This window comes from Carya illinoinensis, chromosome 16, assembly GCF_018687715.1.
Source record: "Carya illinoinensis cultivar Pawnee chromosome 16, C.illinoinensisPawnee_v1, whole genome shotgun sequence".
Lineage (NCBI taxonomy): Eukaryota > Viridiplantae > Streptophyta > Magnoliopsida > Fagales > Juglandaceae > Carya > Carya illinoinensis.
The window spans coordinates 22,953,402-23,025,490 of record NC_056767.1 but is presented as its reverse complement, the minus strand read 5'-3'; the positions used below and the strand labels follow the sequence as shown (position 1 = coordinate 23,025,490).

At 35.0% G+C, this 72,089-nt stretch overlaps 6 protein-coding genes across 6 annotated transcripts; 5 read left to right on the top strand and 1 right to left on the bottom strand.

The window, feature by feature from the left end:
* Positions 1-12,303: 12,303 nt before the first annotated feature.
* LOC122298924 (cytochrome P450 84A1-like) lies at positions 12,304-12,933 on the top strand. The gene has a single exon (XM_043108769.1). It carries the CDS (start codon positions 12,304-12,306, stop codon positions 12,931-12,933), a length of 630 nt encoding a protein of 209 aa, XP_042964703.1.
* Positions 12,934-17,393: 4,460 nt separating this feature from the next.
* Positions 17,394-20,508, top strand: LOC122298382 (probable disease resistance RPP8-like protein 2). The gene is made up of 2 exons (XM_043108102.1): positions 17,394-18,117; positions 18,205-20,508. The coding sequence occupies exons 1-2, from the start codon at positions 17,532-17,534 to the stop codon at positions 20,181-20,183; spliced, it is 2,565 nt and encodes an 854-aa protein (XP_042964036.1). The 5' UTR covers positions 17,394-17,531; the 3' UTR covers positions 20,184-20,508.
* Positions 20,509-28,418: 7,910 nt separating this feature from the next.
* On the top strand, positions 28,419-34,428 carry LOC122299941 (probable disease resistance RPP8-like protein 2). Its single transcript, XM_043110427.1, has 2 exons — positions 28,419-29,191; positions 29,279-34,428. The coding sequence occupies exons 1-2, from the start codon at positions 28,606-28,608 to the stop codon at positions 31,255-31,257; spliced, it is 2,565 nt and encodes an 854-aa protein (XP_042966361.1). The 5' UTR covers positions 28,419-28,605; the 3' UTR covers positions 31,258-34,428.
* An 11,048-nt stretch (positions 34,429-45,476) lies between these two features.
* Positions 45,477-48,608, top strand: LOC122299689 (putative disease resistance protein At1g50180). Its single transcript, XM_043110103.1, has 2 exons — positions 45,477-46,223; positions 46,311-48,608. The coding sequence occupies exons 1-2, from the start codon at positions 45,638-45,640 to the stop codon at positions 47,339-47,341; spliced, it is 1,617 nt and encodes a 538-aa protein (XP_042966037.1). The 5' UTR covers positions 45,477-45,637; the 3' UTR covers positions 47,342-48,608.
* Positions 48,609-55,784: 7,176 nt separating this feature from the next.
* Positions 55,785-59,363, bottom strand: LOC122299532 (plant cysteine oxidase 3). The gene is made up of 5 exons (XM_043109892.1): positions 59,110-59,363; positions 58,354-58,505; positions 57,849-58,011; positions 56,376-56,576; positions 55,785-56,210 (listed from the first exon to the last, which is right to left on the bottom strand). Exons 1-5 carry the CDS (start codon positions 59,315-59,317, stop codon positions 56,083-56,085), a joined length of 852 nt encoding a protein of 283 aa, XP_042965826.1. The 5' UTR covers positions 59,318-59,363; the 3' UTR covers positions 55,785-56,082.
* A 174-nt stretch (positions 59,364-59,537) lies between these two features.
* LOC122299534 (protein MIS12 homolog) lies at positions 59,538-64,648 on the top strand. The gene is made up of 7 exons (XM_043109893.1): positions 59,538-59,773; positions 59,872-59,929; positions 60,320-60,439; positions 62,681-62,776; positions 62,917-63,055; positions 64,156-64,290; positions 64,403-64,648. Exons 1-7 carry the CDS (start codon positions 59,652-59,654, stop codon positions 64,462-64,464), a joined length of 732 nt encoding a protein of 243 aa, XP_042965827.1. The 5' UTR covers positions 59,538-59,651; the 3' UTR covers positions 64,465-64,648.
* The last annotated feature ends 7,441 nt before the right edge of the window (positions 64,649-72,089 follow it).

Genomic DNA, 72,089 nt, shown 5'->3' with positions numbered 1-72,089 from the left:
CGATCTTGAAGGAAAGAAATCTAATTTAACTGCTCATTCATTCATTAAAGTTTTAAACCAGCCACATATATATAGTAACAGTTAAATTCTGAGGGCCACATCAAGTTAAATATTCATGCTATGCCTAAAGTAGGAGAAGTATATTAAAGAGAAAACCTTCATCAAGAGTTGAGTCAAGGTATGTACACACTCCTCTTTGAGATTTGCAACATAGACACCAGATTTAACATCTTTTCTAATCTGGGAGAAGAAGGCAACAAAAGAACAAAGAAGACAAGGTTTATAGTAGAGAAAAAACTTAAAACAATTATACATGAAGATAAAAGGATATAAAATTCCTTTGACCGAAAGAACCAAGATTAGAAAAGAAACAACAAAAACTGAAAAATACCACCTCCATACGCAAATATAGAATTATTGAATCCAGCCAAACAATTTTCAACAAAGGGTGCTCCTACAAGCTCGAACATATCTTGCTGAAAATAAAATAGAATTATTTAGCACCAATAGCAGATTAAAAGGTGATTAAAGTTGTGGGCTGAAAAGGTCAAAACAGAGAGGGAAGAGACTGTATGTGCGTGAGCAAACCAGAATAGGGAGGGTGAGATCAGAGAGTGGGAGGGTTGAGAAAAAGCTTACCATCCTGAAGAGAACTACTGAAGATGACACTACACGGATTCAATCAACGAATATGAATGAGGGCTTTCTAGGGTTCAAATCGCACAAAAATGAAAAACAGTGAAATAGGGTTTAATGTGATCACAAAAACAGTAGATTTTAGAAGAGTGAGTGTGAGAGAGAATGGCTCACCGATAGGAGGTGCTCGACGGCGAGAGTCCATGCCCAGCTGAGGTGTTGTCGCATAGAAATGACAAAAATTTGAAAAATATGTAAGAACAAAAATCTGAGGGAAAACCGAAATGTGAAGTTGAAGTAAGGACAAAAATAGAGAAGACGAATTTGAAAAGAAAGGGGAATCGGGATATGTGAGTATTGTACAAGGGAAAATCGTGTAGCAACATTTTTTGAGTGGATTTTGCTTAATGTGCAGGTCAAGAGAAAATGGAGAGGAAGAAGTTGGGGAAGAAGGTAAACTGGGATTTGGGAGTGTATGGGAGAAAATCGAGGGCGGGGTGAGGATGGGGGGAATTTAAATTTCGTGCGTGATGGCGTCTAAAATCGCAATAACAGCAAAACTTATCATTGCAACAAGTTTTACCTTGTTTTGCAACGCTTTTTTCGTCACAATTTGTGTGTATAATTGCTGTAAAAACAAAGGTTTCTATTGCAGCGAATATTTCCATTGTACAAAGTAAATAAATCACTGCAAAAATTTGATTTCAAAAATTGATGTAAAAAGTCTGCAACAATATGAAAATCGTTGCAATTAAAGGCTTTTTGCAGTGAATTTATTTTTAACAGACATAAAATCGCTGCAAAAGACCATATTTCTTGTAGTGTGGGTATAAAATGTCCTGGCACTCGGCCAATCAGTAACTAAAAGACCCATTGACAAAGCAAATAAGGTAATGACAAAACCCACCTATTGATGGTCGGACAAATAAAAGCTTGAAAGATGTATAAGAGCATTGGCAATGGTCTGTCAAGTTTAACATTTAGCTAGAATCTTAACTTTTGGTCATAATATCAAGTTTTAGTTAGATGAGTTCATATTAGACTAGTCATCTTAAAGTCTAAATAATAATATAATATTATATATTTTAATAATATTTGATAATTTTTTTAATATTTTACAATACACTTCATATATCAATTAATAACTTTATTAAAAAATAAAATTATGATTTTTCAACTATTTTTTCCCTCAACCTAATTATTCAATATATATATTTTGTCAATCATTCACCCAACAATCACATATACAAACATACTAACATTTATTCTATCCAGCATTTACATTTAAAATCATGATTGCCAACAAATATCTAGTTTTGTTGGTGTAGATATTTTACATGGTCACCATCTAGTTTTGTTTATAAAATTATAAAAAATGCCCTGCATTTCACCAATGAATACAAGCAAGTAGATAACATGTAACAATTATGTACATTATCCACCATTATTCAGAATATGATATAGCCACACAGGAGCACAAACTTGATGTTTGGTGTTAGGCCCAACATTTGCCCAGACCCATATCGATATCTCTCCCATAAAATGTAGCTTCCAAGGTATTTGAGGTCTGTTTTTCATTTTCAACCTTGGCATTCTACTGTGCCCTTGCACCCGAGTCTCCTCCCCCCAGATTTAAGCTAAGTGAGCTCTCTCTAGCGTTGATGGCGTCTACAATGACGTTGCTGCCAGCCCACATCTGCAATGCCAGGTATTTTATTGAACATACCTATCTCTTTTCTCTTTCATCTCTCTCTCTCTCTCTCTCTCTCTCTCTCTCTCTCTCTCTCTCTCTCTCTCTCTCTCTCTCTCTCTCTCTCTCCGTTTTTCTTTCTTTCCTAGTCTTTTTCTTTCCTAGATTTTTGTTTTTTTGTTTTTTTAATGAAAAAGAAAGTGATTTTTGGAGGGAGGGTGAATTTGCTTCGGATCCAGAGATTCGTGGATTGAGTGAAATTCCAAACTTCGTTGTCGGAAAACTGGCTTCAATAATGGTGGCGCCACAATCAGTAATACTTAAATAAAATTATATGGTTGCAGGTAGATATAGCAGCACGATGGAGAAGATGGAGACAAGGAGGCTTACGGGTTGAAGAAGATAAACGAATGACGGAGAAGAAGAGAAATATGCTTTCGGGAGAAGAAGGAAACAAAGAGGAAATAGGTTGATTTTGGGATGAAGGAAGAGAAAAAACAAGAGAAGCGCAAGTGTGGGAGTTAAATAAAATAATAAAATATAGATTTGGTCTTTGCACAGTAGCTCGCCAAGTATGGTGAGGGGCATGAATTTACTGTAGATGAAATATTAAACTTTTCATGTATAGCTAGTCCGATGCAAAGGAAAATAACCACAACATTCTAAATTTTGGACTTACAATGGGCAATGGTGAGGCCATTACCAATGCTCTAAAGAAGGTAATGATTCCCTTGCGGTTATTTCACTACCAGTTTACTACTTATCTTACGTGGACTTTTTTTTCATTTTCTCCACAGAAGTTGAACGCTACTCTCCCTTATCTCTTTTGAAATGTATTAAGATGATGTGATGGCTATGTTTGCTTTTTGTCAAAAGACAAAAGCTTCTTTTGCAATTTTGTCTAGCACCAAAAATGAAGAACCCGCCCAGACGTTCAGCCCATCTGAACCCAAACGTCGAGCCCACCTTTGCTAGGGTGAGGATACTTCTGTCCGTCACGACTTTGTCCATTGTGCCTTTGTGGTGCACCTCCAGAGGTATGAAAAAATGAGTCAATTATTTAAAATTTCTAAAACGTGTAATTGAATTTGTATACACATCCTTGCAAGCATACACGTGAAATGAATTTGTATACATGTCCTATGTTTGAGCGAAGTGCCTTAATTTAATTTGGTATAATCCATACATGAATTTAATTTGGTATAGTGTAGTTGTTTGATTCGAAAAGTAACTTATTTTTAGGAACTTATTGTGGCAAGCATAACTTATTTTCGGTAACTAATTTGGTAAAATTAGGCCTAATTGTTAGAAGTATAAATATTTTAATTGTGTTAGTTGGAAAAGTAAAATTTGATAAAATATATATATATATATATACACACACATTACGTTTGAAGTAGTTTTCAAGTTAAAGACAATCTTTTACCAAATAATGATCTTAACGTTTTAACTATTTGATATTATGCAATGGAAAAGTCTGAATGTAGGCAATTTGGGATCCGAATGTGGACCAATCCATCCCACCTATACCATTTAATGAAACGGTACGTTTTAATTTCTTCTATAGCGCTGCCCATTTAAGAGCTTTTTCATCGTCTTCTTCCAGTGAAGACCTTGATCAAAAAACTTCCATGGTATTGTTTCTCAATATCGACGCATTGTAAATATCACCCCTCTCCATTGTAGAAAACCCATGAATGTTTGTTAGAAATGCAAGTAAATAAAGGCAAAGATTTCAGGCCTGGAACTCGGAAAGGCATAAATGGGTTACCAATTATGGCTCGCTAGGTTTTGTTCTTTCTCCCTTCAATGAAAGATTGTTTGGGTGCATATTTATAGAGAAGTTGAAATCCATATATGGTGGCTTTCGAAGTGCAAAAATAGGAATGATAGAGTTTCTAGACAGATTTGATAGTCAAATCTCTTTCAAAATTCATTCGTATGAGTTGTTTGACTCTGAAACAATGAAAAATTATTTCTTAAAAATCGCATGTTTTCTTTTAAGACACGGACACTACTAAAATAATTAACATCGGCCAATCTGCAATAGAGGGGGGAACATGGAGTAATTCCAGAAGATCGATGGTTCTTCTTCTCAGCCAATTTGCAGTGGAGATATTGGATGAAGATGGTTGAGGAGACCCATGTTCTTCCTTCCTCTCTTCGTATTTTTTTTTCTTTTTTTTTAAAAATATATTCTTGCCATGTCATCTTTCATGTGGCATTGGTACTCCAACTGCCTATACCTAGAAGAATTCTTATGCAATATTGAGATGCTGCCACACAAAGGATTTATTTGATAAATATTCACACATTTTAATTGCTTGCTAGTTTGGTTTGAGATGGTCTAAATTTGTAATTAAAAAATAAATTACAAATGATAAATTTATAATTGAAAATTGAAAATTGGCTGCTATGAAGTTCAATGATGATATATAAGAAAAAGCATTGGATGTCTTAATGGTTATATAGATGGAACCAAATGTTAGAGGTGAGGATATTGTTGAAGAGCCTAAGGATGGAATGCCATTTTCCTTAGTTGACGAAGTAAGGGCATACTATACGAAGTATGCAAAACAAGTTGGTTTCGGAGTGACAAAGTGAAGTTCAAAAGTCGGAGAGGATGGAAAAATAAGATATTTCACCCTTGCTTGTGTTCATCAAGGCACTTCTGTGAGCACATTGTCGAATATTCTTAAATCGAGACCGGTGGGATACAACAGATGCAAGGCAAAGATCAATTCGATATTGGGTTTCGAAGGTGTATTTTGCTTGACCCATGCATGTTGTCCTTGAACACACTTATGTTCTCAGTTCTGGAAAAACAAGATACATTAGATATCATAAGAGGTTGGATGAGCCGATGAAAAGAAGACAAGAATACAATTATATGGCTGGCATTCAGTTAAGCAAGAACTATAATTCTTGCATCACGTAATTACATACATGAGGTTATATTACTTCAACTTGGGTTAGGAGGGGCTGAAGCACTACAAAACTACTTTACTCGTATGTAGGTACAAAATGATGGTTTTTATTACGTCATGGATGTTGATGACGAAACCAGATAACTTTCAACACAATGTACTTGACTGATGCATACAAAATGCCATTTGCTTCTTTTGTAGGCGTTAATCATCAAGGTCAATCGATTCTTATTGGATGTGGCCTGATTTTTGGGGAGGATACAGACACGTTTGAATGGTTATTTAAGTTGTGGCTTAAGTGCATGAATGGTTGTGCACCAAAAGTCATTATAACAAACCAAGATAAAGTTATGCAAAATGCAATTGCAAAAGTGTTTTCAAAATCTCGACATTGGTTTTGCTTGTTGCATATAATGAAAAAAGTTCTCGAGAAATTTGGGTCACAGTGTCAATATGATGGCATCAAAAGTCAGCTGCACAGGTATTTGTTTTCCATGATTATTTCTTGAATGCTGTGTTATCTCCTTCAATTATTATGGAAAATGATTTTTTTTTTCTTTGGATTGTGCACACAGGTGTGTTTAAGATGCATTGACTCGTGATGAATTCAAGTGTTGTTGGCTGCAACTTCTTGATAGTTTTGATCTACATAATAATTCATGGCTTGAATTGCTATATTCTGAGTCATTTTTGTGGGTTACAGCATACGTGAGGAACGAGTTTTGGGCAAGAATGTCAACTACTCAAAGAAACGAGGGTATGAATGTGTTCTTTGATGATTATGTAAATTCAAAGATAACACTAAAACAGTTTATAGATCAGTATGATAATGCACTTACGTGCAAAATTGAGAATGATCTTGCAGCTGACTTCAGTTCATTCCATGCACAAATTTCATGCATAAATTTTTATGGCATTGAGCGGTAGTTCCAAGTAGCTTATGCAAATGCAAAACTTAAAAAGTTCAGAAAGAGTTAAAAGGGTTGATTTATTGTTGTTCATCAATGGTTTGGAGTGAAGGAGAGATTTTTAAATATCATGTGGCCGATAAGGTCCTAGTTATGAATGTGTTTAGAAAAAGTATAAAATATGTTATTGAGTTTAACGAGGAAGAGTGCGAAGCAAGCTTCACATCAGTTGTTTACTTTTAAAGACATTTTGTGTAGACATGTCATCCATGTGTTGACACTCCATGACAAGGAAGAGTTGCTTGCAAAATACTTCCTTGATAAGTGAAGGAAAGATCTGAAATGAGATTACACGCTTGTCCAAAGTAGCTGCAACAATTTGAGTTATAGTCTAAATGCACACCGAATGAATAAATTGCAAGCGCTTCAGATGAATGTTGTGCGAAGTTGATGACTCAGCTAAGTAAGTTGAAGCTGGAGTGAGTTAACTTCCACCCAGTGTGTGATAATCGTTCAACTGAGTCTTTAGGGGTGATAAAAGGATTTGATAAATTAAAAGTCCTGTAGTTGCGCGTAGTAAAGGTAGGTTAGTTTCTAAGAGGCAACAGTCTACGATTGAAAAGGCAATGAATTAATTGAAAGCAAGGAAGACATATCTTAAGAGTGTTTTATCTGTTGTTTTGAAAAAATAAATGCTTATTTATTAAATTAATATGAGACGTGGTTAAAGATTCAAAGGAATATTCTTGTATGCCAACTAGGCTAACTCTAGATCTTCTTCGCTATTGCAAACAAAGTTTTGAATACTGCTTCAGTCGAGGAACTGGAACGAAATATTCTATATTGGTACAATTTTGGTATAACGTTTTGGGATAATCTATACATGGATAAATTAATTATCTATATAAACTATATTCCAAAATAACAATAGTATAAGTCATAAATTCAATAATATTTCTCAATATAAGTCTTAACAACACAACAACACACGTACTTGTAAAGCTTAATAATACTTCTAAATTCTCAATCCAGCTATTAAAGTGCTAATCTTCATCAATAAGATAATAAGGATCAATATTCGAAATGTTAATCAAAATATTTTTATCAATGTCACCATCATCATCAACATCAAGACCAATATTATCACTATCTTCCACAATTTAGTAAGTATAATGGCTCCTCGATACTTGCCCAATACAAGTCTTCTCCATCAATAAGCTCAGATTCTTTATCCACCCATGCCTCCATCAAGTCAATGTTTTCAAGGTTCATTGAAATTCATTTACTATAAATTAATAACATATGGAATTTTAATTTTCAATCTGCATGACTGTAGACATGAACATCATACATGAACATTTAGAATGACCAAAATACACATCAGAATAAAGGTTATTTACAACAAAAATAAGTATAATCACCAAGCTTCAAGATAACTAAGAAAGTGGGCTCTGGGGCTTGGGCATCTACTTGCGACGGAGGAGCAACATCGACATGAGTTGAGAGAGGCGATGGCGACAGCGTGGAGAGGTTTCCTCGATTTCAGTTTGGACTCTGGGCAACACTAGGGAGAAACAAAGAAGAAGGGTAAATTAGAAAAGGCATGGGGTGGGGTGGGTGATTGCCAACTTGGTTCTGGCTGTGTGGGATCTAGGCGCCAACGAAAATAGGGAGAGGGCACAGGACTGATTCATTGAAGGAGAAATTTCTCCTTGAAAAATACTTGTTGCAGTTGAATGGGAGAAGCGCAGCGAAAACTCGTGTCCACATAGAAAAATAAAACGGATCGTTTTACTTGTTTTCAATTTTTCCCTCACTTGATTTTTTCTTTCCCATTCCCTCCCATTCATTTCTTCTTCTCTATCCTCCCATTTGTTTTCCTCTTCTTTGAATTTTCTTCTCCCTTTCATTTTTTTCTTTTTCGAATGGAACATTTCTCCCCTTTCATGTTCCCCTCTCATTTCTTCGTTTGTTTTTTATTTTCCTTTCGTTTCTCCCTTAGTGTATTTTTTAGAAAATGAAACCTTTCTGCTACAACATATTATTATCTCTGCAAAATCTGCGTGGTAGCCTGGTAGGGCAGCCTACCAAGTGATGAAATGGGTATAGCTTTGAGATGGGTTGCTTCAGAATACCACCCCTTCTTTACTGGAAAATGAATGGGTTGCTCCAAAATTCCTCTAAAGGCTACACATTTTCTTTCCTGCTTTTTTTAAAACTTGAAGCGAACACACTCTAGAAGGGGGGGGAGGGGAAACCACCTCCTTTTTGCTAGAAAAAAAAATTATCAGATTTATCATAAAATCACAGTTTCTCACTTTAGTCTATTTTTCTAAAAGCGGCCTCAGCATTAGGAAGAGGAAGTAATATCTATCTGCAGAGAGAGGAAACGTCAATTGAAGCTTGTTGTGGAGAGAAGACATGCTCTTGCAGAGGAACATTGTAGGTACTGTCACGCTCTCTATGTGGTAGCAACAACCATAGATCTCTTTGTCGCTCGCCATTTTTCTCATGCTTTACTGTTCCTCATCACGTTCCCACCACCTTGTCCTCCTACTCCAATAGAGAATGTTGTAAACAACATACCCAATATTCCTTCAAAAAAGACCCTCTGATTCCACCACTCATGAAGCCATCGCTTGTGAATCGTGTGGGTCTTCAACTTCTTCAAACTCTTCCGTTTCTCCTTAGACGAAGACGCTTAGCTTCATCTACACTTCTTTTTTTTTTTTTTTATAAATATAACAGCCGACATGGCCTAATACCACGTCAACCTACTGCACACCGTTTGCAAGGGCCAACTGCCCCTAAAAGAATTGTTTCTCCTCAGTTTACTGCTGTCGACAATGAAAAATCAAGGGAAAAAGAAAACCTTTGAGTTATTTTTACGAAAAAGCCATTGACCTTTCACTAGAATTACAAAATCGTCTAGCACTCCAGCCCCTGATTTATTGTACTAGACTGAAATCAACATACCGGCCGAAATGATGAAAACCAGCTGATATTGATCGAAACACTTAAGAAATGGCCAATATTTGACCCAGTACAAAACACAACTCTCATGCATGCCAGTTACAGTTCCAGCATGATAAATATCGGCCGTTCTGACTGGTATAATACAATTTTCAAAACATTGGTTGTAACAACTTTTTAAGGCTATTTTTTTAGAGTTCCGCTACTCTATCGCATGTCCATGACCGCTCCATCTTACCGTTAGTGTAAAATCATCATATCATTTTTTCTAATTTTTTTATTCATATTTTTTTTTAACATTCTAAACACTTTTTTTTAAATATTAATACACTAATAATCACTTCCTTAATCAATAAGTAAAAAAATTAATAAAAAAATTAAAATGCATGAGGTGTCAAAATAAGTGGGCAAAATAGTATCTCTCTCTCTCTCTCTCTCTCTCTCTCTCTAATTATAATTAATACAAGCTACAACCTCTAAATCAACAAGTTCCACGTAGGTTCTTTATAAAAAAGTGAGTCTTACTAAAAATTAATAATCTTTTTTATGTTTTTTTTTTTAAGTAGGGTCTACCTTTTTTAAAGGTTTGTGCAGATATTATCTATTTGAAACTTATATAAATAATTTCTTTTTTTTTTTTATCATATGATACATATTTAATTAAGTACTCGAGTTGATCATTCATAAATTTGGGTCTTAATTGGAATCCACACGAGGGTCGTGACCTTAATCCCGGGCGATAAACATTTGGACCACTTAATTGTTTTGTTGTGAGAAATGTATGGACCAATATTGTAGGGTATGTGATTAGAAAATAAACTTTTTTTTAAAATATGAAGTACGGTTGTACGGTTTGGGTATAAAATGTGGTACCGCTCGGCCATCAGTTATTAAAAGGCCCATTAACAAAGAAAATAAGGAAAAGACAAAACCTTCGGACAAATAAACAATTGACAGATATATAAAGAATCTAGAGTTCTGATAAAAACTTAAAAGAGAGTTCTATTTTTTTTAGAAAGAGAAATTTTATTTATAATTCTCACTTAAAGATTATACGTGCAGGTTTTTTATTAAATAAAAAAAATTATTTTACGAGGGATTTTTTTTTAATTTTAAAAAATTTTAAATATAAAATTGCTTAGAACTGCATTGCAGTCTTTAAATAGAAATTGTAAATAGCATTGCTCGTTTGGGAAATACTTTATACAAAAACAATCTCATAAACTGATGAGACTTGATTTGATTGGTTATATTATAAAATAGATTTAACGGATTAGATGAAACTATATTAGTTTATAGGATTATTTTAGACAATTCTTTTGTTGATCTAGCACTACTCTTATTTTTTTTTACGCCTAATGTATTATTGATATAGAAGCTTTTTATGTAAGTTATGTTAAAAAATACTTGTATTTTAATTTTTTAAGTTATAATAGGTTTTACTATAAGTGATATATTAACACAACCACTTATATGCAACAAAACTCAAATTAAAAATGTGAGATAAGACAAAAAGTAAGAGATATGGCTTCAAGTTGAAGAAATGAGATAGAGGGAAATGAACTCTCTCTCCCCCTCTCTCTCTCTCTCGGCGAAAAAAAGAAAAAGACAAAAGACAGATGAAATAAAACATGTGTAAAGAAAAAAACAATAAAAAAAAAAAAAAGAAAATGGCAAGAAGTTGACATTTACCATGCAGAAGAATTGGAAATGTTAGAAACAAACTACAAAGAATATTAGTCTCGTTTGATAATACAGATAAGATAAATAAAATATTATTATAATATAATTTTTTAAAATAATTTTCTTTCCCAAAAAAAAACCAAACCCACGTTAGAACCCAGTCCTTGTGGTGGCAGAGAGAGGACTTGGATGGGATCAAAGACCAATAATGGGAGTTAGAAAAAAATCATGTTTAGGATTTTCAATGGGAAAATGAGAAATTTTAGCAAAAAATGATATTCGTAATTGTGAATATATAAACGTTGCATAATTAAAAAAAATTAAATAAATACGAAACTTACATTAAAAATAAATAAATTTTTAATAATAGACTCTATACTTTTTTTAAAAAATTACACAGTATTTATACACTTTATTTTATATATAGCATTACTCTTTTTTTAATCAAAATTTTTAATTCAAAGTAGGCATTGGATTAGTAGTTATCATACAATATTATAAACGGTCAAGGTTGATGGCTGCTTGCTGGTCAAGGGAAACTATATAGAGCCGACTCAGGGTCAAAGAAGTAGATTTATATTTTAATATTCTTAGACTAGAGTCTATCAAGGGCGAATGATAGAGTCAGGACTTCGAAAGAAATTTAGCTATGAGACTCTATCAAAAAATTTAGCTAATAGATAGAAAGAAATTGATTATTGTTATAAACTATCTTGAATTGTATGACCACATTTATCTAGTCGTCAAATGCATAGTGCATAGTACTAGCATAGTGAGCTAGCATAGTCCCCTTTGTACACCTATATATATCGTTGAATTCTTTAAGAAATATATGTTTGATAATAGATCAATAAGTTAACCTCTCTCGCTCTCTCTCAATCTCTTGACACTCTCTCTCCTTTTTATTAAGTTTTATAACACGTTATCAGCACGATGCGAGAAAAATTCTTCCTCACCCCAGCTCCCATTTCTCGTCTCTCTGGTTTCTCTAATCCTCGTCAAAATTGGGTATGGGTTTCTAATGAGAGATTTGAGAAGCAACTAGTATCAAAACCTACTATAATCCTCACAAAGTCCCCATAGGAGCTTCGTTTGCTACGCGGGAGCCATGCCTCTGATTTTCCCAAACTGAGAGAAAGAGAGATGGCCAATACACAATCCTCATCATGGAACGGGGCTTCCAGGATTGCGTCGAGGAATATCTAAACGATCGGAACAGACCACGACCACGCAGATCGAGCCCACAGCTCGACACCTGGGCCGGTAAGAAAAGCAAGAAGTGGAACCCGTATGAGTCCACTGTGCTCCCGAACCCAAATGCAACGGTTATGCTGCCATGACCGATTTGAGCTACAAAACTCCTGAGAATTTAGAGGTGATGTCACCGAGATCAACACCGATCTGCTCCATAAGCTCGAAATCAGATCCAAGCAACGTTTAAGAGCTACATTCTCTAAGCTGCCTAGCTCACTTGTGCAGATCAGCCATGGATTCTCTCTTACAAGCTGGTTTGGGATCTTTGTCCCTGGCAATCTTCCTTATGATCATCATCCCCTTGCTGTTCTTGTTGGGTCTGGTTTTTCTTGTCCAAAGAAAGTTGCCATATCCGCCGGGGCCTAAAGGGTTGCCGATCGTCGGAAACATGGGGATGATGGACCAGTTAACACACCGGGGCCTGGCCAAATTGGCGAAGGAATACGGTGGAATCTTTCACCTCCGGATAGGGTACTTACACATGGTGGCCGTGTCGAACCCTGAGGTGGCGCGCCAGGTCCTTCTGGTTCAGGACAGCATCTTCTCCAATCGTCCTGCCACCATAGCCATCAAGTACCTCACCTATGACCGTGCAGACATGGCCTTTGCTCACTACAGTCCCTTCTGGCGACAGATGCGAAAGCTCCGCGTCATGAAGCTGTTCAGCCGCAAAAGAGCAGAGTCGTGGGAGTCCGTGCGAGAGGAGGTCGACGCGACTGTGCGTACCGTGGCATCCAACACCGGAGAGCCGGTGAACATCGGGGAGTTGGTATTTGAACTGACGAAGAATATAATCTATCGGGCAGCTTTTGGGACGAAGTCGCACGAGGGACAGGACCCCTTGTTATTAAAAAATAAATAAAATAAAATAAAATAAAATAAAATAAAAAATTCAAAGTTGGGAAAGCGTTTGGTTTTTGTAAAAAGAAAGATAGATGAAGAGGACAAGTAGGTCCCATGGGAGTGGCAAGTTGTTGTTCTAGATTGATGCAAGCTGTCCAACTACTTTTATTATCGAAGATATTATCTTAAAATATAGGAAGTTCTCTTGCATGACCACAGACTGCGGGTCCAGGAAGAAAAAGAATGGAGAAACTTGAAAAGAGAACAGCAATAATGGGTTGCTTATCATCCTCTAGTCAAAAATGGCTGTCATTTCTAATTATTTGGCCTAATCTTTAACGTAGATAGTATATATTACCAAAATCTAATTGCAAGAAAAGTCTTTCTTTTCTTTTTCTTTTTGGTACAGGTTTCCTTTTGAGACATGATGATGATGATGGTGGTGAATTAATTTTTCTTCTCATTAGCAGCTTTTCTACTCATATGATGTTGGACATCAAGTAAGTTTTTAATATATTATTTACAATTACTGAGATGAATATTAATGGTTATATTCATTATTATTATTTGATAAATTCTATATTTATTTACATAGTTTAGATACAAGTTTTATTTATTGATGATATGATTTATCTGAGAATGGAAATGGAGCATCCCTGAAGGATCGTCCTAAATCAATAACAGCTTTTGAGTATCTCATAGTTTAAATGATTGATACTTGTACTAAAAGCTCATTATGATTTATGTACCTGAAGTTGCATAATTGAAATGGTGGAAAGAATATATATTTGAATGAACATTTCGAATGTGCTCCTGAAGTAGCAATATCGAGTATGCTCCTGAAATAGTAATACAAAATGCAAACGTTCACAATATATTCTAAATTTATATATAGTCTTTCAGTGACTGAGTAAAATAATGAGCTTTTGATAAAAATCATTAGTCACGTCTTACTAGATCTATATCATTCCCTGAAGTGAATGATAATGAATTTATATCATTCTATTCCCTGAAGTGAAAAGAATGATGCGTTTCATTCAAAGAAACTAAGAGATTGAACGTGATAATGAATATCTTTTCGGGCCAGAAGCTCGTATTGGAAAAGCTGTAAGCTTTCTCTTTGAGATGATATTATACAAATTATTGAATCAAATATTATGATGCATCAAAAAGTGATATGATTCAAAATGTTTGTATCTTTTCATGATTATCTTGATAATCTAAAATGAATTACGATAAGTCGAATGATTTTCATATGGACGTCCATAAAAGAACCAGAAGATTCTTTTACTATAAAGTCTTACCACCAGAAGTGGAAAGAAAAATTTGTCAGAAGCAAATAAGATGAAATAATTCGACGTTATCTTGATTATCATATGTGAACCAGAAGTTCATATGATAATTAAATTATGGATGCAATAAGATAAAAATGTCTCATATTCGAGCTGCTAAAATCCCAGCGAGGATTGAAGTCCTTGAAGGACAATTAAGAAATTCAGCAGTCTAATGAACATAAGACATGTCTAAAGGCATGTGAGACTTATTGATACAAAAGATAAAGCATCTCAAAAAGAGAAAGACACAAATAATTGGTGCTCCTGAAGAGGCCATACCCACGAAACAAGCAATAAAGTCCATCCAGATTTTCTGTATAAAATTTTCCTATATAAACTTTTGAAGAGTACAAATCTCCTGAAGAGTGCCTCCTGAAGAGGTTTATCATGAAAATGTCTTCCCTTGAAGAGGGACAGGTACCTGAAATTAACGAGATCTCGTTACATTTCATGAATAATGGAGAAATTATGGATAGAAATAAAATCGTTGTCGACAACGTATTTCCATATGAGATGGCAATTGACATTACCAGAAGTAATGTAGCAAGTGAATCAAGAACCGTCGAAGAATACCGACGTAAAATATTGGCCAATATTCGAAAGAAACAATTCCTGCAGAATTGATTCACTAGTAAAATATGATGCATCGGGGCTTATAGTCCAAACACCTAAAGAGGTGATGCTTGTTGAATGTCAGTGGGTATTTATGGAAAGGAAATAAAAATGTGATATATAAATCACGAGTCAGTTTCTCAATTCCTGCAGAATTGATATGCAGAATTGATATCACTAAGTAAAATGTGATAAATATTGACTTGAAGTCCAAATACCTAAAGAGGTGATTTTTGTTAAATATCAGTAGATGTTTATATACATGATATAAAAAGCCTGAAGCTTTTAATATGAAAATGTGATATAGAAATCACAAGTCAGTTTCTCGAAGAAACAATATTGATATGATTTTAAAATGGTTGAAATCATATTGAGATTTTTATTAGCTTGAAAGTTACCGAGAGTTTGGATATGCATGATTAACTGCATATTTATATGGATCATTGGATCATGATATATATATGAAAATCCCTGAAGGATAGAAAATGTCTGAAACTTCTAATATGAATACATCTGGAAATATGTATTCTATCAAGTTTCAAAGATCCTTATATGATCTAAAGCAATCCAAACGCAAATGAAAACAAGCTATTATTGCAGTTTATATATATGATTTAAATGTCATTGAGGCTCCAGAAGAGCTCATGAAACTGCACATATTTGAAATATAAATCTGAAACCCTTGCGGCTTCAAGGGGAAGATGGATGATGTTATTAGTCATGAAATACCATCTTTTAAATACAATTAGTATTTCAGATTCATATTATAGGTTTGATAAGAAGTGTGCATTATTAAAGAAGAAATAAAATGAAGCACACAGAACATCTACCAGAAGATAGAAACACAAATATGAATATTTGTGAAATATTATTTTATTATCTTGAAGCAAGAATTACAGAAATTTAAGGCACTTTGCCTCATTCTTCAAATGCTCTTGTTCTTCAAGAATCTGCATGTCATCCCTATCTAAAGCGGTGGGCAATCGAAAAGAAGATTTAAGCAAAGATTTTAAATTCCTATTCTCTTTCTTTATTGATTCTATCTTCATGTTGGACTCCAGAAGAAGTCGCTGAAGTATAGCAATATTCTCGTGGAGATTGTCAACTCCACAAGTTCTGGATTGCAGTCGCTGAGAAAATGCGACAATGGATGATGAGTATCGGGTACCGAGACTCACAAGCTCATAGATAGCTTCATTATCTGACCTATGAGTCAGATCATTACATTGCATGATAGCACCTGTGGTAGAAGCAGGAACAGCTGATGAACGAGGTGCAGAGTACCTCATATATTGGCCATGAGAAGATCGCTGAGCCATTGCAGAGTAAAAATGTAGAGAGAGATTGCAGGATAAGAATGCAGAAAGAGATTGCAGAGTAAAATTGCAGTATGATTACAGAAAAGTGAAGAAGATGAGATGCGAATGAAGATGAGCTGAATATCTCTTTTATAGAGAAAATTATGATACAACATCTCTCGTGAAGCAAGAGAAAAGAGATGGAATATAGCTTCATAGCTCTGCGGCGCCTGACAGCTGAGGCGCCTGACAGCACGCCTGACAGCTGCAGCACCTAACAGCACGCCTGACAGCTGCAGTACCTGAAAGCACGCCTGACACCTACAGAGGAGTTGAAAATCTGCGGTGCTTGTCTGATCTTAAAAGGCTGGCCACCGTTTTTAATAAAAATGGGGTCCACAGTTAGTTGGATGTACAAATGCGAGTTATCTTTCAGATACACACAAGAAGATCATTGCAATTCATGAGAAGAAAGTTGAAATTGATATCAAGAAGGTACGGTCAAGTAAAAATCTGGCAGATTTATTCACTAAAGCATTACCAACTGCAACATTTAAGAAGATTATGCAGAACATTGGAATGCGGAGGTTTGAAGACCTGTTATCATACACTTTTCAGGGGAAGTAATGTCTTGAAGACTTGAAGACTTGTGCTGATTGTACTCTTTTTCCTTCGCTAAGGTTTTATCCCACTGGGTTTTCCTTTGCAAGGTTTTAATGAGGCAATCCTAAAGCACTCGGTGATACATATGAATAATGTACTCTTTTTCCTTCGCCATTGGTTTTTTCCCACAGGGTTTTTCCTTGGCAAGGTTTTAACGAGGCATATTCTTTAAATATGGTCATCCAAAGGGGAAGTGTTATAAACTATCTTGAATTGTATGACCACATTTATCTAGTCGTCAAATGCATAGTGCATAGTGCTAGCATAGTGAGCTAACATAGTCCCCTTTGTACGCCTATATATATCGTTGAATTCTTTAAGAAATATATGTTTGATAATAGATCAATAAGTTAACCTCTCTCGCTCTCTCTCAATCTCTTGACACTCTCTCTCCTTTTTATTAAGTTTTATAACAATTATTTAATTTATATTCAAATAAAAGAAATGGTATTTACAGTAATAAAGTATATAAATATTACATAATTTTTTTAAAAAATAATAAATAAATACGACATTTATAAAAAAAAAAAATAATTTTGGTTAGCTGTAGTGATGTGTGGCGTCGGCCACGAGTATTGATAAACTGATGTCGACAGCCTGAAAATCTCCATGAAAGTCTCAAAGAATGCAGCATGTACCTGCATAAAACAATTTGGTTAGCTGTGAGAATCTCCAAGCCTTTGTGTTTTCAGTGACAAGTTAGCCTAAACATGGCAGAGTACGTAGTTTCCTTGGTACTAGATAAAATTGCAACCCAACTCATTGATGAAGCTGTTTCCTTGTCAGAAGTCTGTAGACAAGTTGAATGGATCCAAGACGAATTGAGGCGAATCCAATGCTTTCTTAAAGATGCTGATGCAAAGCAAGATGGTGATGAAAGAATTAGAAACTGGATAGCAGACATTCGAGATGTTGCTTATGACAGCGATGATGTTATTGACATCTACATCCTCAAAATGGCACAACAGAGAAAATTCATGTGTTTTGACAGTCACCCTTTTATGTTGGGCAGGTTCATTGCTCGCCACCAGATCAACAGGCAGATCAGTAAGGTCAAAACTAAAATTCAACATATCAATTACAGTAGAGGAACTTATGGAATTGAAAATTTAGGGATAGGGGGAGAAGTGACAGGTCTTGCAGTTGGTAGGCTTCGGGAGAAGAGACGATCCTCTGCTCATGCTTGTGAAGATGACACTGTTGGTTTGGTGGAAGACATGAACAAATTGGAGGCAAAAGTGATTCAGGGGGAGCCGCGGCGATCGGTAATTTCAATCATTGGTATGGCAGGCCTAGGTAAGACTACACTTTCCAAGAATATTTATCATTCTAGCTCTATCAGGAAGCATTTTGATTGTTGTGCCTGGGTTTATGTTTCTCAAGAATATAGAGTCAAGGAGATCTTGCAATATTTAGGCAAAACAATATTGGGGCTTGGAAAAGCGGACTTTGACACAATGAGTAATGAGGATTTGAAGGAATTCTTGTCAAAATTCTTGGAGGAGAGGAGGTATATCATAGTGCTTGATGATATTTGGAAAATAGAAGTTTGGGATGATCTCAAAGCAGCCTTTCCTGATGTGGGGAATGGGAGTAGGATAGTGTTAACTACCCGTTTCAAAGATATTGCTCTACATGCTGATCCAAGAAGCCCGCCACACGAGCTATGCCTTCTTAATGATGAGGACAGCTGGAAATTGTTGTCCAAAAAGGTGTGCCTAGAATGGAACTCCACAACAACTTTACCTCCATGGTCTGAAGGGCTTGGCAAGCAGATTGTGAAAAAGTGTGGGGGCTTACCTCTTGCTATTGTAGTATTAGGAGGTCTCCTGTCCAGAAAAGAAGCATCCTACAGTGAGTGGCTCAAAGTGTCGCAGAGTGTGCATTGGCATCTAACACAAGACCCAACTCTATGTGCTGACATCTTAGCATTAAGCTACCACGACTTACCATACTACTTGAAACCATGTTTTCTCTACTTGGGTCTTTTTCCCGAAGACTTTGAGATTTCGGCCCGGAAGTTGATCTTGTTATGGGTTGCCGAGGGATTTGTACAGCCAAGAGGCCAAGAACCATTGGAAGATGTTGCAGAGGATTACTTGGAGGAACTAATAGGAAGGAGTATGATCCAGGTTGCAGCTAGGAAATCAAATGGAAGAATTAAAGCATGCATTATACATGACCTTTTAAGGGAATTTGCAATATCAAAAGCTACGGAGGATCGATTTCTTGAAGTCATTCATCAGGACGTCAAAGTTAAGTCCTTTACAAGAGGTCGTCATCTTTCTGCACACTGCAGAGTTCCCCCTGCAGTTAAAAACACATCAAAGGTCCGCTCCTTACTGTGCTTTGACGTTAATGAACCCGTTTTGAGAGAAATGAAGAAATTCAAACTCCTGCGAGTTCTTGACTTAGAAGGCATTCGTATAGCTAGGCTTGACTCAGCTATTGGAAAGCTTGCTCATTTGAGGTACTTGGGGTTAAGAGGTACATGGCTAAAAACTCTCCCTTCATCAGTTTGCTATCTTGTGAAATTGCAGACTTTAGATCTGAGATCAACTTTAGTCAGTCCTATTCCTGCTGTGGTTATCAAGCTGCAGCAACTAAGACACCTATTTTTCAATGGACTTGTGGAGATGGTGCCAAGCCCACCACCCTCTAGGACATTTCTTGCAAATCTCCAAACCTTACATGGGCTGTGCATTAATGGGACTGAAAGTGTAGAGAATGTTTTAAACAAGCTAACCAACCTAAGAGAACTAGAATTGTACGGAGAACTAGAGTTGCACGAAAAAGCTTTAGGCATGTGGATTTTGAACCTGAAGGGTCTCCATTGTTTGAAGTTGCACGCAAGAGGATTGCGTCCTGCTGTTGCCATCCCAATGCTGGACTTTTCATCTCACACTCATCTCCACAAGCTGCACTTGGTAGGGCTTCTGAATAAAACACAAACTTTTCCGCCAAACCTTACCGAGCTGTCCTTACAAAACTCCTTTTTGAGTGAAGACCCCATGGAAAAGCTGGAGAAGCTGCCAAACCTGAGAGTTCTGAAATTGAAGCAGTCATCATATGTTGGAAAAGAAATGATTTGCAGTAGCGGTGGTTTTCCACAACTGCAGATCTTGAAACTTACTTTTCTTTCGTCAGTAGAGATGTGGAGCATTGCAGAAAAAGCAATGAGCAATCTGAGAGAATTAGAGATTGTTGAATGCAAGCGGTTGAAGATTGTTCCCAGAGGACTATGGCCAGTAACTAGTCGTTGCATTTTAAGATTGGGATATATGCCTTTTGATATGGAAATGAAGGTTCAAGAGCGTCAGGGTGAAAACTGGAATAGAATTGAGCATACACTTCCAGTTTGAAGAAAACATCTTTTCTAGCCTTGAGTAATATGTATCTTAGCTTTACCAATGTTTTGTTTTTATCCCCGTGTCATTGCCTTTTTCTTTTCTTTTTCTTGGCAAGTAATGTTTTCAATCACCTTAGAACAAATAATTAAACAAGTGTAGGAATCAGATTTCTCGCAGACAAGGAGAAAAGGGGCCACCAGAGTAATCTTGATCCCATATTCTCTTTGTCAAAGAACTCCTGCATTTAGTCGAGTCAAGTTCGAGCAAGTTGTGAGTGATCAGGTCTTGTTTGCTAATTTTTATTCCAACACGAATTGATCTTGAGTTTATTACCGAATTACATCTTACAGTTACAAAATGCTCATTTATTTATTGATTGAGTTCAAGATTAATTATGAGGCACTTAATTTTAACAAAATAAATTATTTATATTGTATCTTATAACTTTATCTACAAAATTTCACGAGCTTTTTAATTAACAAGTATTTGCAAGCATGCAAATCTGCTTTAGCTGGACTTTTCTACTTCAGCACAATTTGTAGGACTCCAGCTTCTTCAGTTTTGAGTAATGTTATAGTCATGGAATGTGCAAGTATCGTGTAGTCGTTTTCAGTTTTGAGTAATGCTATGTCAAGAGTTATTATTATTATTATTATTATTACTATTATTTTCTGTTTATAATATCATTGCTTGTTAACATTTAATAGGCACTGGTATTTTGGTTCTTTGTACTTAAAAGACATAAACATTTCAGAATCTTGCTACAAGGAAAGAAGATAGTTTTCATCTTGCAGTGACACTTTTCCATTTTTTACTATTTGGGATACAACTTTTCGCTTTTTTTTTTTTTTAAGAACTTCATTAGTGAAACAAAGTTCATAAATGGGATTAACATTATTATAAGCCAAGTTTCTGTTGTCTAGGGAAGGATCCTTCCCACTATGAAATTCTAACAAACATGTTGGGATTTCTACCAGAGGGACTTTTCCAAATTTGTTAGTGGAATATTCCCATTGCGGAATGGAATGCGAGCATTGATTTTGGAATCAATGCATTTTGACTACTCTCTATTGTTCAAGATTTTTTAAAAAGAATCTGGTATCACTTGTTACTCTTTCTGCTTCCCAACTTTTGCCTTATGAGGACGGTTTATACTGTTGATGGCATTTGAGGAGTCTTCTTCTATGATATTTTTTTATCTGTCTTGAGCATGCTTTTTGTACTCCTATGTAGGCTTTCATTGCCTCACCTTGATTAGGGTCAGTACTCGATATGAATCTGGTGACTACAAACTGAATTTCTCCTCTTTTTGGTTTTGAAGAGGCAATGTTTCAAGATGTATTTCTCATGTATTTTTGGCCAAACATTTCTTTCCATGTGCTTTTTTTCATTACTGATTAGATGTCAGACAAGTTTGCTAGGTAATCCTTTATTGAAGTTGGCAGCAAGTCTTATTCGTAGCCCTCCTAAAAACTTAGGTTTGCAAATTGCTTCCAAGATTTAGGTGTAATGCTTTATTTTTCATTGCAAGTTGAAAAATATCATGCAATTTATAATTACATCTTTGAATAAATTCTCCTCATAATTTATCAATAAAATCTATAAAAATCTCAATTATTTCGCACGCAGTCTCACTAGTTGGGCCAACTCCCTTGAAACTATAAATGACATTATATTTCAAGAAGGGCACTAATAAGGTTGTGTTTGGTTGTTAAATCAAACTGAATTTATCTCAAACAAATTATTGATGGAATTTACTAGTTTTTCAACTTTTTATAAAAAATTTAAACTCTTCCCAACCTGCTTCATACATTTCAATATAAAATGTTAAACTCATCTCAACTTAAACTTATTTCAAATAAACTTACAGAATACTACTATTTTGATAGGTTCTGAGAAAAGCCATCGATAAGTGCAATTTTTTTTATACAATTTTTAAATTCCTTAAACAATTTTTATTTTAAAAAGTCACAAACTCATTAAAAATATTTTCTTAACTGTTAAGTTAAAAAAAAAAAAAAATACAATAGGTGTCATTTCTTGGGATCCATTGTCGGTGGAAATATCATTTCCCTTTAAAGAATTCTCCTCCTTAAAGTTTAGGGTTTAAGATTTAGGATTTAGCAGTCAACTATTATTTTTGTTTTGCATTGTAATTGATTTTTTATATATATATAAGTAAATGGTTAGATTAAAGTTAGTTATGTCATTTATGGGCTCTACATGAAAGATTGTGAATTCTTTGTTGGAAAATAATTTAATAAAGAGAAAAGTTGCGTAGTGGTCAGGCTACTTTCTGCATATTAGCAGCCCTCCTATTACTACTTGACATCTAGACAATTACATGACTTTAGTGTGTTTCTCCTCTTACCCGATTACGAAACCAGCCCTCCCTCTCCGATCTATTTTTTTTTTCTTCTCTCACTTCTCCCATCCCCGACGATTGAAGAGGGAGACCCAGACGGTTACGGAGCTTGACCCAGAAGGTGACGGAGACCCAGTCGATGACGAACGACTGCAGCTATTCCCATCCGAACTCGGTTATCTCTCTCTCGGTAATCTCTCTCTCTCCGATTAGCATGAAGCCCTAATTCGAGATGGGGTTTTTTCGTAACAAATATTGTGGGCACTCATGGGTTTGTGAATGTGTTGACAATACCGGCACAGAATATCAACTCAAGCAAGCCGACACAGAATGTCAACTCAAGTAAGCCGATACCCACTTCTCCCGTCAACTATAAAGATTTTGTAGCCAAGTATTTTCTCATAGCTCATACTTCAATACTATCGAAGCTCATTTTTGCTCAAACTCATCAGTTGTAATTGTCTCATGAATGCAATGACAAAATTCCTTCTGAAAATCTAGAAATTTGTTATATATATGGGCCAAGTATTTGGGAAAATTTTGTAAAATGTGCCACAAGTACAACCTATGAGTTGTATTCGGAAGTACCTCTGCAATGGCCTTAGCCATCGCCTTGTCATCATCGGTAATTATAGTTTTCGGGGCACGCCCAAGCATAGCCTCTTGCCATGTTCTCAATAACCATGTATATGATTCAACCATTTCATTAACTAACAAAGCACGACCAAACATTATGGTTTGATAATGATGTTAACTCCAGAAAATGGCCCAAATTGCATTTTATAAATATTAGTCAAGTAAGTGGCATCAAATGTAACAACATTTCCAAAATATTGGTATGCAACTCTTGATCTCATATCAGCCGGAAAACAACTTCACATACACCCGTCCTTATCAACTTGCATGGAATACACAAACCTAGGTTCTTTGAGTTACCGATTAATGAAGTAAGAATATAACCTTTGTGCATCCCCCTCTTCAAATGTTTTTCTCCTTTTGGTCCTCAAGTAATTTTCAACATCTTTGCCAATACAACCAACATTAAAGTCACCACCAGATTCTTTACTCAACACCAACATAATTTTTCTCGTCGGTACACCTAACTCATTCAACGTCATAATCAGTTTTTTTTTTTTTAATACTTTAGTAACTCCCCTATGTCCATGAAGCAAGCTAGTACTTCTCAATGTAAGTGGAATATGATTATGTCCAACCACAAACTTTTTGACTATCCACTTTTTCTCATTTTTTTTTATTCTCATTATTGCTTTACATCCAATCTTTGTCTCGGCAAGTTCAGGAAATGTTTGATCTTTGTCTTTCCAACTAACCTGCCAGAATTCTGCCCTTGTACAAACATAGTCTACTGCACAAAGAATTTTATCATCTTTCGACAACCGAGTATGATTCATCTGGATTGCAAAACCTTTTCATTTTGCATATGCCTTGTAAAATGTTTGGCGTATTCCATATCCTCAAATTCCATACCAATGTATGGCTCCAAACTACCACTACTCGAAGAAACTCCTCCATCCACATTTACTCCATCGTCAACATTTACCCCATCTTTGACATTCACCTCTTCTTCAACATTCACATTATCATAAATGTATATACTTTCAGCCTCAAATTCATCACTATTAACCCAAGAAATTTGTTCCTACAGTACAAATCTACCACATTATAAATTTTGTAGTTATTCAAAACAACCACAATAACTATATTAAACTCATATGAATTTTAACATTTAATTACAACTATAAGGGAATTCATTTACTTACAAGTACAAGATGCATAAAACATGTCTCAATTTTTTTAGTAATACAATTAAATGCTCATGAATAAATATGACAAAACCAAAATAGAGATTTAGTCCTTCATAAGGCTATTGAAATTTTCACATGAAAATATATAAATTCAACTGGGTCTTTACTTTTAACAATCAAAAAGAAAGGCGATATACAAATTTTCACATGAAGATATAAATTTTCATCAACCCCTTTAACACAAGGGAGTTAATATCACTTTCAAATAAATTTTCACCAAAAAGAAAGGACAAGATATAAATTTGCATCTCTCTTAGAAAAATTTAATAAAATCAACCAAAAGCCTAAGAAATTTACTGAACGTAAACTATTGCCGAACACAAATCAAACAAATAAATCACTTTCAAACTATTGCCTAAGTAAATTTTGCATCCCTCCTATAGTAGAATATCACTTTCAAATAAATCATTGCTGAACATAAACCATGTAGGAAAACCAGTAATAGGATATCACTTTCAAATAAAAACAAACCGAACGTAAACCATGTAGGAAAACCAGTAATAAAATATCACTTTCAAATAAAAACAAACAGAATGTAAACCAGTAGATAACTATCACTTTCGAGCATTCATCTTCTCATTGACATTTAATCAAACATATGTAGGGTAATATATTAGCATCTCGATTGAGTATTGGAAATGGTGAAAATTACCACAGCAACACCAAAATCACCTTTCTCAGCCATGGAAAACAGTGTTCTTGCCGATTGGGTGGTGCGAGAATCGTGTTGGTTCCAAAATCCAACCAGTCTATCCCAAAACTTAGAAGTACTTCACTCGGCGTGAACAGTTTTGATTTATTGTTCGAAAATGTTCCCAAATGCCTTACCCGTAACAAGCAATAGGTCTGATTATGATGAAGATGATAATTTTGTGAAGTGAAATGCCTCGCCCAAATAACGCAGATGCCTCGCTCCAACATCAAGAAGTTTGAAGTGAAATAAACGCAGCTCGAGTTTGTGTCTGTGATGGAGAAGATGGGCTTGTGTGTGGTGAGGTCTAGCTAGATTAATGTGTTGTGCCCTACGTGTTAAGTAGTGATAGGAGGGCTGCTAATATGCGGAAAGCAGCCCGATCGCTGCGCAATGTTTCTGTTTAATAAAATAAGAGAAATCTTGAACATACATGAAAAAATTAACTTTTTTATAATAGACCCTATTTTTTCAAAGGGCGTATACAGAGCTTGTACACTCTAAAACTTTATCCAGTATTATTTTTCTTTGTTTCCATGCATATCATTTACCATGCGTGATTTGACACTTCTTTTTACTTTTTTTTTAAAAAGAACATTGTATGAATTGGTGATTTCTTTTGGATGCATTCATTTATCTTGTATGAATGGGTAAAGATTTTATGGAGAGTCTTTTGTCCATTTGTTGTACTTAAGAAATGAGGTGACGAGAGTGGATGAGTTCACTAATGTTGAAGAATAGAACAGAAGAAGAGTAATGATATATGTACTTCAAATTATAAATAATTAAGACTACTCATTTAAGTATTTTGAAATCGATTTAATCAAATTCAAATACAAGTACTCGTTTTGTCTATTACATTAGACATTTATTAATACAAAATTATGATTAATCACTAAACCAACTAATAAAATTCTCGACCTGTATGAAATCAAAGTTATAAGAAATCATACAAACCGTCTAAGAGACAATATTCTGCCTAAAACAGAAACTCATACCTCACCCCCATAAGAGGAGATGACTTAACTTCTACAAACAAAATGTCTAAGAACCAATCCTTTTTTCTTATTTATTTTTTATTTAAACGAAAAAACAATGAAAGTAAAAAGATAAATGTGAAAATGACAAATTATAGTTTAGATTTACTCTTGTAGATTTTGAAATTAGTCATAAAATTCAGATTTCAACAATCTGATCCGGTAATTTGATATTATCTTTTCAAAAATTGGCCTAAAAAGTATCTGTGCTGCTCATGCATCACAAGATATGCCAGAGAACTATATATCCATCTTTTTAGTCTTGAAAGAAACAAAATAAAATAAGAAAAGAAGATAAATGAGGGAAGGAGAGGAAGAGGAGGGATAGAGAGAGGGGATTGAGAAATAAGAGAAGGAGAGGGGGAATGAGAAAGGTTGAGGAGGAAGAAGCCTCAATTGATTTGGAGGACTTTTTAGAGAGAGAATGTGAGAGAGAGCGTGATAGCACTATATTTTTAAAAAATTGCATAAAATTTATCTATTTAAGATTTGTATAAATAATTTTTGATTCTTTTTACCATATCATTCATATTTAATTAATTACTTGAGTTGATTATTCATAAGTTTGGGTCTTAAATGGAATCCACACGAGTGTTGTGACGTTAATCCCATGCAATAAACATGGTCATGTGATTAGAAAATAAACTTTTATATATATATGAAATACGATTGTACATGTTGGGTATAAAATGTGGTAGCGCTCGGCCCATCGGTAAATAAAAGGCCCATTAACAAAGCAAACAAGGAAATGACAAAACCTTCGGACAAATAAACAGTTAAAAGATATATAAAAATTGTAGAGTTCTGTTAAAAACTTTATTTTTTGAGAAATATTTTTTATAAAAACAATCTTACAAATTGATTAGACTTGATTTAATTTATCAGATTATAAAATTATTTTTTTATAAAATAAATCTAACATATCAAATAAAACTATGCAAGTTTATAAGATTATTTTATATAATTATTTTGTGAATGTAACAGTAGCTTTAGTTTTTTAGACACCTACTGTATTATTGATAGACAACCTTTTTATGTAAGCTATGTTACACAATACTTGTATTTTAATTTTTTTAAGTTATAATAGATTTTATTATAAGTGATATATTAACACAACTACTTACATTTAACAAAACTCAAATTAAAAATGTGAGATAAGACATAAAGTACGAGATATGGATTCAAGTTGAAGAAACGAGATAGGTAGGGAAATGAACTCTTTCTCTATCTATCCCTGGGTGGAAGAAAACAAAATAAATAAAATGAGATGAAATAAAACATATGTAAGGAAAATAAGTCAAAAATAAAAAAGAAAAAGGCAAAAAGCATACATTTATAATGTAGAAGAATTGGAAACGTTAGAAACAGACTGTAAAGAATGTTAGTCTCATTTGATTATACAGATAAAATAAATAAAATGTTATTAAAATATAATTTCTCTTTTAGAATTTAAAAAAATTGACTTATTTTTTTTATTTTATTTAAAAATTTAAAATAATTATAATAATTAGATAAAATTATACATAACTAGACAAAAAACTGATCTTTCTTTCGGAAAGCCTTTCTCTCCCACCTAACCACCCCCCAAAGAAAAAGAAAAAAAGAAAAAAAAAACCCACGTTGGAACCCGGTCCTTGTGGTGGCAGAGAGAGGAATTGGATGGGATCGAAGACCAGTAATGGGAGTTAAAAAAAATCATGTTTAGGATTCTCAATGGGAAAAGGAGAAATTTTAGCACCTTGACTTGAAACCTTAGCAAGATGATCCAAATGGACGGAATTGGTTTGCGGTCAAGGAGGGTTGAGTTCGTGGAACAACTTCTCCTAATTTTTGTCCTTTGTTTTTTTCTTTTTCTTTTTTTCTCTTTTTAAAAAAAAAAATGATATTCATAGTCATAAATATAAAAATACTGTATAAACATTTTAAAAAATTTAAATAAATATAAAATTTTTCTGAAAAGAAAATTAAATTTTTAATAATAGATTTCATATTTTTTTAAAATAATTATATGACGTTTGCACATTTTATAACTATAAATAATAATACTTTTTTTTAATCATAATTTTTAATTCAAAATAGGCATTGGTTCTGTAGCTATCATACAATATTATAAACAGTGGTCTGATTCAATTTCACTACTTGGACTGGTACATGTCAAGATTGATGGCTGCTTACTTGTGAAGGGAAACTATAGAGCTGACTCCGGGTCAAAGAAGTAGATTTATATTTTAATATTCTTTGACCAGACTTTTTGATCAAATACGAGAGATATTTAATTAAATAAAAATGAAGGATAGACTCAGCATTTGAATATGTTACTCAAGATTTAACTATGAGACTAATAAACTGATGTCGGCAGCCTGAAATGATAAACTGATGTCGCCCACGAGAAATGATAAACTAATGTCGGCAGCCTGAAAGTCTCAAAGAATGCAGCATATACCTGCATAAAACATTTTGGTGAGCTGTGAGAATCTCCAAGCCTTTGTATTTTCAGTGACAAGTTAGCCTAAACATGGCAGAGTACGTAGTTTCCTTAGTACTAGATAAAATTGCAACCCAACTCATTGATGAAGCTGTTTCCTTGTCAGAAGTCTGTAGACAAGTTGAATGGATCCAAGACGAATTGAGGCGAATCCAATGCTTTCTTAAAGATGCTGATGCAAAGCAAGATGGTGATGAAAGAATTAGAAACTGGATAGCAGACATTCGAGATGTTGCTTATGACAGCGATGATGTTATTGACATCTACATCCTCAAAATGGCACAACAGAGAAAATTCATGTGTTTTGACTGTCACCCTTTCATGTTGAGCAGGTTCATTGCTCGCCACAAGATCAACAGGCAGATCAGTAAGGTCAAAACTAAAATTCAAAATATCAATTACAGTAGAGGAACTTATGGAATTGAAAATTTAGGGAGAGGGGGAGAAGCGACAGGTCTTGCAGTTGGTAGGCTTCGGGAGAAGAGACGATCCTCTGCTCATGCTTGGGAAGACGACACTGTTGGTTTGGTGGAAGACATGAACAAGTTGGTGGCAAGAGTGATTCATGGAGAGCCGCGGCGATCGGTAATTTCAATCATTGGTATGGCAGGCCTAGGTAAGACTACACTTTCCAAGAAAATTTATCATTCTAGCTTTATCAGGAATCATTTTGATTGTTGCGCCTGGGTTTATGTTTCTCAAGAATATAGAGTCAAGGAGATCTTACAATATTTAGGCAAAACAATATTGGGGCTTGGAAAAGCGGACTTTGACACAATGAGTAATGAGGATTTGAAGGAATTCTTGTCAAAATTCTTGGAGGAGAGGAGGTATATCATAGTGCTTGATGATATTTGGAAAATAGAAGTTTGGGATGATCTCAAAGCAGCCTTTCCAGATGCAGAGAATGGGAGTAGGATAGTGTTAACTACCCGTTTCAAAGATATTGCTTTACATGCTGATCCAAGAAAACCGCCACACGAGCTATGCCTTCTTAGTGATGAGGATAGCTGGAAATTGTTGTCCAAAAAGGTGTGCCTAGAATGGAACTCCATAAGAACTTTACCTCCATGGTCTGAAGGGCTTGGCAGGCAGATTGTGAAAAAGTGTGGGGGCTTACCTCTTGCTATTGTAGTATTGGGAGGTCTCCTGTCCAGAAAAGAAGCATCCTACAGTGACTGGCTCAAAGTGTTGCAGAGTGTGCATTGGCATATAACACAAGACCCAACTCTATGTGCTGACATCTTAGCATTAAGCTATCACGACTTACCATACTACTTGAAACCATGTTTTCTCTACTTGGGTCTTTTTCCTGAAGACTTTGAGATTTCGGCCCGGAAGTTGATCTTGTTATGGGTTGCCGAGGGATTTGTACAGCCAAGAGGCCAAGAACCATTGGAAGATGTTGCAGAGGATTACTTGGAGGAACTAATAGGAAGAAGTATGATTCAGGTTGCAGCTAGGAAATCAAATGGAAGAATTAAAGCATGCATTATACATGACCTTTTAAGGGAATTTGCAATATCAAAAGCTACGGAGGATCGATTTCTTGAAGTCATTCATCAGGATGTCACAGTCAAGTCCTTTACAAGAGGTCGTCATCTTTCTGCACACTGCAGAGTTCCCCCTGCATTAAAAAACACTTCAAAGGTCCGCTCCTTACTGTGCTTTGACCTTAATGAACCCGTTTTCAGAGAAATGAAGAAATTCAAACTGCTGCGAGTTCTTGACTTAGAAGGCATTCATATAGCTAGGCTTGACTCAGCTGTTGGAAAGCTTGTTCATTTGAGGTACTTGGGGTTAAGAGGTACATGGCTAAAAACGCTCCCTTCATCAGTTTGCTATCTTGTGAAATTGCAGACTTTAGATCTGAGATCAACTTTAGTCAGTCCTATTCCTGCTGTGGTTATCAAGCTGCAGCAACTAAGACACCTATTTTTCAATGAACTTGGGGAGATGGTGCCAAGCCCACCACCCTCTAGGACATTTCTTGCAAATCTCCAAACCTTACATGGGTTGTGCATTAATGGGACTGAAAGTGTAGAGAATGTTTTAAACAAGCTAACCAACCTAAGAGAACTAGAATTGTACGGAGAGCTAGAGTTGCAAGAAAAAGCTTTAGGCATGTGGATTTTGAACCTGAAGGGTCTCCATTGTTTGAAGTTGCACGCGAGAGGATTTGCTGCTGCTGTTGCCATCCCAATGCTGGACTTTTCATCTCACACTCATCTCCACAAGCTGCACTTGGTAGGGCTTCTGAATAAAACACAAACTTTTCCGCCAAACCTTACCGAGCTGTCCTTACAAAACTCCTTTTTGACTGAAGACCCCATGGAAAAGCTGGAGCAGCTGCCAAACCTGAGAGTTCTGAAATTGAAGCAGTCATCATATGTTGGAAAAGAAATGATTTGCAGTAGTGGGGGTTTTCCACAACTGCAGATCTTGAAACTTTCTTTTCTTTTCTATGTAGAGACATGGCAAATAGCAGAAAAAGCAATGAGCAATCTGAGAGAATTAGAGATTGTTGAATGCAAGCGGTTGAAGATTGTTCCAAGAGGACTATGGCCAGTAAGTAGTCTTTGCATTTTAAGATTGGGATATATGCCTCTTGATATTGAAATGAGGGTTCAAGAACGTCAGGGTGAAAACTGGTATAGACTTGAGCATACACTTCCAGTTTGAGGAAAACATCTTTGCTAGCCTTGAGTCATATGTATCTTAGCTTTACCATTGTTTTGGTTTTATCCCCAAGTTGTTGCCTTTTTCTTTTCTTGGCAAGTAATGTTTTCAATCACCTTAGAACAAATAATTAAACAAGTGTAGGAATCAGATTTCTGGCAGGGAAGGAGAAAAGGGGCCACCAGACTTATCTTGATCCCATGTTCTCTTGGTCAGAGAACTGCTGCATTTAATCGAGTCAAGTTCGAGCGAGTAGTGAGTGATCAAGTCTTGTTTGCTAATTTTGATTCCAACACGAATCGAGCTTGAGTTTATTACTGAATTACATCTTACAGTTACAAAATGCTCATTTATTTATTGATTGAGTTCAAGATTATTTGAGTTAATTAATTTTAACAAAATAAATTATTTATATTGTATCTTTCAACTTTATCTACAAATTTTCACGAGCTTTTTAATTAACAAGTATTTGCAAGCATGCAAATCTTCTTTAGCTGGACTTTTCTACTTCAGCACAATTTGTAGGACTCCGCCTTTTTCAGTTTTAGGCATATAATTGATCTGGCAGTACTGGATATAGGGTGGCAGTGTTTCTACAAATCAATACTTGAAGAAAAGAAGCAAGATTGATAATACTGGCTAAGATTGGATGTCAAGAATGGTTTTTTTTTTTTCCTCAAGAAAGTAACTATTCATTAATAATAATGGTCTCATTACAGTGCATTAATTATATGAGTGCAAAACTTTGATGTTGGCAGAGAATTGAGTTTCAAGAAGTGCAAGAAAGCGCTTAAAGACTGAAAAAACTTCTGCCTCAGACCGGAGGAAATAAACCCAAGTAAAGCGACTAAAGTCATCAATGAAAGTAATAAAGTACTTGTAATGCGTATGAGAAATAATAGGTGCAATCCCCCAAACATCACTATGAATAACATCAAAACATTGTGAGGCACGAGATGCATGATGAGGAAAGGGTAGAACTTTACTTTTGCCAAGTTTGCATGATGTACAATCAAAAGAAAGATCAAGAGAAGAACATGCTTTATTTCCCAATAATCCAGAATTAAACAAAGTACGAAGTACATCAGAGTGTGGGTGGCCTAGACGTCTATGCTATATCTTATTTTCAGAACCAACAACATTACATGCAAATGAAAGTAAAGGAAAACTAGGAATAATAGTGGAAGGAGAAATATGAAAAAGAAAGAGTCGTCCCACTTTAGGCCTCTTCGCAATCATCTTCCCTGACACTTGATCCTGCATAACACAACCAGAACGAGAGAAATGGACATTACAATTATTATCAACCAATTGACCAACAGAAATAAGATTTGTGGAGAGGTCAGGAGACACAAAAACATCAGTTAAGGAAGAGGAAAAATCACCAACAACACTGATAGGTAGAGAACTGCCATCAACGGTGTTAATTTTCAGATTTCCATCATAATTTCTGACATTGAAAAGAGGAACAACAGTATTGGTCATATGGTTAGAGGCTCCAGAGTCAAAATACCATGGCGTAGAAGAAACTGTATGATTACCTGAGAGTCCAAAAGCAGAAAAAGCATAAATGATCATCTGTTGTACCATTTCAGGAGTGAGTGGGTTCGAGTTTGCTAAGGCTGTAGAAGAAGGAATAGGAACAATCGGCGAGGCAGTAGGCAATACAGTAGAACAAGAGGCACCAGTGGAGGCATGATAGGCAGTACCCTGCTTCCGCTAAGGTCGAATGGGACAAGCAAAGATGATATGACCCTGTTTCTTGCAGTAGTTACAGAACTTTTTGGGACAATCCCGAGCAATATGACCAAAAGTTTTACAACTAAAGCACTGGACAGCACACATATCTCTACTCTTATTCCTCCCCTGTGCTGCATAAGCTACAGAAACAGGTGCACTAACATTAGCCCGATGTTCCACGGCAGCCTGAGTTACAATACGTTGCTCCTCACGAAGAAGTTCACTCAAACAGGCATCCAGAGATGGTACAGGATGAAGATTCATCAGATTAGACTGTGCAATTTCAAAGTCAAGTCGTAGCTTCATCAAGAATTGATTGCGCTTGCTGGTTGCATGCACTGCTTGGACAGCAGAGAGAGCTATAGCAGGAACATTAGCATAAACAATATCCAAATAATCAGCCCAAAAGGTTTGAAAACCAAAAAAATATTCCTCAATTGAGAGACTTCTTTGTGTGAAATTAGCCATCTCATACTCGAATTGAAATCTCCTAGCGGAGTTGTTTTGATTGTAAACTGTGTTGAGATAATTCCACATAGCAGCAGCGGTTTTATAAGGCTTCAAATTAAGAACAAGATGAGGCTCAACCGAGTTAAGGATCCTAGTCATAACCCGAGCATCCTTAATTTTCCACTTAGACAAAGCCTCGACATCTTGAGGTGCGGGAGCACTCCCATCAATATGACCCCACGATTCTTTTCTTTTCACAAATAATTTAAATTGAAACTCCCAAGCAGAATAATTTTTGCCAGTAAATCTAATATGGAACGATTCCAACTTATCCGATGACATGATACAACCAAGAGGCAGAGAGAATATCCCACCAGAAAATTGTAACTTGAACCGTAGAAAAAAAATTCACAAAGAATCACGCACCAGAAAATTTATTGCACTGAAAAGAAGCACAACCAGGGACGACAATAGAGATCTCCAAAAGCCACAACTAACAAGAAATCACCACTAGAGGTGCTGAAAACAAGAGACCATACCAGAAAACACCACAGACAGCGCCGAAAACAAGAGCCCAGAACTGGAAAATGCAACCAATGGTGCCAACAGCAAGAACAGAACCAAAGCACCCACTTTTGATGCTGACAGAAACCCAAGAACCAAAAAAATAGCCACAGACCGCCGAAATCAACACCTAAATACCCCCATGAGAGAAAAAAAAAATTGCAAAGGAGGCAAGCAATCAAACCTGCTCTTGATAACATGTCAGAAACTAAAGAGAAGAAATATACGAAGAGATGTTTTTTTGGCAAAAGTGCTCTCTGACTTTCATCACCATTTTTCTTATCAATGTGTCAGTTCTATACATGGAAAATAGTCAAATGCTATACATGGAGCCCCTAACTAATCCGTATTATTTAGCCTATATACATGGTAATACATCTATACAGCTAATATTAATAGAGAAGTCCTAAATTATATAAATTCCTAAAGTGTATATGGTAACATTATACAAATGATGGTGGATCTTTGCCATTGTTAAAATCTAGTAAGCATGGTGGAATCTGTTGAGTACTGTGGAGTCTGGTCCACACCGCTCGAGCGGCCAAGGAGGCATTGGCCGCTCGAGCGAAGTCAGATAGAGTTGAATGCTCGATGTCAGCTAGGCAGTAAGCTCGAGCGGATGCGGAAAGGAAGTTCACTCGACGAGCGCTCGACACGCCGCTCAAGCGAACATGCATTTTAAGGTTTTTTTTGCTATTTGACTATATATATGATTATTGTATCATATGGTCGTACTGTAGAAACACTGTAGACATATAGTGAATGATCCATCATTGTAGTATGATATTCCTTAATAATAAAATCCTCTACAGCTCCTGTAGACGTAGGCAATTTGCCGAACCACATAAATCTTGTATCATGTGTGAATACTTTTCTCGTTCCATATTCTTTTTTAATTTATTGTCATTGTTTTTTCACAACAGAATCTTGGTTAAGGGTATGCTTCCAGTTACATAGTTGGATATTGCTCATTGCGCAATTGCATGCGAGTATCGATTATGAGATCGACATATTTTCACAGCTTCACAGGATTCAAAGTTGCTCAGCATTAGTCTTGAGTTCCTATTGATTCCTTTAAAGCTGTTATATAGTTCTTTGAGAGTCTCCTTCCACTCTAATGTTTTTCAATTGTTTGTAATGTGCTTCTTTCACTCCTATGTATGCTGCCATGTCTTTCCTTTGGTTTGGGTTACAGCTCCTTGTGCAAGAAAGTTAAGAAGAAGGAGAAAAGGTGATTACACCATGAATGAGCAGAGAAGGAAAATATTCTCTGTATGTTGTCAATTTCACGCGGATGAATGTTCTGTACACCCTTTTCACTATATATCCTGTACACTACTTGCCAAAAAGAGAAACAACATAATAACAAACCTATACAGCTATGCACTACTCAACAAAGAATGGAAGAATACAAACAGAATGTTCTAGACATTCTTAATACAGCAAAACGATATGTAGCTATTAAGAAAACAAACGAAATCCAGCTTTAGCTGGCTATAATACCTTGAGTATTCAGCTACTATGAATATCATAGGAACTAGCATTTTGGTTCTTTTTACTTAAAAAACATAAACATTTCAGAATCTTGCTTCAAGGAAGAAGATAGTTTTTATCTTGCAGAGACACTTTTCCATTTTTTTACTATTTGGGATACAACTTTCCATTGCAAGTTGAAAAATATCATGCAATTTATAATTACATCTTTGAATAAATTCTCCTCATAATTTATCAATAAAATCTATAAAAATGTCAATTATTTCGCACGCAGTCTCACTAGTTGGGCCAACTCCCTTGAAACTATAAATGACATTATATTTCAAGAAGGGCACTAATAAGGTTGCGTTTGGTTGTTAAATCAAACTCAATTCATCTCAAACAAATTATTGATGGAATTTACTGTTTTTTCAACTTTCCATAAAAAAATTTAAACTCTTCCAACCTGCTTCATACATTTCAATATAAAAAGTTAAACTCATCTCAACTTAAACCTATTTCAAATGGACCTATAGAATACTACTATTTTGATAGGTTTCGAGAAAAGCCATTAATAAGTGCAATTTTTTTTTTATACATTTTTTAAATTCCTTAAACAATTTTTATTTTACAAAGTCACAAACTCATTAAAAATACTTTCTTAACCATTAAGTTAAAAAAAAAAAAAAAAAAAAAAAAAAAAAAGGACAATCGGTGGCATTTCTTGGGATCCATTGTCGGTGGTAATATCATTTCCCTTTAAAAAAATTCTCCTCCATAGAGTTTAGGGTTTAAGATTTAGGGTTTAGCTGTCAACTACTATTTTTGTTTTGCATTGTAATTGATTTTTTTTATATATATAAGTAAATGGTTAGATTAAAGTTAGTTATGTCATTTATGGGCTCTACATAAAAGGTTGTGAATTCTTTGTTGGAAAATAATTTAATAAAGAGAAAAGCTGCGTAGTGGTCGGGCTGCTTTTTGCATATTAGCAGCCCTCCTATCACTATTTGACATGTTGACAATTACATGACTTTAGTGTGTTTCTCCTCTCACTCGATTACGAAACCAGCCCTCCCTCTTCGATCTATTTTTCTTTTCTTCTCTCACTTTTTCCATCCCTGACGATTGAAGAGGGAGACCCAGACGGTTACGGAGCTTGACCCAGACGGTGACGGAGACCCAGTCAATGACGAACGACGGCGACTATTCCCAGTCGAACTCGGTTATCTCTCTCTCGGTAATAGGCCATGAATGAATCACTAATAATTAGGCATCCATTGGCAAAACATGAATCAAACAATGACTTAAAGAGTGTTAAGGAAAACATAAATTGTTCTAACAGTATGCTAAATCAACAACAATCCTTTACAAATGCAAAAAATATGTATATATATAGACTTATGGTGTCATATGACTTTTACCATCAACGGGGAAACATAACTAAAACCTCATTTACAAGCATAAATTTTGAATGTAATTTTCGCTCTTTTATGTAAGGGGCAACAAAATAATGTGAACTTCTAAAGTCTACATATTACAGCTTAGGCAGTTAAACAAAGGCATAGCATCCAATCAAGGATACACATTAGAGGCGTGTCAAAGATTATTTGTTCATGCAACCGACCCAGTATGCATCTAAGGTCATTGCACTACCACCTAAGAATTTGTTATACATATAAGGCATCAAATTCATAACACTAATTAATCAGAAAGCTTTGTTGAGGAAAAAGAATAATCACGAAGTTATATTGTTTTTCAATTCCATAATTTGTGATAACAATATAATGGGTGCTTGTAATTTTTCTGACTCAATTCTTTTTTAACTTGTTTTAGTGTGTGAAGAGTAGTTTCTTCTTATATTTGAGAGTTCTATGTTGTTGCCAACTTAGAAATTGTATATTGTGGCAAACAACAGCTTTATTTTCTTTTCTACCCCATTTCTATCTTCATCTTGGAACTGATTTAATTTTCCATTTGCGTTAGTCGGAACAAATGCCACTGCAATTCTGAGGGAAAGCTATTTGTAGCTTCTTTCTTTGATGTTCTAAATTTTGGCCTATTCTTACAAATAGATTTGGGTCTTGAACTTTAGTTGCCCTAGTGGCACTCAGAACTGCAGTGGCATTTGTTGTGTCCAAAACTTTCTCACAGGATGTTTCTGATGTTTGAACTGAAGGCTAATTTAATAATTTGCCATTTGCCATTTTCCACTCATAGATTCGGGTCTTGAATTTTAGTTGCCCTAGTGGCACTCAGAATTGCAGTGCTTGTAATTTTTCATTTGCCACTGATTTAATAATTAGCATCTCCCATGTTGTAGGTGTGACCCATTAAAACTGCCCAGCACATTTTTCTGTCCAAAAACCCTTGTTCTGAAAAGACTTCCAAAAAAAATTATCCAACCTTTATGGAATCTAACACAAACCATGCACACACTTCCTCATGGTAGACATGAAATAAAAATAAAAGGGTTTAATGCCTTAATTCAAGGATTTGATTTGTGACTTGTCACAATCATATTATTTAAATAGTTTTTGTATTTGTTTGTCCCATGTATGCTTATTATTTCCATAATTTCCAGCAAATGGCAAGTTTGAGTTCTAATTCCTGGTCAAGTTTGGACAGGCCACTTTGCTACTGTGGCATTCCATCAGCACACTGAATTTCGGGACAGGATAGTAGTTTTGGGAGAAGATTTTACAATTGCCCAAACTATAAAGTAGGAAAACAATGTGGTTTTCTTTAATAAATTGATGTTGGGAGTGAACAAAACGCATGTTGCAAGATGAAGTTGGAGTTAGCTCAACGAAGGAATGAGAGGTTACGTCATGAATATCAGTTGATCGAACGAGCCAAATATAAAGCGATGGAGAAGAAGTATAAGGTAACTTTGAAAGTGTTGTTGACATCGTGGTTGTTGTTTTTTACGATTGTTGCTGTAATATTTATGTATCCCAAAAATATTAATTTATGTCGAGCAATACTCTCATTAAAATGAGAGTTTTGGATAACTGATGTTTTTTTAATGAAAATCATATTTATTTGACAGTGCTCTCGTTTATATTAAGTTTACAATATTTATGCATAAAAACAAACATGTTTACAGTTTTTTTTTTTTTTTTTACCAACAAAGCCTCAATTTAAATGCAATAACCAGGTTCAATCTCAAACTGAATTACTTAAATACATAATATTATCGTCATCAATACATGTGCACACTGACTTATACAATGAACTACATAAGTACTTAAAACAAGTTCAAACTGACTTACACAGTAAAAACAATTTCAAATTTTTAAAAAATGACTTAAGCAAAGCTCCATCCCTCACTCCATTAGTCGTCCAATTTAGTCTTCTCGACCTCAGGTATATGCTCAATATCCCTACATAAACAACAATAAATACAAATTATTCAAAGTAAAACTTTAATTAAAACAAATTAATAAAAGGTATTAAAATCTACAATACCTTACTAAGAACAGTTGTTCCTAGTATGTCCCTCATTTTTGCAGATGGTACAGCGTCTTTTCTTGGTTGATTGACTCTCTTTTAGGTTCTTTGCTCTAAAAGACTTTGGGCGCCCTTTCGTGGGCACTCGTGGTGGGTCCTACACCGTTTGTAAAAATTTTAATACAACTTGACTTCTTACAAAATGATCATCATTGGTTCCCTCCCCTCGGCGTGAACATTCTACATGATCTTCCATTGCAAGCAACTCTTTCTGAACTTTCTCCAATGCTTTTGTGAAGTGATTGTGTTTTTCAGTTGACTGTGATGCAAGTTCTACAATGTCATAAAGTTGTATCATTGAATTGAATTTTCTCATTGTAGCCTCATCTTGTCTTTACGGAACTTGCCCTTCCAAACATGGTATATCAGGAATGGATCGACTCTTAGCATTCATAGTCCATCTATCTAGAATATAATACTGTGGCAATTTATCTAACTTCTCTTTTTGGCCAAAAACACACAAGATATGTCTACAAAAAATCCCCACGAACTCTCACGTATGGCATGTACATATTGCATGTTCTTCATCACCCTCCAATGTCACATGGTAAATAGGTGTTTCTTTACCATAAGCTGTCATTCCATATGTTTTTGTCTCACCATCTTTCGACAATTTTTTTGCCTGGTACCGTAGACTATTGAACAACTCAGCTTGGAAGATCGTGAAAGATTTTCTTGTATAAATTGTTGCTGCCTCCTCTTCAATTTTAAGATGTGTCTTCAATCTCGCCCGCGTAGATTTAATCCTGACATCATTCTCTTTCTCTTTATATTAATGTGCATCTATAGTTTTTTCATACTGGTGCACGAAGTCACTAACTATGGTGCTTGAACGAACATAATCTTTGAAGAATTTGTTCATACTTTCACTTTTTTGAGTTGTTGACATACCGGCATAGAATGTCAACTCAAGTAAGCCGGTACTCACTTCTCCCGTCGGCTGTAAAGATTTTGTAGCCAAGTATTTTCTCCTAATTCATACTTCAATACTATCGAAGCCCATTTTTGCTCAAACTCATCAGTTGTAATTTTCTCATGGATGCAATGACGAAATTCCTTCTGAAAATCTGGAAATTTGTTATATATATAGGCCAAGTGTTCGGAAAACTTTTGTAAAATATACCATAAGCACAACCTATGAGTTGTATTCAGAAGTACCTCTACAATGGCCTTAGCCATTGCTTTGTCATCATCGGTAATTATAGTTTTCAGGGCACGCCCAAGCATAGCCTTTTGCCATGTTCTCAATAACCATGTATATGATTCAACCATTTCATTAACTAACAAAGCATAACCAAATATTATGGTCTGATAATGATGTTTAACTCCAAAAAATGGCACAAATAGCATTTTATAAATATTAGTCAAGTAAGTGGCATCAAATGTAACAACATTTTCAAAATATTGGTATGCAACTCTTGATCTCACATCAGCCCAAAAACAACTTTCCATACACTCATCCTTATCAACTTGCATGGAATACACAAACCCAAGTTCTTTAAGTTGCCGATTAATGAAGTAGGAATATAACCTTTGTGCATTCCCTTCTTCAAATATTTTTCTCCTTTTAGTTTCCAAGTAATTTTTAACATCTTTGCCAATACAACCAACATTAAAGTCACTACCAGATTCTTTACTCAACACCGACAAAATTTTTCTCGTCGGTACACCTGACTCATTCAACATTATAATCAGTCTTTTTTATTTTATTTTATTTTTTTTTTAACTTTAGTAACTCTCCTATGTCCAAGAAGCAAGCTAGTACTTCTCGGTGTAAGTGGAATATAATTATGTCCAATCACAAACTTGTTGACTATCCACTTTTTCTCATTTTTTTTTATTCTCATTATTGCTTTACATCCAATTTTTGTCTCGGCAGGTTCAGGGGGTGTTTGATCTTTTTCTTTTTGACTAACTTGCCGGAATCTTGCCCTTGTGCAAACATAGTCTACTGCACAAAGAGTTTTATTATCTTTCGACAACCAAGTATGATTCATCTGGATTGCAAAACCTTTTCGTTTTGCATATGCCTTGTAAAATGTTTGGCGTCTTCCACATCCTCAAATCCATACCAAAGTATGGCTCCAAACTACCACTACTCGAAGAAACTCCTCCATCCACATTTACTCCATCGTCAACATTCACCTCATCTTTGACATTCACCTCTTTTTCAACATTCACATTATCATAAATGTATACACTTTCAGCCTCAAATTCATCACTATTAACCCAAGAAATTTGTTCCTACAGTACAAATACACCTTAGTAGTTATTCAAAACAACCACAATAACTATATTAAACTCATATGAATTTTAACATTTAATTACAAGTATAAGGGAACTCATTTACTTACAAGTACAAGATGCAGAAAACATGTCTCAATTTTTTTAGTAATACAATTAAATGCTCATGAATAAATATGATAAAACCAAAATAGAGATTTAGTCCTTCACGATAAGGCTATCGAAATTTTCACATGAAGATATATAAATTCAACTGGGTCTCTACTTTTAACAATAAAAAAGAAAGGTGATATACAAATTTTCACATGAAGATATAAATTTTCATCAACCCCTTTAACACAGGGAAGTTAATATCACTTTCAAATAAATTTTCACAAAAAAGAAAGGACAAGATATAAATTTGCATCTCTCTTAGAAAAATTTAATAAAATCAACCAAAAACCTAAGAAATTTACTGAACGTAAATTATTGCCGAATGCAAATCAAACAAATAAATCACTTTCAAACTATTGCCTGAGTAAATTTTGCATCCCTCCAGTAGTAGAATATCACTTTCAAATAAATCATTGCCGAACATAAACCATGTAGGAAAACCAGTAATAGAATATCACTTTCAAATAAAAACAAACCGAACGTAAACCATGTAGGAAAACCAGTAATAAAATATCACTTTCAAATAAAAACAAACCGAACGTAAACCAATAGATGACTATCACTTTCGAGCATATTCATCTTCTCATTGACATTTAATCAAATATATGTAGGGTAATATATTAGCATTTCGATTAAGTATTGGAAATAGTGAAAATTACCTCAGTAATACCAAAATCACATTTCTCAGTCATGGAAAACAGTGTTCTTGCCGACTGGGTGGTGCAAGAATCGTGCTGGTTCCAAAGTCCAACCAGTCTACCCCAAAACTCAAAAGTACTTCACTCGGCGTGAACAGGTCTGATTTATTGTTCAAAAATGTTCCCAAATGCCTTACCTGTAGCAAGCAATAGGTCTGATTATGATGAAGATGATAATTTTGTAAAGTGAAATGCCTCGCCCGAATAACACAGATGCCTCGCTCCAGCGTCAAGAAGTTTGAAGTGAAATAAACACAACTCGAGTTTGTGTCTGTGATGAAGAAGAGGGGATGTGTGTGGTGAGGTCTAGCTGGATTAATGTGTTGTGCCCTACGTGTTAAGTAGTGATAGGAGGGCTGCTAATATGCGGAAAGTAACCCGACCGCTGCGCAACGTTTCTGTTTAATAAAATAAGAGAAATTTGGAACACACGTGAAAAAACTAACTTTTTTATAATAGACCCTATTTTTTCAAAGGGCATGTACAGAGCTTGTACACTCTAAAACTTTATCCAATATTAATTTTCTTTGTTTCCATGCATATCATTTACCATGTGTGATTTGACACTTCTTTTTCACTTTTTTTTTTTTTAAAAAAGAGCATTGTTTGAATTGGTGATTTCAATCGTGATGCATTCATTTATCTTGTATGAATGGGTAAAGATTTTATGGAGAGTCTTTTGTCCACTTTTTGTGCTTAAGAAATGAGGTGATGAGAGTGGATGAGTTCACTGATGCAGAAGAATAGAATAGAAGAAGAGTAATGATATATGTACTTCAAATTATAAATAATTAAGACTACTCATTTAAGTATTCTGAAATCGATTTAATCAAACTCAAATACAAGTACTCGTTTTGTCTATTACATTAGACGTTTATTAATACAAAATTATGATTAATCACTAAACCAACTAATAAAATTCTCGCCCTGTATGAAATCAAAGTTATAAGAAATCATACAAACCGTTTAAGAGACAATACTCTACCTAAAACAGATACTTATACCTCACTCCCCATAGGAGGAGATGACTTAACTTCTACAAACAAAATGTCTAAGAACCAATCTCTTTTTTCTTATTTATTTTTTAATTAAATGAAAAAACAATAAAAGTAAAAAGATAAATGTGAAAATGACGAATTATAGTTTAGATCTACTCTTGTAGATTTTGAAATTAGCCATAAAATTCAGATCTCAACAATCTGATTCGATAATTTGTCATTATCTTTTTAAAGATCGGCCTAGAAAGTATCTTGTATTGCTCGTGCATCACAAGATATGCCAGAGAACTATATATCCATCTTTTCAGTCTTGAAAAAAGCAAAATAAAATAAGAAGAGAAAAGAAATGAGGGAAGGAGGGGAAGGGGAGGAGGGATGGAGAGAGGGGATTGAGAAATGAGAGAAGGAGAGGGGGAAGAAGAAAGGTGAAGGAGGAAGAGGCCTCAATTGATTTGGAGGATTTTTGAGAGAGAGAGTTTGAGAGTGAGAGTGACAACACTAGATTTTAAAAAAACTGCACGAAATTTATCTATTTAAGACTTGTATAAATAAATTATTTTTTTATCATATGATTCATATTTAATTAATTACTTGAGTTGATTATTCATAAGTTTGGGTCTTAAATGGAATCCACACGAGTGTCGTGACGTTAATCCCATGCAATAAACATTCTGGACCATGTTGTAGGGTATGTGATTGGAAAATAAACTTTTTTATATATATGAAATACGATTGTACATGTTGGGTATAAAATGTGGTAGTGCTCGGCCCATCAGTAAATAAAAGGCCCATTAACAAAGCAAATAAGGAAATGACAAAACCTTTGGACAAATAAACAGTTGAAAGATATATAAAAAATGTAGAGTTCTGTTAAAAACTTTATTTTTTGGGAAATATTTTATATGAAAACAATCTTATAAATTGATTAGACTTGATTTGATTCGTCAGATTATAAAATTATTTTTTTTTATAAAATAAATTTAATATATCAGATAAAATTATGTCAGTTTATGAGATTATTTTATAGATGTAACAGTACCTTTATTTTTTTTAGACACCTAATGTATTACTGATAGACAACCTTTTTATGTAAGTTATGTTAAAAAATACTTGTATTTTAATTTTTTTTAAGTTATAATAGATTTTATTATAAGTGATATATTAACACAACTACTTACATTTAACAAAACTCAACTTAAAAATGTGAGATAAGACATAAAGGACGAGATATGGCTTCAAGTTGAAGAAACGAGATAGATAGGGAAATGAACTCTTTCTCTCCCTCTCCCTAGGTGAAAGAAAACAAAATAAATAAAATGAGATGAAATAAAACATATGTAAGGAAAATAAATCAAAAAGAAAAAAGCGAAAAGCATACATTTACCATGTAGAAGAACTGGAAACGTTAGAAACAGACTGCAAAGAATACTAGTCTTGTTGATTATACAGATAAGATAAATAAAATGTTGTTAAAATATAATTTTTTAATATACTTTCTCTTTTAAAATTTGAAAAAATTGACTTTTTTTTTTAATTTGAAAAAATTGACTTGTTTTTATTTTATTTTATTTGAGAATTTAAAAAAATTATAATGATTAGATAAAATAAGATAAAATTGTCAGTTGATAGATAAAAAACAGATCTTTCCTTGAAAAGCATTTCTCTTCCCCCCTCCCCCCTAAAAAAGAAAACCGGAAAAAAAAAAAAAAAAAAAAAAAAAAAAAAAAAAAAAACCGAACCCACGTTAGAACCCAGTCCTTGTGGTGGAGAAAGAGGACTTGGATGGGATCGAAGACCAGTAATGAGAGTTAGAAAAAATCATGTTTAGGATTTTCAATGGGAAAAGGAGAAATTTTAGCACCTTGACTTGAAACCTTAGCAAGATGATCCAAATGGACGGAATTGGTTTGCGGTCAAGGAGGGTTGAGTTCGTGGAACAGCTTCTCCTAATCTTCGCCCTTTTCTTTATTTTAGAGAAATGATATTCGTAATCATAAGTATATAAATATTATATAAATATTTTAAAAAAATTAAATAAATATAAAATTTACATGAAAAGAAAATTAATTTTTTAATAATAGATCTCATACTTTTTTTAAAATAATTGAAATAATTGATAATATTTATACATTTTATAACTGTATATAATAATACTCTTTTTTTTAATCATAATTTTTAATTCAAAGTAGGCATTTGTTTAGTAGTTATCGTACAATATTATAAACAGTGGTCTGATTCAATTTCACTACTTGGACTGGTACATGTCAAGATTGATGGCTGCTTACTTGTGAAGGGAAACTATAGAGCTGACTCCGGGTCAAAGAAGTAGATTTCGCACGGTTTGCCACTTGTAATATCTCTAGACCTTATCATCCAAAATAGCAGATATATCTGGTCGGGCGTCGGCCACGAGTATTGATAAACTGATGTCGACAGCCTGAAAGTCTCCATGAAAGTCTCAAAGAATGCAGCATGTACCTGCATAAAACATTTTGGTTAGCTGTGAGAATCTCCAAGCCTTTGTGTTTTCAGTGACAAGTTAGCCTAAACATGGCAGAGTACGTAGTTTCCTTAGTACTAGATAAAATTGCAACCCAACTCATTGAGGAAGTTGTTTCCTTGTCAGAAGTCTGTAGACAAGTTGAATGGATCCAAGACGAATTGAGGCGAATCCAATGCTTTCTTAAAGATGCTGATGCAAAGCAAGATGGTGATGAAAGAATTAGAAACTGGATAGCAGACATTCGAGATGTTGCATATGACAGCGATGATGTTATTGACATCTACATCCTCAAAATGGCACAACAGAGAAAATTCATGTGTTTTGACTGTCACCCTTTCATGTTGGGCAGGTTCATTGCTCGCCACGAGATCAACAGGCAGATCAGTAAGGTCAAAACTAAAATTCAACATATCAATTACAGTAGAGGAACTTATGGAATTGAAAATTTAGGGAGAGGGGGAGAAGTGACAGGTCTTGCAGTTGGTAGGCTTCGGGAGAAGAGACGATCCTCTGCTCATGCTTGTGAAGACGACACTGTTGGTTTGGTGGAAGACATGAACAAGTTGGAGGCAAGAGTGATTCATGGAGAGCCGCGGCGATCAGTAATTTCAATCATTGGTATGGCAGGCCTAGGTAAGACTACACTTTCCAAGAAAATTTATCATTCTAGCTTTATCAGGAAGCATTTTGATTGTTGTGCCTGGGTTTATGTTTCTCAAGAATATAGAGTCAAGGAGATCTTGCAATATTTAGGCAAAACAATATTGGGGCTTGGAAAAGCGGACTTTGACACAATGAGTAGTGAGGATTTGAAGGAATTTTTGTCAAAATTCTTGGAGGAGAGGAGGTATATCATAGTGCTTGATGATATTTGGAAAACAGAAGTTTGGGATGATCTCAAAGCAGCCTTTCCAGATGCAGAGAATGGGAGTAGGATAGTGTTAACTACCCGTTTCAAAGATATTGCTTTACATGCTGATCCAAGAAGCCCGCCACAGGAGCTATGCCTTCTTAGTGATGAGGATAGCTGGAAATTGTTGTCCAAAAAGGTGTGCCTAGAATGGAACTCCACAACAACTTTACCTCCATGGTCTGAAGGGCTTGGCAGGCAGATTGTGAAAAAGTGTGGGGGCTTACCTCTTGCTATTGTAGTATTGGGAGGTCTCCTGTCCAGAAAAGAAGCATCCTACAGTGAGTGGCTCAAAGTGTTGCAGAGTGTGCATTGGCATCTAACACAAGACCCAACTCTATGTGCTGATATCTTAGCATTAAGCTATCACGACTTACCATACTACTTGAAACCATGTTTTCTCTACTTGGGTCTTTTTCCTGAAGACTTTGAGATTTCGGCCCGGAAGTTGATCTTGTTATGGGTTGCCGAGGGATTTGTACAGCCAAGAGGCCAAGAACCATTGGAAGATGTTGCAGAGGATTACTTGGAGGAACTAATAGGAAGGAGTATGATTCAGGTTGCAGCTAGGAAATCAAATGGAAGAATTAAAGCATGCATTATACATGACCTTTTAAGGGAATTTGCAATATCAAAAGCTACGGAGGATCGATTTCTTGAAGTCATTCATCAGGATGTCAAAGTTAAGTCTTTTACAAGAGGTCGTCATCTTTCTGCACACTGCAGAGTTCCCCCTGCATTAAAAAACACTTCAAAGGTCCGCTCCTTACTGTGCTTTGACCTTAATGAACCCGTTTTCAGAGAAATGAAGAAATTCAAACTGCTGCGAGTTCTTGACTAAGAAGGCATTCATATAGCTAGGCTTGACTCAGCTATTGGAAAGCTTGTTCATTTGAGGTACTTGGGGTTAAGAGGTACATGGCTAAAAACGCTCCCTTCATCAGTTTGCTATCTTGTGAAATTGCAGACTTTAGATCTGAGATCAACTTTAGTCAGTCCTATTCCTGCTGTGGTTACCAAGCTGCAGCAACTAAGACACCTATTTTTCAATGAACTTAGGGAGATGGTGCCGAGCCCACCACCCTCTAGGACATTTCTTGCAAATCTTCAAACCTTACATGGGTTGTGCATTAATGGGACTGAAAGTGTAGAGAATGTTTTAAACAAGCTAACCAACCTAAGAGAACTAGAATTGTACGGAGAACTAGAGTTGCACGAAAAAGCTTTAGGCATGTGTATTTTCAACCTGAAGGGTCTCCATTGTTTGAAGTTGAACGCAAGTGGATTGCGTCCTTCTCTTGCCATCCCAATGCTGGACTTTTCATCTCACACTCATCTCCACAAGCTGCACTTGGTAGGGCTTCTGAATAAAACACAGACTTTTCCGCCAAACCTTACCGAGCTGTCCTTACAAAACTCCTTTTTGAGTGAGGACCCCATGGAAAAGCTGGAGAAGCTGCCAAACCTGAGAGTTCTGAAATTGAAGCAGTCATCATATGTTGGAAAAGAAATGATTTGCAGTAGCGGGGGTTTTCCACAACTGCAGGTCTTGAAACTTTCTTTTCTTTTCTATGTAGAGACGTGGCGAATAGCAGAGAAAGCAATGAGCAATCTGAGAGAATTAGAGATTGTTCAATGCAAGCGGTTGAAGATTGTTCCAAGAGGACTATGGCCAGTAACTAGTCTTTGCATTTTAAGATTGGGATATATGCCTCTTGATATTGAAATGAAGATTCAAGAACGTCAGGGTGAAAACTGGTATAGAATTGAGCATACACTTCCAATTTGAGGAAAACATCTTTGCTAGCCTTGAGTCATATGTATCTTAGCTTTACCATTGTTTTGGTTTTATCCCCAAGTTGTTGCCTTTTTCTTTTCTTGGCGAGTAATGTTTTCAATCACCTTAGAACAAATAATTAAACAAGTGTAGGAATCAGATATCTGGCAGGCAAGGAGAAAAGGGGCCACCAGAGTAATCATGATCCCATATTCCCTTGGTCCTAGAACTGCTGCATTTAGTCGAGTCAATTTCAAGCAAGTAGTGAGTGATCGAGTCTTGTTTGCTAATTTTTATTCCAACACAAATCGAGCTTGATTTTATTACTGAATTACGTCTTATAGTTACAAAATGCTCAATTGATCGAGTTCAAAATTATTCATGAGTTACTTAATTTTAACGAAATAAATTATTTATATCGTATCTTATAACTTTATTTACAAATTTTCACGAGCTTTTTAATTAACAAGTATTTGCAAGCATGCAAATCTTCTTTAGCTGGACTTTTCTACTTCAGCACAATTTGTAGGACTCCACCTTTTTCAGTTTTAGGCATATAATTGATCTGGCAGTGAGGGTGGCAGTGTTTCTACAAATCAATACTTGAAGAAAAGAAGTAAGATTGATAATACTGGCTAAGATTGGATCTCAAGAATGGTTTTTTTTTTTTTCCTTTCTCAAGAAAGTAACTATTCATTAATAATAATGGTCTTATTACAGTGCATTAATTATACAAATGATGGTGGATCTTTGCCACTGTTAAAATCTAGTAAGCATGGTGGAATCTTGATTAAAGGTATGCTTCCAGTTACACTGTTGGATATTGCTCATTGCGCAATTGCATGAGAGTATCGATTATGAGATCGACGTATTTTCACAGCTTCCCAGGATTCAAAGTTGCTCTGCATTAGTCTTGAGTTCCTGTTGATTCCTTCAAAGCTGTTATAGTTCTTTGAGAGTCTCATTCCACTCTGATGTTTTTCAATTGTTTGTAATGTACTTCTTTCACTCCTATGGATGCTGCCATGGGTTTCCTTTGGTTTGGGTTACATCTCCTTGTGCAAGAAAGTTAAGAAGAAGGAGAAAAGGTGATTACGCCATGAATGAGCAGAGAAGGAAAATATTCTCTGTATGTTGTCAATTTCACGGATGAATGTTCTGTACACCCTTTCCACTATATATCCTGTACACTACTTGCCAAAAAGAGAAACAACATAATAACAAACCTATACAGCTATGCACTACTCAACAAAGAATGGAAGAATACAAACAGAATGTTCTGGACATTCTTAATACAGCAAAACGATATGTAGCTATTAAGAAAACAAACGAAATCCAGCTTTAGCTGGCAGTAATACCTTGAGTATTCAGCTACCATGAATATTATAGGAACTGGTATTTTGGTTCTTTTTTGCTTAAAAAAACATAAACATTTCAGAATCCTGCTACAAGGAAGAAGATAGTTTCCATCTTCCAGAGACACTTTTCCATGTTTTTACTATTTGAGATACAACTTTCCATTACAAGTTGAAAAATATCATGCAATTTATAATTACATCTTTGAATAAATTCTCCTCATAATTTATTAACAAAATCTATAAAAGACATTATATTTCAAGAAGGTCACTGCTAAGGTTGTGTTTATTCTTAAATAAATCATTAATTAGATGTACTACTTTTTAAACTTTTTATAAAAAATAAAATAAAAGTATACTCTTTTAAACTTATTTCATATATTTTAAACTGATTTCATACTAAAAGAGTTAAAACCTATTTCAATGGGACCCACATAATACTAATATTTACTATTTTGTATAGGTTCTGAGAAAAACCATCGATAAGTGCAATTTTTTTTTCAAACATCTTCTTAAATTCCTTAAACATTTTTATTTTAAAAAATCATAAACTCATTAAAAAACATCATTAACCATTAAGCTAAAAAGCACCACAATCGATTGTATTTCTTGGGATCCACTATCGGTGGGAATATCATTTCCCTGTAAAGAATTCTCCTCCTTAGAGTTTAGGGTATAGGATTTAGGATTTATCTGTCAATTACTATTTTTGTTTTGCATTGTAATTGATTTTTTTTTTTAATCTATAAGTAAATGGTTAGATTAAAGTTATTTATGTCATTCATGGGCTTTACATAAAAGGTTGTGAATTCTTTGTTGGAAAATAATTTCTACAGTTTTAGTACACTTTTTTTTTTTTTTTTGTAATAAAATATGATAAATCTGGAATACACATGAAAAAATCAACTTCTTTTATAGTAGACCCTATTTTTTCAAAGGGCGTGCACAAAGCTTACACACTCTAAAATTTTATCTAATATTATTCTTTTTTATTTCCATGCATATCATTTACCATGCGTGATCTGACACTTCTTTTTTACTCTTTTTTTTTTTATTATTAAAAGGAACATTGTATGAATTGGTGATTTCTTTTGGATGCATTCATGTATCTTGTATGAATGGGTAAAGATTTTATGGAGAGTTTTTTGTACACTTTTTGTGCTTAAGAAATGAGGTGATGAGAGGAGATGAGTTCACTGATGCTGAAGAATAGAATAGAAGAAGAGTAATGATATATGTACTTTGAATTATAAATAATTAAGACTACTCATTTAAGTATTTTTAAATCGATTTAGTCAAAATCCAATACAAGTACTCGTTTTGCCTATCAAATTAGACGTTTATTAATACAAAATTATGATTAATTACTAAACCAACTTATAAAATTCTCGACTTGTATGAAATGAAATAACATTGTTTTTATTGTTCTTTAGTATTATTTTTAACTTTAAGCTGAGAATGTCTAAAATATTCGAAAAGACTAGAACGTCATGTTTTTAGTATGATATATCATCATGTTGTTGAGATGTTTATGCATATAACTATTGAAATACACATGATGATGCATGAAAAATCGCACAACGGGTTGAAATGGGAGAAAGAGTTATTTCTGGCCTGCTACGACGATTCGAGCCTTGATCAGTGTGGTCTAGTGCCCCCGGCAATGGTCTGGTATGGCTGTACAGTATCGGTGCGTACATACATGTCAATGAAAATAAAATAAGAGCAAAGAAAATAAAGAGAGATGAACATGAAAATTTACGTGGTTCGGCATAATGCATACGTTCACAGATATTTGAGAAGGAGAAATCTACTATAATATTCTTATTTAAAGTCTCTCATAACCTTTCATTTTTCATTATACAATGATAATCTAAGATATATTTGTTAGAGAAGACACCTTCACTGGAGCTTCATTTCCAGAGATTGAAGGAGAAGTTGAACAAGAACCCCCTTGCAAGTCGTTTGGATGTCCCCTTTTAAGTTGATCCATCTTTCGATGTGCCCTCTGCTATGGTAAGGGAGGGTCTGTTTTGCGTGTCTGATCATCTCTCCCTTTTTCACTTTCTCCTAACACCCCCATTTACTTTCTGACATACTCTTCCTACCTTCTAACCCCCCTTCTCCCTTACGTCCCTGTTTTCCCCTCGTCCTCCAGTGGTGGCCTGGTCTGAATATTTTACCATCTCACAACACACATAATATTATGTTTTATATAGATATTTACAAAAACTTAGAGTCGGCTTTGTATATAAAGTTATAAGAAATCATATAAATAATTTATTTTTTCAAAATTAAGTCGTTCATGAATAAATTCAAACTCTTTTAAAAAAAATAACTAAATTGTTAATCGATATAAAATATAACTTGGTGATAAACTCAACTTCAACTTATATTCGAATAGAAATTAAACGTTGACCATAGCTTGATTATCCATATTACTCGCTGGAGCTCAATTCATTCACACTTACTCATGTTGTATGTTATGTTCTTACACATTGACGTGGCACTGTCACATCATCAAGGCGACCTTAAAAAAAATATTATATTTTAATTCAATATAACGATATACTTTGGAATTCTCATATTCCATAGTGTCTCCCCCCCCCCCCCCCCACCTTCCCCAATTTAATCTTGCAACTAGAATCTTGCACCATACCCCAGTCTGGCACCATTTCATCATTTCGAAGTCCTCCCTAATATCACTTCACTTGTTCCAAGTTTTAGGCCATTTTGCAGAACCCCATTTCATCCCAAAATTGTCACAACCATCTCCCCATTGCTAGAAACATCTTCTTCCTCCATATAATATCAAAAAATTTTGGTAAGCTAAGAGTTGATATGTAACCCACCTCAACTATTTGACAAATTTACACAAAGGGAAGCTCACTTCGAGGGGAGCACCTCCAGAAGAAAGAAAAAAAGAAGTTTAGGGATGAGAAAAAATAAGTTTCATTAAGTTTATGCATGCCTTGCAAGTGTGTCCTCCCCACTACAAATAAAGACCCCCTGTACTAATTAGTGGGACAGAGGCCAACTTAACCTCCCCACTACAAATAAAGACCCCCTGTACTAATTAGTGGGACAGAGGCCAACTTAACAAGACAATAAAATAAAGATAGTTCAAACAACTGTGATAAACAATAATAAAGGTTAATAAACTTCAAAAAATAAAAAAACAAACTTTAATAAACAATAAAGTGGGTCTTAGCTCGACTCGAAAATAACGCATAGATAAAAGAAATGACTACAAGCCCACATGCAACTAAGGGACTGAGCCCAACGGCTAAACCTTTATTATTCAAACCAAAGCCTTGGTCGATTAATGTTAGATATATATATATATATATATATTTTTATACATAGGTAATGCTAGATACATTTTTTAATAGTAAATCTTACTCTTCTTTAAACAAAGTGCGCAGAACTTGCATGCAAGAGAATTGCAAATGCCAAATATCATTTCTCGCATTGGTCCACTACCGTGATGTATTGAATTGTGACATGATCTTTTTCATTACCATATAAGTTTTGAATAATATAAAGTTTCATATTAGCTTGAAGAGAAATGATGGTTATAATCGTGAATGCGCAAGTGACGTATAATCATTTTGAAAAAAAAAATGAATAAATATGAGATTCACATAAAAATAAATTAATTTTTTAATAATAGATCTCTCATTTTTTTAAAGTAATTGCATGGCAATTACACATTCCTTAACTATATGCAGCATTAATCTAGCTTAAATTGTTCTCTTTTACGTTCTCCTCTTCAACTCAAGATAGTTTGGTTGCCGGAAAATTCCATAATGTTGGGACTTTGGGGTTCCAGTTAGTTATTGTCATGAGCTTGTTGGAAAATCAAATAATTTTACTCTCTATCATATATAATGTCTTATCTTGATGAAGTGTTATGGGCCATTATTAGGTTCGGTTTGGCACATACATCTCAATTTCAAAATTCGCATATCATCATTATAACTTTTCCAAATTCTTATATAAAATATAATAAATAATTTAACTTTTTTTTAATTTTTTCAAATTCTAAAATAATAATAATATTAAAATATAATATTTTAATATTTCATTTTAAAACTCAAAATTCTCTACTACCAAACCAAACCTTATGTGTTTGGCCACTTGAAATTTTTATCTCAAAGTCAAAATTCTCATCTCATCATTACAACTTTCCCAAATTCCAATACAAAATATAATAAATAATTCAACTTTTTTCTTAACTTTTTCAAATCTCAAAACAATAATAATATTAAAATATAATATTTTAATATTTTATCTTAAAACTTAAAATTTTCATCTGAAAATTCTTAGTGGCCAAGCAGAATCTCGAATTACTACAATTAATCTAGAGTACTGGCATCAAATTCTTTAGAATAGAAAACACCATATCATTTATAAGAAACATAAACTTTATGTACAATCACTTTTACATATTCTTTATGCATTTCACTAATGTGATTGGCTGCGTCACTTTTTTTTTAATATAAAATAATTACTTTGACCAATCACATCAATGAAATGTGCAATGAGTACACAAAAATTGTCCTATACCAAAATAGAGTGCGCAATAAGTACACAAATATTATCCTATACCAAAATAGAGTGCACAAAGAGTACGCAAAAGTGATTGTACGTAACAAAGCTCAAATTAAGAAAGAATGGAGAGAGTAATGCTAATGCTATCTAATTATGTAGGATAAGGATGATCAGCTTCTTCCATCGCTTGAAATGGGGTATCATTTATTGCAAAACTTCGGCTATTTTGGCGCTTATCCATTGGTATTTTGTATCATTTCGCTTGTCAATATAATCTTTCTACAAGCACAAATGACCAAAACAATTCACAACTTGCATTAAATGGATACTCTCCATTTTCACGTGTGCACGCATGCAAAATTAAAGTAGGATGGCAGTATCAGACTTTGGCACTTCAATGTACACATGGAACTCTTTGGTCATATGGCTAGAAGGGGGATTGATCACAATGTCCTTTAAAACACGCCTGGGAATCACATGCTGTTGAGTCACCAACAAAACTCACCAGGGTACTCGAATTGATCAAATTATCAAATGTTCAAATTAACCATGTACCTTCATGATCCGCAGGTATTCGTAAATTTATCAAACAAGTTCTGCACACAACACTAACCACACTTTCCTTGTTACCAAAAAACCCAAGAATGGTAAAGAAACTTGGCTATTATTTACTTAAAACTGACTTGATCATCCGTCAGTTGGCCGCTTCCCTACAGACCAATCCATCAGATAACTGTGATTTGAATTTGTTACCTGTTTACAGTAATAATCACAGCACTTCGAGCATTTCTCTATATAAAACCAGGCCCTCCAAATACTTTTCCACATGCACAGCATTTTTTCTCCTTCTGAACACTAGTCAAAGCTTCCCATGGTTACCTCATTTCATTTCCTTCACTTTGTTCCCTCCTTATCCTCATCTATTCCTCCATAGCACAAACATCCAAGGCAATGCCTTGGATTTGAACTTCCCTTCTAGCGTTTCAGTCTTTTGGAACCTTTGGAGGCAAAACCACCCCCACAGTTCTAGCATAATTGCGCTGGTGGATATGCAACATGAGACGTGTGGGATGGGGTCAAATTTAACTTTCAAGTTCTATCTAAAGGCATATAGGTTTGGGATTCTACCTACTAGACCACATCATCAACTATTTGAAATTCACTCAAAAAAAAAAAAAATACAAAAAAAAAAAAAAAAAAAAAAAAAGGGAGAACAAGAAGAAGAAAGATTATTTTTTTTTGATAAGTAAGAAGAAGAAAGATTATTGATAGAGAGCATGGACAAAGCTTTGTTATAATACTCCTTGTGAGGTATGCTTACGATAATTCCTCACAGATCCCACCTAAAAGGCTAAAAATTATTTATAAATCTCCTTTTGAGATTGACGTGGAATTATAATTAGTGGGTCCCAGTGACTCCTCTCTCCGTTGTAAATTTACAGGGAACTACACCTGCTCTAATAGGTGGGGTTCAAAACTGGGAGAAAGATTTGGGGCAAGCCCAGATTTGTTAGCAGATATAAGGGTGGACTAAAATAATTACATCTGTTTATATGTATATATAAAGAGCATAATATATAAAACTAAGTGATAAAGAATTGCCAACTATAAACATAGCATCTTGATTAGCTAAAACCCTTGCAAAAATGGCATACTAGCTTAGAGATTACTCATTCAATTCATGATAAGGTTCTATGAACAAAATTCTACATCTCAAGTAAATTTCTTCATGAAAATATAGGGGAGAATCATCTATAAAGCACGCTTCATCAGCATTTTAGTGCCTCTTTTGTAAGACTATGGCAGTAACCATGGCAATAACATTTTCTGCAGTCCAAAACTCGAACTGAAAGCAATGAGAAACTTGGGCTTCCTACCAAATGGATGTGGTAAGGGCTATGCCTGAATAGCTGGGCCAGCATATTTTCCCTGGCGCATATAGAGATCATCTGGTGTTTCTATCTCTGCAAGCCATGCATAGTCCTCTTCTTTTCCATTAATTATACCAGCTCCATTTCTTGCTGCTGCAGTAATATGTTTAACAGCTCACTCAAGTTAGTTGCCATTTTCATGTAATAAAATAAGAAGAAAAAAAAGTATGAATTTCTGAGTTATATGTGCATATTGTAGAGGGGCACAACAAAAGGAACAAAAGACAAAAAATAAGATAGTTACATGAAGTTACTTACAGAAGGTTGAGTATGGGTAGTCATGGTAGTAAGTACATTTTCGGCCTGCTGCCTCTCTGTAGGGAGGTGAGAGGATGTCAAGCACAGCACAAGGGGCGAGTGCGGTAAAACAATGCAAATTACCCCCACTCATTGGGTACAGAACAGTTGTATCACATGGCGCTGCTAAAACTTTATCAACTGCCAACTTTGCCAATCTAACTGCAAATGAAAGAAGTTTTCATCAAAACTTCAAATTATTGACCCTTAACATCTGGAAATCAAGACATGGAATAGGAATATCTTGCCTTCAAGAAGTTCACATGTAACAACTTTTTTGGTCCTAAGTAAAAAGAACATGTCCATCTCATGAAATTTGGCTAATTCATGATAAAAGAAAAGGCCATGCTGTAGGAGTGGAATCAGTAAACGGTTGCCATGCAAAATCTGAAATGCAGACCAAAGATTGGCCACGGGCTGGTGATTACAACAATTGAGGGAGATTGTAGATGGGTCGAGCCCTCATTTCACCATGAGTAGGGTCATGCAATAGGGATTGTCGATGAGTCAAGCCCAAATTTCACCATGAGGTGTTCAGTACAGTTATCAGAAGTTCATTATTTGACTGCAACAGTCATATAACTGGCAGGTATTTGCTATAGGATCATCTAAATAAAAAAAGACAGCTCAAACTGATGGCATAAAATTTCTCCCGTTGATTGATTTATTGCTTGGCACAAATCAATTTCGCAACGAGCCAACAATTTGTGCTGGGACATTATGAGTAGAATGCATCCAAAAATAAAATAAAAACAAGAGAAATCTTCAATCATATCTACACTACTAAAATCGAAACCACGTCTTCAGTGTTTCTAACAAAATTCCTAATAAGATAATGTCTCTGTCAGTGCTTGTGCTACTCAAGCAGGAAATTCCATGCCAAGAATTGCATACCTCCTACCGTCAGCTCTAGGAGGTAAAAGGAAAAAAAGAGAAAAAACTAACAAAATCAAGTTAACCTTTAGCAACAATATACTAGGTCTACTTTTGGTGTCATATGTGTCCATCAGGTTTATCTGGCTGGAAAATGGTATTTGAAAAGAAATTAAATGCTTTTACACAAGGAGCTTGCATTTTTGTTCCTTTTTGATAAGTAAGATAACACATTGAGCTTATCCTGATCCCAAATCATTTCAACATGACCAATCAAATCAGTAATCAGTTAATGATAAGTAAGATAACATGCTGAGCTTATTCTGCTCCCCAAGCATTTCAACATGACCATAAAAGTGGTTAATTATGCAGTGACTTCTGAGATTAAAGACCCTTTGTGTAAAAGGGCGTTACACAAAGGAGCCTTTTCGGATAATTTCTCAAAGTAGAATAGAGACTTCATAAAAACAACTTCTAGATGGGATATCCATAAAAATCAAGCAAGAATTGCTTTTTGGTAACTGTATTTCCTCACAAGCTGAAACAATTGAGAACACAGACCTGGAAAGGAACTTGGTCCCTTGCTTTCCCGGATCTGGGCAGGCTCAACCCAATCATAAGCTTTCACATGCAAAGAGCCATAGAGAACTTTGCTAAAAACAGTCATCCCGGGATGGTCATGTAGTGGAATAACTGCGGAAGTAGGAAAGCAAAATACACACATCTACAGATGAAATAAAAACATCACACTCAATATATTTGAAACAGCGGCTTACAAACACACACAGCGGCCACACATAAACCCCAGGTGAATGCATGCAAACAGGCAGTTCCAAAATCAGCTGTCCGATGATCTTAAGAATCAATCTGCAAACAAAATTCCTCAAAGAACTTCTTTTTCCAATGAATGAAAAAATATATTATAAAAAATGGTAAAATGCTACACAGCCATACTTCAAGTTTTGTTATTGGAAAACTCAGTATTAGGAACTTCTAACGGGAGAACAAGGAATTACAAGCTTGAACAACTTTTCATCCAGAAGATTAAGAAAATGCTAGAGCATACCGTAAAATCATTGCATTCATATATATCCAGATAAGTTATTGGTTGTGCCCATCGTGCTACCCTGTTTAACTGGCTAAGTCCGAAAATTCCATGTCCTCGATCATCATCTGACTGTTCCTCTTTAAGCCCAAGATCAGCAGGTCCTATTGTGTCTATTAAGTAATGAGTAAGAATGAGGTCAGAATCCACAATAAAAATCTAATGTCATAAAATTTGCCAATGCATTTATAATCTTTGGTTAGAAATGGCTACAGTACATTGCGCCACCAATCGATTAAATGATTCCCCAAATACAAATTCGACATCAGGGTCTGATTCTGTGCTTATTTCATTCTCATGTAAATTGTAATTCCAAAGATTAACTCCAAAATGACCCTACAACATTATTACCAAATGTATTATTTAAAGCAAACGAAATATTTCTTATCACGCCTTTATCTTCAACGTTTCCATTCTATGATTGACTAAATTTTAATAATAACTTTAGATTGTAGTTCTAAAATCCTCGTAGCACTCAAATTAGAATGTACCCATTAAAAGTATTCGCTACCGAAAGAATCCCAATGCAGAAATCGATTCCAGTGATCAAACAGCGTGTAAATCCTTAACAAAACAAGGCGCAAACTAAAAACAAATTCACCAAATTGCAAGACCTCTATAGATAATTGAGCCGAACTTTGCAAACTGCAACAAAACCTTGGAAAATTACATGTAATAACCATGTTTATTCATGGAGTTGATGAAATTGGGACAAACCCAGAAGAGAAGAGAGCCTCTGGACAGCTTGAGAAGAGGGAAGTGGTGTCGGTGAGGGCGTGAAGGTCTTGCTGCAGAGGTCGTAGAGAGCCTGGACTTTGGAGGTCTTCTTGGTCATGCTTAGGTGCCTCAGAAACATGGAACAACTGTCTTTGATTTGCAAAAAGATCGTCACCTTATCGGATGCTTTTTGGAATTTTGAAAACATTTTGGCCTCTATTGAGATTTGAGAGTTGAACGATAAAAACCAAGAATAGATGGACAAAGGGAGAGAATGACAGCCAGTCACCACTCACCAGAAGGAGTACAACCCGGCCCGAAAAAATAGTCCGAACCGGGTCGAGTCGGTTTTGCCCGGATTAGGATTGGCCTTTTTTTTTTTTTTTTTTACTATTATTTTTTTAAAATTTGAAAATCTCCTGTCATTGTCCTGTGCCAGAAGCTCCTCTCGTCTCCTTTTTGGCGGGAAAGTTCTCCGAGGTGGTCTCTCTCTCTCTCTGTGTCTGTACTAAACTAGAATGTGTGCGTGGAAGTAAGGGAGAATGGAAGGCAGCGAAAGCGAGGCAATATTCGAGTCGCTGAATCTGAACCCCCAACTCTTCATTAACGAAACCCTAAACACCGTCGACGATTTGGTCCATGACGCTTTCCATTTCTTTCGCCAGTATGCCTCTCTCTCTCTCTCTCTCTCTCTAGATTAGCAATGTTCTCTTTCGTTATAGTATTTGATAATCTGAATATGTATTCTTAATGGCCCTGCAGACAAGCTTCGACCCTTTTGAACACCCACGCCACCGATAGATCCGAAGATCTAACCAAGGTTATTTTCTATTTGTTAGTTTTTTCTTTTTAAGTTTTACTAATATTTCCGTAGTTGCTCTTTCTGCAAAACCAACATAATTTACTTTGGTTTTCTAGTCGCTTTCTATTTCATTGTCAGTGCTAGTGAATTGAATGGTTAGCTGTGTAAGGTGAAGCATGCCCAATTAAATTGAGAAAAAAGGTGGGAGTTTACCCATTTGTACCGTACGGAAACTTTTGAAGCACTACTACGAAAAATGATAGTTCTTTTTTAATAGTTAATGCCAACTGCTAACAAAACTTCAATGTGGCTGCCGATCAAAAAATAAATAAAACTTCAATGTGGTTGTAATTGCTTGTTCTCGCGCGTAAAGTGTTTGATTTGTTTTGCCTCTTTGGATGACTGTAGGGTATTGATACGGTACGCAGTATGGTTCAATCGGTTTTGGATAAGCGGCTGGCTATGTGGGAGAAGTACTGTCTTCGGCACTGCTTTGCTCTTCCTCAAGGGTTTTCCTTACCAAAAGCTGTATGTTCTGTCTGCTAATTGGTGTGCTTGGGCATTGGTCAACCATAATATTTTTGTTGTTGTCGTCACCTCCATGAACTTCTAACAAGATATTTAACCATTAATTTAAAGGGATGGGCCGGATGGCACTTGAATCACTTAAAAGAAGTACTAAAATTGGATGGTTCAGATAGATATTGTTGGGATCAAAGGGTGGCTTACAAAAGCAGCTTGTCTAAACTAAAGTTGGTAGTATCAGATGGCTTAGATAAACTAGATCTTGACCTGTGCTATCTTATTTTCACAACTGTATTGATTTAATGGGCATGCCATAATCTCTCTTTTTGATTTTTTTCCCCTAAAGGAAAGGCAAAGATCAAAGTTTTTGCCCATACTGTGTCTCATGGAGATTGGCTTGAATTATGCAACAATTAAAATGATGTACATAAATATTTTAATCCCCCTAATTTAGGGTTGACAGGGTATGGTGGTGATCAAGTATAGGCCCTCCTTTGAACTCCATACTACATAGATGTTGACGACTTGACTTCTCTCTTCTGTGCTCACAACTTGTTATATTATACTGCAGTTTGGTTAGAACATGCTTCATGTCAAGTTTGGGCTTTAGTTGTGTGGATAAAGTTTGGGCGGTATAATGTACTTTGGGTTCTGATGGTAATAAACATGAATTCAGGGCAACCTGAAAAGTTTATAATTTTCTTTACCGAGGAGTAGCACTTGTCTGCTTCATATACCTATAGAGTTTTGCAATCACCCTTATTTTTGTTACTGACATTTGTAAGCATCCATGCAAGCCGTGCAGCATGCATTGAGGTCCAAAATGTACTTTCCTTGTTGCATTACTCTGATATTTTGTACTGAAATTGAATAAGCATATGTTTTCCAAAGCAATGGAAGAATTTTATTTTGTACCACTGGATTTGAATTTATTATCAGGTTTTTTGGTTATATAAGTCCACAAAACAAGAAACAATTGGTGAGAAAATACACGTCTTCCTGCCAGCTTAAACTTTTGGGACAATTTTGTAATTTACATGATATTCTTCGTACGAGAAATCTGATCCGGTTAACAGATCAAAAAATAAAAATAAAAATAAAAAAAATAGAGAGAGAGAGAGAGAGAGAGAGAGAGAGAGAGAGAGAGAGAGAGAGAGAAATCTGATCCGGTTGCATAGTTTGTGCTATCATCAACTTTCTTCAGTAAACCATCCTCATGTAATTTAGTATTCTTTTCTGCTTTAAAAGTGATGCTGCAGATATTTCATGGCCAGAGAAGATATATTCTTTTTGAAAATAAGAAAGTAAAGCTATGTGTTCAATTAGTTTCAAGAAGGCTTTTTGGTCTAGAATGAAGCCTTGTTAGCAGATATTTATCAATGCATGGTGTCTGCTGGGGGGAGGGTGGATACAATTTGGCCAACCTACCACTTTTAATACATTGAACCATCAAACTACGAAAATGTTGCAATGTACACCCCCCTTTAAGATCTGATCATCTAGATTATGAACATTATAACGTTTTGGTAGTCTGAGGGTACACTGTTCAAAAGTGGTAATTTGCCTACCATATTTTGAAGTGGGTTTGGGTGTGTAAACTGTGTTTTTGGAGAAGGGGAGATAGAGGAGAGGGAGAGGAATTCCAGTGATAGATTTTAGGTATTATTATCTATGCCTTTTATTTTAGCTTTTGAATCAGTTAGTCAAATTAGGAGCTGGGTTTTAAGGTCATAGTTCTGTAGGGAAATCAAGTCAAAACTCAAAAATTTTTTGAGTGTTTTGGTTAATGAAAAGCATGCATTTCTAACATGAATCTTTCTCTTTTTCTTTCCTTTTTCCTTTGTTTTTCCCTAACTACTACTTTTGTTATCATTCACCACCATTGACAGCTGTTAAGATTCTTCTTTCTCGTAACATTTTCTTTGGATGTTGGAATACTTGAGCTTTTTCGTACCGTAGCTTGCCAAATAAACCTTCAGAATCCCATGGGTTTTTGGCTCTGGAAAAAAGACCACTTCACTGTTTTTACCTTTTTGAAATATTAATCAAATAGCTAAGTTATCCTCTTTTGATCAATTTAAACTTTTTGGACAATTGGTCAGTAGACAGGTATCAAAGGAGTGGTTCTAAGCTTGAATAATCATATTCTTTGCACCTAATTTTAGTTAATTATAGTTTTCTGTGCTATAAACTTTGTTTATTTATATCAAGCCTCCTCAAACATCAAATTAAATATTTTCCCAGGATGAGCCAAATGGTGACGTTTTGATGTGTGAAGAACCACTCTGTGATACAGATCTTGAAGCACAGCTGGAATCCTTGAGGAACAAACTTACTGCGGTAAAAGCTATCCAGCATGCTGCAAGTTTGCATGCAATTGTGCTTTTTTTTATTATCAAACCACCCCCTCCCCCCCCCCCCCCCTCCTCTCCCAAAAAAAAAACTCATATTTTCCCTTTTGAGGGGTATACAATGTACAGGTTGGGAGGGAGTCTGCCGTGCTCGAACGTGAGTTCCAATCATTAGAAGAGCTGTGTGCTTCTAGCAATCGGACTGCTGGAATTGTCAATGAGGCGTTACAACTATACGAGACAAATTCTGCACATGACTTCTTCCAGGGTAATTAGATAAACTTTCCAGATTACTTATAAAAAATAAATAAATAAATTAGATAAGCTTTCCAAATCTACATTTTCTTTATTTAAGATTGCTGTGACATCCACTTTAATTTTATTCATGCACAATAACGGTTAGTGCTATGAAGTTATTCTTACAACATTGGGGATTATTTCTCATATGAAAGAGTAACAATACAGTAAATTCTTTTGGTAATATGAGACTTGAGTTTAGTTATTCAATGAATCCCTGATTCTGAATTATCATCTCCACATTTGATCATCTTCTGAAGTCAATTACATGAAAATCCAAGTACTTGATGATCGACAAGAATCACTTGGACCATCTCCTTTTACTCAGAGAGATCCTGCAGCAACTGCTGCACTCTGAAGATTTCTTTTCATTATCACATTATTACAACTTCCAGAAATTTATTAAAATGCACTCGTGTCTAAGTAGCCAGGAGTTAGGGGGAATATTTTAGTATTATTATGTTATTTATTTTAGTGGCATAATTGTTGGGGCCATTTGAAGACTTGTATGAAAGTCCCAATTGCCAACCAGGTGGGTTATAGAAAACTTGTGCCTATGTGCAATGGGGCACTATTGCTGCTTCAATCTATAATCTTCTTTGCCCTTCAAGAAAAATTATTTTATTGATGTCCATCAAATACTTGTGAACATTCCTCCAATTGCAGAAATACCTGTTGTAAGCTGCCCTAAGTAAAAATTTGATGGTGCTCTCTGAGATACTGCAGTTTGAGGTTGTCCTTTTTCTGTGTTTTTTTCCCCTACGAGTGTGCTGTTTTTCCCCCTTGGAACTTCACTGGGGTTACGAAGGGATGGGTCAAGTTGGGGTAGAGCTTGGGTTCAGAACTTACAAAGAGAAGAAATACCTCCTTGTCTGCACCCTCTATTGGTTCTCAATTGGAAGGTCTTTTTTTTTTTTAATCTTGCTGTTAGCATTTTGGTCATAGTGGAAGGGAAGATTTTCTATATTTAGGTTTTAAATTCTTGTTAATTAATTGTTTTCAAGACTTATTTGTTAAACATTTCCCAAACATTTTTGAAGACACATTCTTATATATTATTCCTTCACACAGAGATGGTGAGAACTGCATCAGAACTCCGGACACGAATGTTAAAGTTGAAGATGGGCAAATCATTAGGGACTGAACAGACTAAAGCAGAGATGTTTTATAATCCAAACCGAGATTTGTCTAAGATAGATAGCAAAGGTATCAATTACATCTAGTTGATTTTGTTTTGGTCCTAATACTGCAAGTAATATTATCTCTAGGAACAGAATATTTTCATGTTTGTGCTGAGACACCTTTATTTTTTTGGCAGGCGCATCAACTGAAAAGTTGGAAGAACTCCAACAATTTTTAGCTGAAATGAAGAAATTGTAAGCATCTGTATTCCCTCACTCATGGACTGCAGATGGTAATCATTAGTATGTATTTTCCGATTCTATTAGTTTTATCTTTCTGTGATTGTTCTAAATAAATCAATACGGTTGTAAGCGTAATCACCTATGCTATGAACACATGCATTTTTCCCTGATTGGTAAGGATAAAGCAATTTTTAGACTAATGACCCAAGAATCCGCAAGAAAGAAAAATTACTACCAAAGGTCTAATTAGAGCCTATATCAAGTTCGCTAGCATATTCATATCATAGCTTCATCAATTAATCTTACTAATTTTCCTTTTGCTAAAATATACTTTAGTTCCTCAAGTTTTGGCTTGACAAATTTGGTGCTTGAAATTCAAATATGTGAATATAGTCCCGTGGATGACATGGACAAACTCTGTATAGGTAACTACAATATGGGTTAGAGCTAAGGATGCTCTAATGTCCAAGTCATTTTATCTATTTACTAACCACTTTGTGAAGTTTTGATTTCAAGAAAATACACTTCTTCACCCCAACACTTGTAACAATGAACCGTCTATTAGAATTTAGCTTGATCTATGGATTCCTTCATTACTATCTCTCTAACCACCCTCCAACTTTACCCTTTAGACCCCAACAAGGTTTCAGAACTGTAGACGGAACGACCTCGAAGATAGAACATCTTATTGCATTCTCTCACTCAAGTCTTAAATTCTGGAGATTCATATTTCCCGATTATAATTTATCAACGATTGGAGACCAGCATAAATGGTTTCACCATGCTTCTGGTCAATATTCTGTCAAATCAGCCGGTGCAGCTCTAGTTTCCAATTTCAGGGCTTTGCTACATACAGTCGGAAAATGCAGTCGGCGTGCAGTCGGCTGTACGGAATGAATAAAAAAAAATTATAAAAAAATTATTTTATATTCAGGAGGACCTACATGAATTATAAAAAGTTATAAAAATAATTTTTTTTTTTCATGTAGGTCCTGTATTAATTTTTTTTTACAGCCGACTGCACGCCGACTGCATTTCCCGACTGCACAAATCATTTCTGTTCCAATTTAAGTTCTCCCCAATCATTCTTTGCCGAGTGAGGCCTGGAAAAGAAAAAACTTAAACTCACGATGCAAACCCGACTGAATTTCTTCATATGAAAAGTTGTTTCTAGCTTTCTTTCAAGATCACTGCTGTAATGAATATTGTCTATGTCCCTAAGGTCTCTGCCGTGGGGTGGTTCCCCCAGTCATAAAAAATAAGACTGTTGTGTCAGTCCCTTATGTGGAAGAGGGATCCCATATCCACCTTTTTTTAAGATAACTCCTGCATCTTGTGGAGGCAATCTCCATGGACTTTAAATATCATAACTGCAGATGTATTAAACTATGAGGAGTTTATGAGACACTCGACGAATGAACAGCAACAAATATTACTAAAGTATCTATCTCCAGTTGATGCTGTTACAGTCCCTGATAGGTTAGAATCCTGTGAATGAGGTTTGCTGCTCGGCCTGCTCCCTATTCACCTTTTTGAACTCGGAATGCCAAGGGAAGAATTTTGTGGGCCTTTTTGTATAGGTTACGTTAGATTGTAATATATGGTTCACACTACAAAAGTGGTCATTTCCGTATTTCCGTATTCGTTCTGTTTTTATGGCAATTTTATTTATAGCAGATTTTTTTTTACAACAGATTTTCATTTTTTGTTTCTTATAGCAATTTTTTAATAGCATATTTTTTTATAGTAGATTTTTTTATACAATAGATTTTTTATAGCAAGTTTTTTATAACAGATTTTTTATGACACATTGGCACTTGATTAAAACCAAACCGGAATCGGTTAAACCGGAAGTACCGATAACTGGTGTGGCATTGGTACGGTTCCAAAATTTGTCCAAAACTAAATCGGTTACCCTAACGACTGCCCTTTTATAAAATAATTTTAAAAAATATGATAGAAATTAAAATAAAGTTCATTTTTTGAATTTTACAATCCTTTACTCTTATAAATTTTAATAAAAAACCCGCCTAGGCTACTATTGCTCTTCCTTTAGGGTCATGTCTATCCTGACGCTTCTTTGTCACTGTCCATGGGTGAGGAAAACATAAAAGAAAAAGAACTAAAATGAGTCTAATACTTGTGAGCCTTCATATAGTAAAATTATACTCACATAAGTTTTCAATTATACATTAACATTTAAATACATATTTTACATAATCGTACATTCGAGTTGAAAATTTTATAAGGTGGAGTTTTTTTTTTAAAAAGATTTTCCTTTCATAAAGCATTTACCATATCTCGTATATTCATTTTTAAAGAACCAAATGACTTCACAACATTCATTTACTATTATCACTTTCCTTTTTATTTTACACACTATTACGTCCCATATATTAAGGTTAACAGTCTTTTAGACCTAACTTTGCACATGGCTGTGGGTTAGAAATCCTTTCAGTCATGATGGTACCATTGGATGCACTACCAATGGGACCGATCCGGCATTGCAATCTACCCATTTTCTTTGGTATCCTTTCATTTGGTCATCGGTCATTACGTATTTTCATATATTAAAACATTAATTTCTTTTCAGTCATCTTATTTTCCTTTCATAAATCAGTCCATTCATTTTCTTTTCATTCATTAGTACATTCCATTTTTCTTTCATAAATCAGTTCATTCATTTCATAAAAATCATTTAAACATAAGCATAAATCTCAACACTTCTTTTCATAAAAATAAAAACAATAAATATTTTCTTTTCATTTCTTTTATTCATAAATCTATTTATTTCATAAAACATCATTTCATCGCATAAATCATAAACAAGGTCATTTTATTTAAGAGAACATAAATACAATAAATACTACATATATCATTCATTTATGTGTAAAACTTAATACTTTGGGTGCATAAATACGGGCTACAAAAGCAGCTAGTACATACATATACTTTTGAACATTAATTTTTTTTTTTCATATTTTCATAAAACATCCTTTCATTTTCTTCACTACATAAAATAATATTTTTCATAAAAAGTTTTCATTTTCATTTCATATCATTTAAAAAATTCTAGAAGAATATGAATATAATATTTATCTAGACTCTTATAGTTCATTCATATGCGTGTTAGATGACAACCTACATGTATATATATACCCTCACATTATTCTTTTTCTCAAAGTGCATAACTTAGACCAACCTAATTTCACATCTAAATTCTACCTTACATTTGAGGTGTAACGTCGCGTACTCGTACTTATAAAAATAATCGATGAAATGTTCGATTTATAAAATAGACTTAATCATACTCAAATCATTTATATATTCTTAACATATCTTTATATTTTAAATTCACAACTTATATTGTATCAAAATAAAAAAATCACAACTTATTAAATAATTATAATAAAATAAAGTCCATTAAAATTTTTGAAAAATACACAAACTCATTAGAATTCTCTTACTTATAAACCGACTTGTATGACCACCTTTAACCATCAAACCGATTTAAGCTATACATAAACCGTCTTTGTGCTCTTATGTATATGGGTATCATTCACTTGTATAGAATCATGTTTTTAATATTGAATAACAACACTTATCTTGTAATATTATTTCTCTTTTAATTTTATAACACTTACAATTTTTTCTGAGATATCATAAATTCAAACCCTTCATTATTTAAAATAAAGCCAACTTGATTCAAACAAAGCCCATTTTTATAAAAACCAACTTGTAGGAATTTAATTAAAAGAGAACCGAAACTAGGGATGGTCAGATTTTCGAGATTTCCGACTCCGGCCGACCTCCGCTCCGATTTCGATTATATCGGAGTTGGAGTTTCGGAAATCGGAGTGGATTCTGCAAGTCGAGCGGAACTCGGAGCCGGAGTCAGAGTCAAACATGGCTCCGAAATCTGAACTCTAATTTTTTTTTAATAATTTACACGTCGTTTTGCATCCATATTTAATGTTTATTTTACTTCTTTACTGTCTTAAACGACGTCATTCCAATTAAATAGTAACAACGTTGTTTTGCTTCATGAGGGCCAAACCACTTGAGCCATTTCTTCTTGCATCGATCTCGAACCACTTAGGCACTCACAGTCCACACTCACAACATTCTCTTCATCTCTCACACACACCGTCGCTAACTCGCACAGCTCACGGCGCACCGTCGTAGGCTCGCAGGCCTGACGCCCAACCAGCCACCAGGTTTCCGTCATCACGCTACCGTATTCACAATTCACGCCACCATCAACCGGTAAGTTTTGGGATTTAAATTCATGCCTTTTAGTAAAGAATCAAAGATTGTGGATTTATATTCTGTGAATCTGTATAACTATATAGCTATTGATTTTGGATTGTGTAGATTGTAGGAAATTAGGAATATGTTTGTATCATGGTGTAAATATGTGTTAAATTTTATCATGGTGTTTGTGGTTGGACAGTGAACGGAATGTGTTTGTGAAAATGTCCCTGAGAAAAAATCAATGATTTTCCATTTGGAATCACTTCGAACAAGGCTTAAATCACTTCTAAATTTAATCCATGGTCATTTAGCTTTTGTTTCAAAACTAGTTTCTTAAACAAAAACCAATTTTGACTTGTTTATATTCTTCCTCTTAAAATCTGTCTCTCTGTCAACATTACCAAACAAAATATTTATATATGATACACACACACACACACACACACACACATACTGACACTGAGTGGGTATATACACACACATACTAGCTGATATATATACACATAAACCATAATTATGCCCAAAGGAGGCCCAGCATGCAAGTCACGAATCCTATACTGCTTTCATATAGGATTTTGGTTCCCTGTTGATTTTGGTCAAGGGCTGGAGCTACCCAATACTGCTTTCATATGTTTTATATATATGATATATTAATATATAAAGTTTATTTATATGATATATAAATATATAAGTTTATTTATATGATATATAAATATATAAATATGCAATGCAATGGGATACCAGAATTTATAATTAAACGGCATTTAGACATTTAGGACTGCAAATATAATTTATCTTATTTTTATAGTCTAATTGGTCAGGACTTCTCTTAAGTAGTTGGTGCATGGTTATTATCATACTATGTATGGGGTGGGCTTGTTGTACCAACTCTGCGTATGCTGTACTGATTGTAATGTAAACATGGGCAGAGCCCAATACATGTAACTTCTTTTATTTGCTTTTATTTGTTTATTTCTTGTAAAGAAACAATACATATATGGCACAAAGAAAGTAACTATTATATTTTCATGGTCTACAATTCTGCTATCCCATTGCATTGCATATTTATATATCATATATCATATAAATAAACTTTATATATTTATATATCATATATAACACACATATATGTATGTGTGTTAATTAATAGGTCAAACTTTATATATTGTACATATGAAATCTATACATACACACAAACTCTATGGAAATGACCGTGGCATTTATATATATATATATATATATAATTAATTACTTATTCACAACTATTTAAAACAATGGTAATTACTTATTCACAACTATTCAATATTAGTTATTTGCTTAAACAAACCAACAACTTGGATTTAATTAAGAGCATATACTTACTTGCTCTAATTTTATTTTATTTACAGTATTTACATTTTTTATTTTAGCAACTAACTTCTTGCTTTTAATTTAATTTTTTAGGTTCTTTGATTTCAAATAGTATAGATTCTACTGCTAGTGGAAGTAGAGATTATGGAGACAAGGCTAGTGCTCCTACACCGGCAGAGGCTTCCACCCCGATGATGGCCTGTACTTCCACCCCTAGAGCCCCATCTAGGGGCCGCATCTAGACCAGCATCTAGGAGGAGATGGCAGATGTGCCTATTGAGCAAGATCGACCACCACGGCCTTCTAAAAAAGGTCGTGGACGTGGAAACATTTCACTAAAATTCCTGGTGATCATGTGAACCCTCAAGCAAGATGTAACTATTGTGGGCAACTTTGTTGTTGCCATTCGAAAAAGCAAGGCACCAGTGTATTGATAGCACATCTTACTGGTTGCCAGCGGTATAAGATTGCGAAGGGATTGGCAACCACTGGCACTGATCAACCAACTTGAGTTACGAAACTCAAATGGCAACTGATACTGGCAGATCACATGTTAAGAAGCTTATAATCCCTCAATATAGTGAGAAGATGTTGCGGGAATTACTTGCAGAGATGATCATTACTGATGAGATGCCTTTTACCACAGTTGACAAGAAAGACTTCCACAAATTTGTGCGCTATCTTGAGCCACGTTTTCTTATGTCTTCACGGTATACGGTTATGCATGATTGTTTAAAGAGACATTTGAAAGAGAAGACGGAAATGAAGGAGATGTTTTCTCAGACTGGCCAGAGAGTGTCATTCACCACTGATACATGGACGTCCATACAAAATGTGGGCTACATGTGTATCACAACCCACTTTATTGACAGTGAGTGGATACTGCATAAATGGATAATTGGATTTAAAAAAATTGTTGATCACAATGGTGTATCTATTAGTGCAATGATGGATGATTGTATTCAAGACTAGGGAATTAAAAAAGTCATTTGTATCACAGTTGACAATGTCAGTGCCAATGATACTGCAATTGAGTGGTTCAAGAAGAATACAATGGTAAAAGAAGATATCATTCGTGGACACGAGTTTATACATGTCCGATTTTGTACTCATATCATCAACCTCATTAGTTCAGAGGGGTTGAAGGAGGTTGATGATTCAATTACCAAAGTCCGCAACATTGTGAGATATGTGAGGACTTCCCCCCAAAGGCTTGACAAGTTTAAGGCGATAGCAGAACAGTTTCAGATTCCATGTTCCGCCATGTTGTGTTTGGACGTTCCGACTCGATGGAACTCCACATATATGATGTTGGCGGTGGCGCAAAAGTACGAAAGAGCGTTCCACGAATGGAGGTCGAGGATGGGGGTCTGAGGTTTGCTTTGATGGAGTCTACTGAGGGGCAGTGCGCCGAATGCAGCTGATTGGGATCGTGTGAAGTCTTTCGTTGATTTTTTGAAGTTATTTTATGATACAACTATGCAGATATCTGGATCTAAATATTGTACTGCGAACTTGTACTTCGACGAGCTTTCGAGGATTCATGAACACTTGCAACAGAGTTATGCTAATAGTGAGGGATTGTTATTTGCTACGGTTATGAGGATGAAATTAAAATATGAAAAATGTTGGGGGGATATTGTGAAGATAAATAGATTATTACTTGTAGCTGCAATCCTTGACCCTCGATATAAGTTGGAAATTATACAATTTTTCTTTATTGACATCATTGAGGAAGAGAAGGCTGAAGAGTTTATTAGAGAGCTGGAAAAGAATATTGATGACTTATATGTCCACTACAACAATAATAGTCATCCGACTCCAGCAAGTGGTTGCCGTAGCTCCTCACACCCGACCAGTTCGACATCTTCCAGTGATTACACTGCTTCTGCTGCAGCTCTTTCATCACCATTGGTGCAGCGATCATCAAAGACGTGCATCGAGGAATATTGTGCAGTGTAGATATGATACCAAGTTTCCTATTCTTTCCCGAATAGCCCGAGATTTGTTGGCTATTCTTATCACTACGGTTGCCTC

Excerpts from the sequence above, each read along its gene's own strand:
- LOC122299689 (XM_043110103.1), top strand. The coding sequence starts at position 45,638 with ATGGCAGAGTACGTAGTTTCCTTAGTACTAGATAAAATTGCAACCCAA. Across the intron at positions 46,224-46,310 it reads CATTGGTATGGCAGGCCTAG|AATATAGAGTCAAGGAGATC; the intron begins GTAAGACTACAC and ends ATGTTTCTCAAG.
- LOC122298924 (XM_043108769.1), top strand. The coding sequence starts at position 12,304 with ATGGATTCTCTCTTACAAGCTGGTTTGGGATCTTTGTCCCTGGCAATC.
- LOC122299941 (XM_043110427.1), top strand. The coding sequence starts at position 28,606 with ATGGCAGAGTACGTAGTTTCCTTAGTACTAGATAAAATTGCAACCCAA. Across the intron at positions 29,192-29,278 it reads CATTGGTATGGCAGGCCTAG|AATATAGAGTCAAGGAGATC; the intron begins GTAAGACTACAC and ends ATGTTTCTCAAG.
- LOC122299532 (XM_043109892.1), bottom strand. The coding sequence starts at position 59,317 with ATGTTTTCAAAATTCCAAAAAGCATCCGATAAGGTGACGATCTTTTTG. Across the intron at positions 58,012-58,353 it reads ATGAATGCAATGATTTTACG|ATGTGTGTATTTTGCTTTCC; the intron begins GTATGCTCTAGC and ends TTTCATCTGTAG. Across the intron at positions 56,211-56,375 it reads CTACCCATACTCAACCTTCT|CAGCAAGAAATGGAGCTGGT; the intron begins GTAAGTAACTTC and ends ATATTACTGCAG.
- LOC122298382 (XM_043108102.1), top strand. The coding sequence starts at position 17,532 with ATGGCAGAGTACGTAGTTTCCTTGGTACTAGATAAAATTGCAACCCAA. Across the intron at positions 18,118-18,204 it reads CATTGGTATGGCAGGCCTAG|AATATAGAGTCAAGGAGATC; the intron begins GTAAGACTACAC and ends ATGTTTCTCAAG.
- LOC122299534 (XM_043109893.1), top strand. The coding sequence starts at position 59,652 with ATGGAAGGCAGCGAAAGCGAGGCAATATTCGAGTCGCTGAATCTGAAC. Across the intron at positions 59,930-60,319 it reads GATCCGAAGATCTAACCAAG|GGTATTGATACGGTACGCAG; the intron begins GTTATTTTCTAT and ends GGATGACTGTAG. Across the intron at positions 62,777-62,916 it reads TGAGGAACAAACTTACTGCG|GTTGGGAGGGAGTCTGCCGT; the intron begins GTAAAAGCTATC and ends TACAATGTACAG.